This window comes from Cuculus canorus, chromosome 34 (assembly GCF_017976375.1).
Source record: "Cuculus canorus isolate bCucCan1 chromosome 34, bCucCan1.pri, whole genome shotgun sequence".
NCBI lineage: Eukaryota > Metazoa > Chordata > Aves > Cuculiformes > Cuculidae > Cuculus > Cuculus canorus.
In genome coordinates, this window is record NC_071434.1 from 56,952 (window position 1) to 121,543 (window position 64,592).

At 60.1% G+C, this 64,592-nt stretch overlaps 8 protein-coding genes across 16 annotated transcripts in view; 7 read left to right on the forward strand and 1 right to left on the reverse strand.

Moving 5' to 3' along the window:
* The first annotated feature begins 1,378 nt into the window (after positions 1–1,378).
* LOC104057261 (reticulon-3) lies at positions 1,379–10,109 on the forward strand. The gene is made up of 9 exons (XM_054052563.1): positions 1,379–1,575; positions 3,026–3,082; positions 4,969–5,760; positions 7,030–7,237; positions 8,535–8,673; positions 8,785–8,854; positions 8,968–9,014; positions 9,158–9,216; positions 9,673–10,109. Coding segments are annotated over exons 1-9 (1,557 nt in total). The 5' UTR covers positions 1,379–1,391; the 3' UTR covers positions 9,674–10,109.
* Positions 10,110–12,380: 2,271 nt separating this feature from the next.
* MARK2 (microtubule affinity regulating kinase 2) lies at positions 12,381–33,721 on the forward strand. Of its 4 annotated transcripts, XM_054052480.1 has the most exons (19): positions 12,381–12,678; positions 17,931–18,104; positions 19,293–19,346; positions 19,452–19,500; positions 19,680–19,745; positions 20,592–20,662; positions 20,781–20,837; positions 21,822–22,058; positions 22,143–22,262; positions 23,233–23,332; positions 23,422–23,534; positions 25,343–25,469; positions 26,619–26,803; positions 27,305–27,402; positions 27,492–27,620; positions 28,831–29,097; positions 30,806–30,832; positions 31,175–31,219; positions 31,686–33,721. In XM_054052480.1, the coding sequence occupies exons 1-19, from the start codon at positions 12,622–12,624 to the stop codon at positions 32,038–32,040; spliced, it is 2,331 nt and encodes a 776-aa protein (XP_053908455.1). In that variant the 5' UTR covers positions 12,381–12,621; the 3' UTR covers positions 32,041–33,721. The 4 variants fall into 4 exon arrangements, with proteins under 4 accessions (XP_053908455.1, XP_053908458.1, XP_053908456.1 ...); XM_054052483.1 differs by lacking the exon at positions 30,806–30,832 and having other exon boundaries at positions 31,686–33,720; XM_054052481.1 differs by lacking the exon at positions 27,492–27,620 and having other exon boundaries at positions 12,383–12,678; positions 31,686–33,710.
* An 815-nt stretch (positions 33,722–34,536) lies between these two features.
* Positions 34,537–41,937, forward strand: NAA40 (N-alpha-acetyltransferase 40, NatD catalytic subunit). 5 transcript variants are annotated; one of them, XM_054052484.1, is made up of 9 exons: positions 34,537–34,732; positions 36,563–36,658; positions 36,758–36,833; positions 36,938–37,033; positions 38,322–38,480; positions 38,559–38,642; positions 39,566–39,643; positions 39,769–39,809; positions 41,389–41,937. In XM_054052484.1, exons 1-9 carry the CDS (start codon positions 34,666–34,668, stop codon positions 41,619–41,621), a joined length of 930 nt encoding a protein of 309 aa, XP_053908459.1. In that variant the 5' UTR covers positions 34,537–34,665; the 3' UTR covers positions 41,622–41,937. The 5 variants fall into 5 exon arrangements, with proteins under 5 accessions (XP_053908459.1, XP_053908462.1, XP_053908461.1 ...); XM_054052486.1 differs by having other exon boundaries at positions 34,645–34,732; positions 36,781–36,833; positions 41,389–41,935; XM_054052485.1 differs by lacking the exon at positions 34,537–34,732 and adding an exon at positions 35,349–35,687 and having other exon boundaries at positions 36,781–36,833; positions 41,389–41,936.
* Positions 41,938–42,679: 742 nt separating this feature from the next.
* Positions 42,680–45,060, forward strand: PPP1R14B (protein phosphatase 1 regulatory inhibitor subunit 14B). Its single transcript, XM_054052532.1, has 4 exons — positions 42,680–42,910; positions 44,051–44,134; positions 44,396–44,428; positions 44,724–45,060. The coding sequence occupies exons 1-4, from the start codon at positions 42,695–42,697 to the stop codon at positions 44,790–44,792; spliced, it is 402 nt and encodes a 133-aa protein (XP_053908507.1). The 5' UTR covers positions 42,680–42,694; the 3' UTR covers positions 44,793–45,060.
* A 453-nt stretch (positions 45,061–45,513) lies between these two features.
* Positions 45,514–48,882, reverse strand: FKBP2 (FKBP prolyl isomerase 2). 2 transcript variants are annotated; one of them, XM_054052497.1, is made up of 6 exons: positions 48,755–48,882; positions 48,182–48,313; positions 46,890–47,002; positions 46,241–46,287; positions 46,064–46,099; positions 45,514–45,755 (listed from the first exon to the last, which is right to left on the reverse strand). In XM_054052497.1, the coding sequence occupies exons 1-6, from the start codon at positions 48,764–48,766 to the stop codon at positions 45,694–45,696; spliced, it is 402 nt and encodes a 133-aa protein (XP_053908472.1). In that variant the 5' UTR covers positions 48,767–48,882; the 3' UTR covers positions 45,514–45,693. The 2 variants fall into 2 exon arrangements, with proteins under 2 accessions (XP_053908472.1, XP_053908473.1); XM_054052498.1 differs by lacking the exons at positions 48,182–48,313; positions 48,755–48,882 and adding an exon at positions 47,921–47,964.
* DNAJC4 (DnaJ heat shock protein family (Hsp40) member C4) lies at positions 48,817–52,419 on the forward strand. The gene is made up of 7 exons (XM_054052446.1): positions 48,817–48,880; positions 49,434–49,483; positions 49,992–50,085; positions 50,770–50,948; positions 51,323–51,457; positions 51,946–52,026; positions 52,341–52,419. Exons 1-7 carry the CDS (start codon positions 48,851–48,853, stop codon positions 52,417–52,419), a joined length of 648 nt encoding a protein of 215 aa, XP_053908421.1. The 5' UTR covers positions 48,817–48,850.
* A 98-nt stretch (positions 52,420–52,517) lies between these two features.
* MRPL11 (mitochondrial ribosomal protein L11) lies at positions 52,518–57,364 on the forward strand. Its single transcript, XM_054052496.1, has 5 exons — positions 52,518–53,459; positions 54,005–54,100; positions 54,850–54,943; positions 56,246–56,405; positions 57,224–57,364. The coding sequence occupies exons 1-5, from the start codon at positions 53,166–53,168 to the stop codon at positions 57,324–57,326; spliced, it is 747 nt and encodes a 248-aa protein (XP_053908471.1). The 5' UTR covers positions 52,518–53,165; the 3' UTR covers positions 57,327–57,364.
* A 3,691-nt stretch (positions 57,365–61,055) lies between these two features.
* The window catches only part of LOC128849884 (fibroin heavy chain-like), an 8,681-nt gene continuing 5,144 nt past the window's right edge, over positions 61,056–64,592 (forward strand). The window contains exons 1-5 of the mRNA XM_054052572.1: positions 61,056–61,231; positions 63,105–63,256; positions 63,529–63,631; positions 63,780–64,026; positions 64,327–64,436. Of these exons, the coding sequence (XP_053908547.1) occupies positions 61,057–61,231; positions 63,105–63,256; positions 63,529–63,631; positions 63,780–64,026; positions 64,327–64,436 (787 nt within the window). The 5' untranslated portion in view covers position 61,056. The remainder of the gene's footprint in view (positions 61,232–63,104; positions 63,257–63,528; positions 63,632–63,779; positions 64,027–64,326; positions 64,437–64,592) is intronic.

Here is a 64,592-nt window from a genome sequence, read left to right on the forward strand (position 1 = left end):
ATAGGGGTTGGTCTATACGGGGTCCCAGGTTTATAGGGGTTGGTCTATAGGGGGTCACAGGCCGTATAGTGGACTGATGGGGGGGCTTCGACCCCTAAAGGGGGATCCATTCTATAGGAAGTTGGTCTATAGGCCGTTCCAGGCCCTATAGGGTGTGATAGCGGGGGAGCTTTGCCCCCCTGGGGGGGGGGGGGGTTGGCCACTATAGGGGGGGCCAAGTCTATAGGGGGCTGGTCTATAGGGGGTCCCAGGCCCTATACGGGGCTCATGGGGGGAGGGGGGGGGGCTTCGGTCCCTATAGAGGGTTCAATTCTATAGAGGATTGGTCCGTAGGGGGTCGAGCCCTTGTAGAGGTCCCAGAGTTATGGGGGGAGGCGATCATATGACACCCCAGCCCCTATAGCGGGTCTCTCTATCTACGGGGGGAGATCACGTGACTCAGCCCATGGGGGGAGGCAGGTCACGTGCTCCCGGTGTCACCTGGTTCCCCGGTTCCCCCCCCTTTCCCCACTCACCGCTCTGCGATCGCGGCCACCGCTTCCCCCCCTCCCCCCCCGCCCCGCGCCCCGTTGGCCACGCCCCCGTTGGACACGCCCCCGTTGGCCTCCTATTGGTCAGTCCAGGCCACGCCCCCTCCGCCTCCTGATTGGCTCCGTCCGCCAACTCCCCCGCCTTCCCATTGGCTGAAGCGGAGGCCACGCCCACCATTAAACCACGCCCCCACACCCCAGCCTAGCCGTTGTCCGCGCTGATTAGTTGAGGGGGCGTGGTTTCGATGGGGACGTAGCCACACTGGGAGCTGCAAACCACCCAGGGAGGCGTGGCCACGTGACCCCAATGGGGCCATAACGGGCTCTTTTCTGCCTTAGGCGTCGCCTATTAAACATATTAATAAAGCCACCGCCCTGCCCCTCCTAAGAGGAGCCCTATAGGCCACACAGCCCTATAGGAGGCTCCTCATAGCTCCCCGCCCCCTATCTGTGCCTCCCCGCGACCTATAGACACCGGTATAGCTTTGGGACTACAACTCCCATCAGGCAACGCGAGCGGAGACAATGGCGCAAGGCGCCGCTCCACCCTCCCCTACCGGCCCACGCGCTGCGCATGCGGAGCCGCGCGGGGGCTGCGGCGGAGGGGTGGGGCTGAGCACCTGCGCGGTTTGCGCATGCGCAAATCCAAACCCCGCCCCTCCACACCTCCACGCGTGCTGAGACTCCGCCCCTCTGCCGCTCTTTGAGCGATCTGCGCATGCAAAGCCACGCCCCCTCCCCTAAAGCCACGCTCTTCGGCTCAAACCCGTGCGCTGTGCGCATCCGCGTAGCTCAAAACACGCCCACTTCTTCTGGAGGTCCCGCCCCTTGCGCGCTAACCCGCCCCTCCCGGTTACGCGCATGCGCAGTCGCTCGGGGCCGCCGCTCCGACGGTTCGCGCTTCCCCGTGGCTTCGCGCTCGCAGTCATGGCCGAGCCCGCCCTGCAGGCCCCCTGCGTCTCCTCCTCTTCTTCTTCCTCCCCCTCTTCTGGGCAGTCCCAGGTCGGGGGCTGCGAGGGAGGCGCGGGCTCCGCCTCCTGCGCCGGTAAATGGGGGTGGGGTGGGGCAGAGGGCGGTGGGGCGAGATCTGAGGGGCAGAGGGGTTTGGGGGGGAGATAGAGTGGTACGGGGCAAGATCTGTGGGGCAGAGGCGTTTGGGGGGAGATCTGGGGGGCAGAGACCGAGATCTGGGGAGCAGGAGCCTTTGCGGGGGAGATTGAGGGGGAACGGTCAAGATCTGTGGGGCAGAAGCCTTTGGAGGAAGATCTTGGGGGCACAGGACGAGATCTGAGGGGCAGAGGGTGAGATCTGGGGGGCAGGAGCCTTTGGAGGGAAGATGGAGGAATAAGGGGCAAGATCTGGGGGGCAGAGGCCTTTGGGAGGAGATCTAGGAGGCAGAGACCGAGATCTGGGGGCAGAAGTTGAGATTTGGGGGGCAGGAGCCTTTGAGGGGAGATCTAGGGGGGGCAGAAGGTGAGATTTGGGGGGCAGGAGCATTTGGGGGGAGATATAGGGGTAAGGGTCAAGACCTGTGGGGCAGAGGCCTTTGGGGGGAGATCTAGAGGGCAGAGTGCAAGATCTGTGGGCAGAGACCAAGATATAGGGGGCACAGGCCTTTGGGGGGCAGATACAGTGAGCAGAGGGCTTTGGGGGTGGTATGGGGGTAAGGGTCAAGATCTGTGGGGCAGAGACCTTTGGAGGGAGATCTGTGGGGTAGAAGCCTTTGGGGGGGACAGATCTGTGGGGTAGAAGCCTTTGGAGGGGCAGATTTGGGGGGCAGAAACCTTGGGGGGGCAGATCTGTGGGGCTGTTCCGTCTGATTTTGGGGTCCAACCCCATCCCGTCCCCCCTAATTTTGCCCAAAACCTGCGATTTCACCCCAAAACCTTTTATTTCCCCCCTGGATCCTCCCCGGCCCCAAATCCCTGTGTTTTCACCCCAAATATTGGGGAGGGGAGGTTAGATTTTGGGGTGACCCGGTGCCATCTGTGCTGCTCCCACCCCCAGCGTGAGGAAAATGGAGTAAAATCCCCTGGATTTGGTAAAAAATGGGGTAAACCCCCTCAAATTTGGTCAAAAATTGGATTTCTTTGCTTGGTGTGGGGGGGAAAGCACGATTTTGCCCTAAAAATGAGAAATGAGGAAATTTCCACTAAAAAAATGACCCCCAAGGCCCCCTTTTTGGGGGGAGGGGGGTGATAATACCCCAAACCCCACATTTCAGCATCTCTTTTGGGTCAAATTCCTGCAGAAACGAGTCTGTTAGAATTTGGGGGTGCCCCCCCTGCTTTGAGCCTGTTTGGAGGGTGAAGAATCAACCATCGGCGCCGAGTTGGGGGTGATCACCCCCAAAATCTCACTGGATTCAGCAAAATGAAGCCCCCCCCATCAAAGCAACCCCCCCCCGATTTTGGGGGGCCCCAGAATTTGGGGGGGGGCCTCAAGGAGGGATTTGAGGGCACCCCTGGGTCTCACCCCTCTGTCTTCTCTTCCAGATCCCCCCGTTTCTTCCTCTTCTTCCCAACCTGTTTCTCTCTTTCCGGCTTCATCAGGCAAGTTCCCCCCCTCCCAAATGAATTTTTGTCCCCCTAGGAAGAAAAATGTCGAGGGGGAGACCCCATAATTCACCTCTTGGATTTGGAGGGTCCCCAACATCGATTTGGTGGGCTCTGATGGCGATTTCAGGGTCCCAGATGCCAATTAGGAGTCCTTGATTCTGGTTCTGATGGGGGGGGACCCCAAAACCAGTCCCCACATTTTTGGGAGGGGGGGCGTTCCCCCACCTCATTTTGGGGGGCATAAAGAGGTCCAGGCCCCCTTCCCACCCCCCCAAACCTCCGAATTCCATCCCTTTTAGTGCTTGAGATGCTCCAAAATTAGACATTTTTCTTTCACTGTTTTTTCTTTTTCTTAAACCAATTTCAATCCCTCTTTTTCCACCTTCGTGGCTGCCCCACGGCTTCGCCCCATGGCTTCCTGGCTGTGCCCCACACCTTTGCCCCACGGCTGCTGCTTCTGCTTTGCACGACACCCCCCTCCCCGATTCCCCCCCCCCCATTTGCTTGATTGATGAAGAATTGACCATTTCTCATGTTTTTCACCCCAAACCAACCCCTCCCTTTGACCCACCCGCGTCTCACCCGCCGCCGCCTGGTTGTGACCTTTTCCACCTGGATCCGAGCCCGGAATTCGGGGCGACTTGGGAGGGGGAGGTGAGGAACCCCCAAATCCGTCTTCTCCCACCCCTTTGGAGACCCCAAATCATCTTGTTTTGACCCAAAACTGCGGGTGGGGGGAGGCTGTGACCACACTGAAATCCCAAACCTTTGGGGGGGTGGGGGTGAATCCTGCTCTGCTTTCCTGTTCCGGGTGGTTTTAGGCCCAAAGTGAGGTTCTTCAACTGATTTTGGGTGTCCACCATCCATTTTTGAGGTTCTTCCACACATTTTTGGAGTCCAAGACCCATTTTTGCTGTCCAATGTTCAGTTTTGAGGTTCCTCCACCCATTTTTGAGGTTCCTTCACTCATTTTTGAGGTTCCTCCACCAATTTTTAGGGTCCACTACCAATTTTGGAGGTTCTTCCACCCATTTTGGGTGTCCACTGCCCAGTTTTGAGGTTCCTCCACCCATTTTTGAGGTTCTTCCATCCATTTTTGGTGGTGAACACCCATTTTTGAGGTTCCTCCACCAATTTTTGGGGTCCACCACCCAACTTGAGGGTTCCTCTGCCCTGTTTTGAGGTTCCTCCCCCCATTTTTGAGGTTCCTCCCCTTATTTTTGGGGTTCACCACCCAAATTGAGTGTCCCTCCCCCCAGTTTTGGGACCCTCCCCTCAGTTTTGATGTTCCAACACCCATTTTTGAGGTTTTTCCATCCATTTTGGGTGTCTAACTCCCATTTCTGAGGTTCCTCACCTACTTTTGGGGTTCTTCCACCCCTTTTTAAGGTTCCTCCCCCCATTTTTCAGGTTCTTCCATCCATTTTGGGTGTCTAACTCCCATTTTTGAGGTTCCTCACCTACTTTTGGGGTTCTTCCACCCATTTTTGAGGTTCCTCCACCCATTTTTCAGAGTCTTCCATCCATTTTAGATGTCTTGCCTCCCATTTTTGAGGTTCCTCACCCCTTTTTGAGGTTCCTCCATCCATTTTTGAGGTTCTTCCATCCATTTTTGGTGTCTAACTTCCATTTTTGAGGTTCCTCACCTATTTTTGGGGTTCTTCCACCCACTTTTGGGGTTATTTCACCCATGTTTGGAGTCCTCTACCCATTTTTGGGCCTCCCCCTTCCCTTGCCTGATGAATTTGTGGAAACCCCCCCCCTTGCATGGCTGTGCCGAAGCGTTGGGCGCCAGGAGTGCCGTGCTCCATCTTCGCATGCCGCCCCCCCCGAAATCCGCATCCCCTTCTCCTGATTCTCTCCCCTCTCTCTGGCCCCAGCGGGTGCCACGGCGGCTCCAGTTGGGTTTGGAAACCGGGGAGTCCTTCCTAATCCCACCGGGATCTCCTCATCTTCGGGGGGGGTTGCACCGAAAGAACCCGATTCACCGGAATCGCCTTTTGAGGTCGTGCCAGATCGCGCAGTCTTCGACCGAGAATACGGCACTGCTTTGCTCGGCGAACGCGAAGTTCTCAGCCAAATCCCTGAAGATCGAGTCTGCGACTTCCCGGCCAAACCCCGCGCCGGTAGCCTTGGGAGCATCACCGGCAAGATCTCCGGTGGCTTGTGCCGGCAAACCTCTGGCACCGCCGCGGCGTTGGAAGAGGTGTCCAAGTGCGTGAGGGAGATGCACAGCTTCACCAGCGAGCTCTTGAGTTGGGATTTGGTGGAGCGGAATGGTGGCAATGGCATCACCGGGAATGGAATCACCACTGGGAACGGCATGGTTGGAATCGTCACCGGGAACGTGAGCGCCAGTGAGAATGGGATCACCGGCGACGGCAATGCCGAAGCAGACAGCTCGGGTGACTCCGACGACACCGTCATTGAGGAGGCTCCTCTTGCTGATCCCCCGGTTACTCCCCGTGCCGGCGTTGCCGGTGTCACCGTGGTGCCGCCGTCGCCCCCCTTTCACCATTCCCCCCCCCGTGCCGCCGCCATTTGCAACCGGGATTGGGAGGAGGAGCGGGTGACACTGCGGGCGCTGCGGGAGGTGGGGGAGCCAAACCGGGGCCCCGTGAGCGCTGGCGGGGATGCGAACGAGCCCCCCCTGCGCCTGCCCCGCCTGGCAGGTAAAAAAAGCACCTTTGCTGCCATAAAAAGGGGTTTTTTCTGTCCCAAAAACATCCTTTTCTGCCCCAAAAAGGGCCTTTTCTGCCCCAGAAAAGCCTTTTCTTCCCCCAAAATGGCTTTTTCTGTCCCTAAAAGGGCCTTGTCTGCCCACAAAGAGGCATTTTCTGCCCCAAAAATTTCCTTTTCTGCCCCAAAAGAGCCTTTTCTTCCCCAAAACATTGTTTTCTGCTCCAAAGAGGTCTTTTGCTGCCCCAAAAGGGCCTATTCTTTCCCCAAACCATCCTTTTCTGCTCCAAAACGGTCTTTTTCTGCCCCAAAAGATCTCTTTCTGCTCCAAAAGGGGCCTTTTCTGGCCCCAAAATGCTCCATTTCCCCAAAAATCTCATTTTCCACCCCAAAAAGCTCGGTTTCTCTCCCACAAGCTTCATTTCCACCCCAAAAATCTCCTTTTCCAGCTCAAAAAAGAAAGCTGCTTTTCTGCCCCCAAAGTTGCTTTTTCCACCCCTTAAAAAGCTCCTTTTCAGCCCCAAAAGGGGGGATTTGCGGGGATTTCTGCCCCAAAACTCCTATTGATCCCCAAAAAAGCTCTTTCACTCTAAGAGCTCCTTTTCACCTCAAAACTGGGGTGCAGAAACCCAAGAAGGGACCCCAAAAGGGGGGATTCAGCCCCAAAATGCTGCTGGGGTTGGGGGACCCTCTTGTTTTGGTGAGAAAAAGGGGAATTTGCTGCAATTTGGGGGGATTTGCACCAATTTTGGGGGGATATGGAGCATTTTGAGGGAATTTACATCAATTGGGGGCAATTTTAGGGGGATTTGCATCCATTTGGGGGGGTTTGGTCAATTTTAGGGGGATTTTGCATTAATTTACGGCAGTTTTGGGGGATTTTTGGCAGTTCTGGGGGTTTGGGGCAAGTTGGGGAGAATTGGGAGCAATTTGGGTGATTTGGACCAATTTTGGGTGGATTTCAGCAATTTTGGGGGATTTGGGGCAATTTGGTGGCTTTCCACCCTGGGTGGGAGCTGTTAATGAATGGTGATGAGCTTTAATTAATCGGGGGGGGGGGGGGCATTAATTGGTGCGTGCACCTACCGAGGCGGTGGACGGGGGAGGAAGCGATGGGTGGGTTTTAGCCTCATTTTTGGGGTGAATCGAGGCCATGTTGGGCCATTTGAGGCCCAAGGAAGCCATGGGAGGTTCTGACGTTCTGACGTGACCTGAGGCCCTGGTGTCCCCCCTGATGTCCCCTCCGTGTCCCCTCCCCGCAGCCCGGGACCTCCTGTTGTGGCGGGACGCCCGTCGCAGCGCGGTGGCCTTCGGTGCCAGCCTCCTCCTCCTGGTCTCCTTCGCTGCCCTCAGCGCCGTCAGTGTGGTCGCCCACCTCGCCCTCGCCCTCCTCTCCGTCACCATCAGCCTCCGCGTCTACAAGGCCGTCATCCAGGCCCTCCAGAAGACCGAAGAGGGACATCCCTTCCAGTAAGAGGGGACTTGATGGTCTGACACCCACTTCTGAGGTTCCTCCACCCAGTTTTCAGGTTCTTCCACTTGTTTTTGAGGTTTTTCCACTCATTTTGGATGTCCAACACACAATTTTGAGGTACCTTCACTTGTTTTGGAGATCAAACACACATTTTTTAAGTTCTTCCACCCATTTTTGAGGTTCCTCCACCCATTTTTGAGGTTCTTCCACCCACCTTTGAGGTTCCTCCACTCATTTTTCAGGTTCTTCCACCCATTTTTTTTGATGTTCTTCCACTCGTTTTGGGCGTCCAACACCGAACTTTGAGGTTCCTCCACCCATTTTTGAGGTTCTTCCACCCACCTTTGAGGTTTCTCCACTCATTTTTGAGGTTCTTCCACCCATTTTTTTTGATGTTCTTCCACTCGTTTTGGGCGTCCAACACCGAACTTTGAGGTTCCTCCACCCATTTTTGAGGCTCTTCCACCTCTTTTGGGCATCCAACTCCCATTTTTGACGTTTCTCCACTCAGTTTTTGAGTCCTCCACTCACTTTTGAGGTTCCTCCACCCATTTTAGGAGTTCAACACCCAATTTTGAGGTTCTTCCACACATTTTTAAGGTTCGTCCACCTGTTTTGGGCATTCAACACCCACTTTTGAGGTTCTTCTACCTGTTTTGGGCATTCAACACCCACTTTTGAGGTTCCTCTACCTGTTTTGGGCATCCAACACCTAATTTTGATGTTCCTCCACCTGTTTTGGGAGTCCTCCACCCATTTTTTATGTTCTTCCACCCATTTTGGACGTCCCTCCCCATTTTTCCCTCCCACCCATTAGGGTGCACAGGGGAACTTTGAGGTTTGGGGGGAGCAGGTAGATTTTTGGGGTGTGGAAGGCCAAATCTGAGGGCCCCCCCCCAATTCGTTGTGTCCCCCCAGATCTGACCTAGACCTGGATGTAACCCCCTGAGATGTTCCAGGCTTTGGGCTTCAAGGCAATCCTGGGCAATTTTGGGATGCAGAATACACTTTTTGGGGTGCCAAATATGCTTTTTAGGATGCAGGATGATTTTCTTTGGGGGGGGTGGTGTCTGACTCTCCCCCCCAACCCATCCGCCCCCTCCCAGGTCCTACTTGGACATGGACATGACCTTGACCCGTGAGATCTAGGCTTTGGGTTTCAAGTGGTGGATCCAGGGCAATTTTGGGGTGCAGAATATACTTTTTGGAGTGCCAAATATGTTTTTTGGGGTGCAGGATGATTTTGGGGGGGGAGATCTAGACCTCCTCACAACTCATCCCCCCCCCTCCCAGGACCTACTTGGACATGGACATGACCTTGACCCCTGAGACCTTCCATGCTCTCACCTCTGCTTTCTCCCTTCACCTCAACCGAGCCCTTCGCTTCCTCCTCCGCCTCTTCCTCGTTGAGGACCTGGTGGATTCCCTTAAGGTAGGGAGCCTTCCTACCCCCTTCCCCCCCCGATCCTCTTCCCCCCCTTTTCACCCCCTGGGGACCCCCCAAAACCCCCCTCTTTTAACATGCCCCCGCAAAAAATTCAAGCTGGCTTTGACCTTGTGGCTGTTGACCTACGTGGGCGCCGTCTTCAACGGCATCACCCTCCTCATCCTCGGTAAGTGCACACCCCCCCATACCCTCCCCCCCTTTCATTTAAGGGGGAGCACCCCCAAAAATGACATTTGGGGGAGCAGGACCCTCCCAAAACTGACACCCCCTTTCTTCTAGCTGAGCTCTTAGCCTTCACCCTCCCACCCCTCTACGAGAAATACAAGGTGAGGCTTAAAAAGGGGGGGAGGCGCCCTAAAACTAAAGGGGAGAGCACTTAAAAATGAGGGGGGGGGACCTTAAAGATTGCCCTCCCCCCCAAAAAAAAGGGGGGAGCTTTAAACACCCCCCTCCAATTTGCTTCTACCAGATGCAGATCAATCACTACGTGGGCATTGTCCGGCGCCGGGTCGCCGAGCTGCGGGCTTAGTAAGAACCAGGGCTCTCACCCTCCCCCCCCAAATCGAGAGGACCCCCAAATCTATGGACACCCCCTCAAATCCCTGTGCCCCCCTCAGATCCCTGTGACCCCTCCCAAATTACTGTGACCGCCCCCCTGAATCACTGTGGTCCCCTGGCTCTCCCAGCTCCTCAAATCACCCTGAGCCCCCCGCAAACCCATGTGCCCTCCCCCTAAATCGAGCCCCCCCCTCCCCAAATCCCACAGCCCCCCCGAAATCCTTAGCGCCCACACAAATGTGTGTGGCCCGCTTGAATCCTCCAGCTCCCTAAATCACCCTGTGCCCCCCCCAAGTCCCTGTGCCCCCCCCAAATCCATAACCCCCCTAAATCCTCCAGCCCCCCAAGTCTCCTGCCCCGCCCCAACTCCCTGTGTCCCCCTCCCAAATCCCTGTGCCCCACACAACCTCTCTCCTCTTCCCATAGGATCCAAGCTGAAGCCCAGAAGCCACTGGAATGACCCCCCCACCGGGGGAGGGGCGGGGAATCAAGGGGGGAAGGGAAATATTGGGGTGGCCCCCCGATATCAGACCTCCCTCAACCTCCCAACGCCTCCCCCTACCTTGTAAGCCCCCCTAAAACTACCCGCTCCTAAAAAATCTCCCCCCCCGCCATCTCACAGTGGCGTCTGTCTGTCCGTCCCCCCACCAACCTTGAACTGTGTCCCGGGGGGGGGGGGGGGGGCTTCACCCCAAATCCCCCACTTGCCCCCTGCTCCAATTTTGTGCCCCACCCCAAAGCTCGTTTCCCCTTCCCCATTGTTAATTTTTTAATGTTAATTAAGGTGAAATGTCTGTAACTGCTGTAAAAGGGGGGGGATGGGGGGGGTTGTAAGACTCCCTTGGGGGGGGCTCAGCCCCCCCTCGAACCGCACTGTACCCCCCACCCCCAAAAAGTGAGGGGGAGGGAAATGGGGACCCTCACCCCCCCAAGCCTGGGGGGGGCATCAATAAAAGCACCGCCATGGAGGTGTCGTCCCCCTCTTTGCATAGGGACCCCCTGCGATGACCCCCAAAGTGACCCCCCCATTGTCCTAGGACCCCCCCAAAGTGACCTCCAATGGCCCTGGGACCCCTCAAGTGACACCTCATTGTCCTAAGACCCACCCTTAGGGGACCTATGCCTACTTCAAGGGGGCGTGGCCATATGTTAAGGGCGTGGGGTTCATAAAAGGGGCGTGGTTCACTTAAATGGGAGTGGATTCACTTAAAAGAGGGCGTGGTCAACAGGTAAAAGGACCATCCCCCGCCCCTTAAAGGGGCAATGGTCCTTTTAAACGGGCAATTCCCCTGTTAAATGCGTCCCACCCTGAGGGTCTACCTGAGCCCTCGAAGGGGGTTTGAATGGGTAAAGGGCCTTGGGGTCTGGCAGGATTGGGGGGTGGCATGGGATTTGGGTGTGGAATGGATAGAAGGTTCTTGGGGATGCAGGAATGGGGGGTTGCAGTGATGGGGGTGGAAAAAGGGGAGTGGAAACGGGGTTGGGGGGCTTTTGGGGTCCCCAGTAGTAGCAGGGCCTGAGGAGTCTCAGATATTGGGGTCCCCAGGGATGAGGGGGCTTGGGCGGGGGTTGGGGGGAGTAGGGTCGGAGGGAACGCAATGGAGGGGACTGGGAGGACCGGGGGGGGGGGGGGGGGGGGGGGGGGAAGGAGCTTAAAGGGACAGGAGCATCGTAAAGGGACAGGGGTTCCTTAAAGGGACAAGGAAACACCAAATGGGATTTGGGGGGGTCTTAAAGGTACAAGAGCACCTCAAATGGGATTGGGGAGGTGTCTTAAAGGGACCAGGGACCGCTTAACGGGGACAGGGGGTGTTAAAGTGACAGGGACATCCCAAATGGAAGGGGGGGGCGGGCTTAAAGGAACAGGGGGCGCCTTAAAGGGGGCAGGGACATCCAAATGGGATAGAGGACCCACACCTTAAAGGGACGGGGGGGCTATTAAAGGGACAGGGACACTTTAAAAGGACAGGGACATCCAAACGGGATGCGGACATCTTAAAGGGACAGGGACATCTCAAATGGGGATGGGGCTCTTAAGGGGACAGGGGCCTCTTAAAGGGATGGGAGGGGGCCTTCAAGGGACAGGGGACACCTTGAAGGGACAGGGACATCCCAGTGGAGTGGGGACCAGGAGCATCCTGGCTGATGACACGGGATGGCAAAAGGGTGCCCCCCCCTCCAGGGCTGGGAGACCCCTTAAAGGGCCAGCATCACCCCATTGTGCTCTAACGGGGACCCCAGCAAGGTGGGGAGACGTGTCTTTTAAGGTCCCTCCCGCCCCCCACTGCTTATGGATTCACCTGGGTTCTGGCAAAGGGGGATTGGGTTGGGGGACTCGGGGGCTCCATGATGGGGTGTGGTGTGGCAGAGGCAGTGGTAGGCAGGGGGTGGGGACGCTGCTATGGGGCTCCTGGCTAAATGTAAACGGACCGTAAATCGACGAACCCCCAGGATGAGGGAAAAGGGGGGTCCTTGGGTGCTCCGTGACCTCATGCAGCCCCCCCAGCATCCTTGGGGCACCCAGAATCACCCCCCCTCCATCCCCACCCCTTTGGGCTACAATGGGGCGTGGTTTGGGGAGTGGAAGCCCCGCCCATTGTTTGGGGAGGGGGCGTGTGTTCCCCAGTTCCCCCGCCCCCCGTCTCTTTGGCTTGGGGGATCGCTCCAAGTGCTCCCAGTGCCCCCGCCCAGGGAACCCAGGAGCCTCCTTCTTTCTCCTCCAGGGCTTTGGGGGGACCCAGGCTTTCGGGGATCCCCCAAAAAGTGGTGAGGGGACCCAGACATCCCGCCCCCTCCCAATTTCCCTCTGGAGTCTCCAGCAGTGATGGGGAGGGGGATTCGGCTCCGCTCGGGTCTTTCCGGAAAGGCTCGGAGGCGTTCGGGTGTTTCCGGATGAACTCGGAGAGCAGGCGGAGTTCGGCTGTCGGCGGCAGCTGCCGAAGGTGGGTTCGGGTATTTACGTAGAGGTGCCGGAAAGAGCCGAAGTCCGGAGGCGTTGCCGAGCCGAGTACTTCCGGAAAGACCCGAAGGTGGGAGGTGACTCCGAGCCGAACCTCTTCCGGAAAGAGCCGAACCGCAACGGGCGGTGCGTCGGGTGTTTCCGGCGCGGCGGCGGAAATGGCCGAGGGCCGGCGGCGGTCGCCATGTTGGGAGCTGCTGGGCGCTGAGGCGGTGCGGGTGTGAGGCGGCGGCCGGGCCCTGCGATATCCCTCTTTTGCTCCTTCTCCTTCCTTCCCTTTCTCCTCTCCCGTCCCTTCCCCTCCCCGGCCACCCCAATGGCGCTGGCCTGGCCCCCTCCTCCCGCTCCCTGAGCGCGGCCCGGGGCTCCCCTGCCCCTTCCGAGCCCCTGTCGCGATAGTGGGGGCGGGGGGCGACATGTCGGGCAGCGGGCGCAACCCCCTGCCCCCCCTCAGCGAGAGAGACCCTGAGCAGGTACGGTCTGGGGAGGGGAGGGACGGGGAAAGAGGGGGGCCCTGCTTGAGGGGCTGGGGGGAAGGGGGAGAAAGGGGGTCTGGTGTCGGTTTACGGGGGAGAAAGAGGTGGAAAAGAGGGAGAAAAGGGGGTCTGGAGTCGGTTTGGTGAGGGAAAGGGGAGAAGAAGGGGGAGAACGAGGTAGAAGAGGCGATCTGGGGTCGGTTTGGGGCGGAAAAGGGGAGGAAGGGGTAGAAAAGGGGGGCTTGAGTCGGTTTGGGCAAGAGAAAGGGGTAGAGAAGGGGAGCTCGAGTCGGTTTGGAGGGGAAAGGGGAGAAAGGGGGTCTGGGGTCGGTTTGGGGGGAGAAGGGAGTAGAAAAGGTCTGGGGTTGGTTTGGGGGGAGAAAGGTGGGGGGAAGAGGGTCTGTGGTCAGTTAGGGGGGGGAAAGGGTAGAAAAGGAGGTCTGGGGTCAGTTTTAGGGGGGGAAGGGGTAGCAAAAGGGGTCTGGGGTTTGAGGGGAGAAAAGCGGGGGAGAAGGGGTGCCTGGGGTCCAGTTTATGAGGTAGAAGGGTGGTCTGTGGTAGTTTGGGGGGCAAAGGGGAGGAAGAGGGGGAGAAAAAGGAGGCTGGGGTCGGTTGGGGGGGGGAAGGGGGTCTAGGATCAATTTTTGGGGGGAAGGAGTAGAAAAGGGGGCTGAGGTTAGTTGGGGGGAAGGGAGGAAGAATGGGAGGGAAGGGAGTCTTGGGTTGGTTTTGGGGGGGAAAGGGGTAGAAAAGGGGGTCTGAGGTCAGTTGGGCAGAAGGTGGTCTGGGGTCAGTTTGAGGGGAGAAAGGGAGGTAAAAAGGGCAGAAAAGGGTTTGTGGCGTCAGTTTGTGGGAGGGAAGGTGGGAAAAGGGGGTTTGGAAGGGGAAGAGGGTTCTGGGGCTGGTTTTGGGAGGAAAGGGAGAGAAAAGGGAGTCTAGGGTCAGTTTGGGTGGGAGAAGAAGAAAAAGTCTGGGCTAGGTTTGTAAGGGGAAAAGGGGTTCTGGGGCTGGTTATGGGAAAAGGGGGGAAGAAAGAGGGTCTGGCGTCTGGTTTGTGAGGAGAAGGAGGGGATCTGGGGTCTGTTTCATGGGGGGAGAGGAAGAAAAGAGCAAGAAAAGGGGGTGTGGGTTTGTTTTATGAGGGAAGAGGGGAAAGGGGGATATTGGGTCACTTTGCGGGGGAAAAAGTGGGGTCTAGGGTTAGTTTAGGGGCAAAAGAGGGGTTGGGTTTTGAGGGGAAAAGGGGGTCTTGGGCTGGTGTGTGAAGGGAAAGTGGAGTCTGAGAGTGTTGTGAGTCTTTCTCTGAAGAGAAAAGTGGATCTGCGCTCAGTTTGGGGGGCGGGGGGAAGGGGTCTGAGGGCTTCCTGGGACACTGCGTGGGGAAGAGGCAATCATGAAGTGGGGAGAAGGGGATCTGAGGGATCTTGTGTTGCTTTATGAGTGAAAAAAAGAGGGGAAGGGTCTCTGGGGTCCATTTGTGAGGGGGGGTGAAGTGAGTCTGGGTTCAATTTGTTGAGAGAAAGGGAGGGATCTGGAGGGGTTGGGGGTCCTTTTTGTGGCAGGTAAGAGGGGTCTGAGAGTGTTGAAAGTCTTTTTGTGAGGCGAAGACAGATTTGGGATCAGTTTATAGGGTGAAAAAAGGGTCTAAGGGGGTCCTGAGACATTTTGTGAGGAGGAAGAGGGGGTCTGAGAGGGTCCTGGGACCATCCATGAGAGGAAAAGGGAGTCTCGGGGGGGTTTGGGTTGTTTTGTTGTGGGAAAAGGCAGGAAAAGAGGGGTCTGGGTTGGATTTGTGAGGGGAAGGAGGGGTCTGGGTTGGGTTTGTGAAGGAAAAGAGGAACTTGAGGGGGATTGGGGGATGCTTTGTGAGGGAAGGGGGAGTTTGGCATGGTCCTGAGCCCCTCCACGAGAGGAAAAGGGGATCTGAGAGGGAATTAGGTTGTTTTGTGGTGGGAAAGGAGGGTAAAAAGGGACTGGGGTCGGTGTGTAAAGGTGGAAAGGGGGAATCTGACAGCGTCCTGGGTTCCTCTGTGAGGGGAAAAGGAGGACTCGGGGAGTCTGGAGTCAGTTTAGGGGGGAAAAGGAGGGGTCTGAGAGGGTCCTGGGTCCCTCCGTGAAGGGAAAAGCAAGGTCTAGGGGGCCCTATGCCCCCCCCCCACCTCCGCAGCCCCTTTGCCAGTGGGAGGAGTTTGGGGGGGAGGCAGCGTGAAAACACCCTGTGGCCTCCTATGGCCAGAACCCCCTCTTTGGGGCTGGATCCAGCTCCTCCATGAGACTTGGAGTAGGGAGTTGGGGGTCTGGGATGTTCCTGGGTTGCCCCCCACCCCGAGTCGTTGTTTTAGGGGATCCCTAAGGGACACCAGCCCCTGCTTTCCCCAAAAGCAGGGATCAAGGGGGCCAGGACTTGCACCCCAAAGGAATTGGGGTGATGAGGAGGTGCCAGTTCCCCATATTCCCCCATCTGGGGGCCTGGAATCTGCCGGGAAGGGGGTGTCATCGTTGTCACCCCCTTCTCTTTGACTCGGTGGCTGCGCAGAGCGGCTGTGGGGGCGTGAGCCCACCCCCTTCCCTGCTGCGTCCCCCACACATGATGGGGGCGGCATCACTGCTGCGGGCTGGGCACCCTTCTTGAGGGCTTGGGGGTGGGGGGGTTGATATGGGTGCCCCCTCTAATTATGTGGGGGCCACTTCTTATTATATGGGTGCCCACCAAACTATATGAGCGCCCCTCTTGCGATGGGCACTAGCTTCCCCCTGAAATGGGGAGGGCAGCGTTCGCTCCCTGCATCTGCTTTTTGGGGGGTGTCACCCCCAGACCCCTTTGGGGGGCAGCTGGAAGGGGAGGGTCCCTATTTTGGGGTGTGGGTCTGGGGGTGTTCCCAGCTTTGGGTACTGGCGGGGGGGAACGCACTTGTAGCTCATTTTTTTTAGGAACGGTCAGGGGGCTCCTTGGCGTTATGGATGATTTTTTTGGGCGGGGTCCCCACCTTCTGCAATGGGGAGGGACCCCCAAGTGATGGGGAGAGACCCAAGCAGGGTTGGGGGAGGACAATTCACACGTGGCTTCGTCTCTGTGTTCCCAATCCTGTGGACAAGGCGATTGCGGTTGCGTTCTGGCTGTCACCGTGGCGTTGGCCGCCCCCTCCTCATTTTGGGTTCGTTTCTGCTTATTTTTATGCTGTTATGTAACGATAGAGAATTATTCCAGATGGGAAGGATTTGGGGAAGGGGCAGCAGAGAGGAAAGGGGGGCTGCCCCAATCCATCAGCCAGACTCAGGGTGCCTCCCCCCATGTTTTCCAGCTCTTCCATCGCGTGTAGCCCGATCCGGCAGGATTTTATATAAACTAAAATGTTGAGGAATACCTAAATTTGGCTGACATTTCCGCACCGCCGCACCAAAGCTGCTTCCCCACTCCCAGTGTCTTCTGGCACCGCTGACACCAGTTATCCTGGAGTCTGTTGCAGGTGGCATCGGCACCGCTGGCGCCTCAGTCTCTCCGTGCCAGGATCTCTAGACCCAACTTATGACATCACCTCCGGCCCCGGTGACATCACCGTTGCCGCCATTCCAGTGGCAATTCCCAATGGGTTGCCAACCAGCGAGCCCCTCCTGCCCCGCTGCGTCCCATCAGTGTTGATTTTCCCCTTTTTTGCCCCGACTTCTCCTCCCTGGTGCTCCAGGTGTTCCCCAAAACGCCACGACCCCCCCATCTCTTGCTGCCCGCCCGAGCCGGCCTCAGCCCCAACCGGTTGAGCCGGTCTGGCGTTTCGGCGCTCCTTGGGGAGTTGAACCCTGGGCGAGCTTCCGCCGGCACCACCCTGCACCCAGCCGGCCGCCGGCGTCACTGGCACCACCGCAAGCTGATCCCGTTTGGGGTCTCCGAGCGTGAGTCTGCGCCGTGGGGCTGGGATCGCGGTGGGGAAACTGAGGCAGCAAGCAAAGGGGAGGTTTAGAGCTGTGCTCTGGACTTGGTTAAATAATGAGTTTGGCTAATGAGCGCCAAGCCTGGCACTGATTTCTGTAGCCATGGGGAAACGCCAAAGGCTGAGTCGTGTGGCCAAAACTGGGAGCGCCAAAGCAGCCGCCCATGTCCCGGTGAGGGGCACGGTGACCACATCCCGGTGTTCTGGCAAAGGCCGGTGCTGACAGCGCTTCCGGCAAAGCCTCACTAAGCCCCAGTGCAGCCACCACCATTCTCCTGGCACGACCTTTGCTGGGGGATGTTTGCCAGCCTCGCTGGAGAAAAGGTGACAGAGAAATGACAGGCACACTGGCCTCTTGTTGGTGTCACCGCGGACCCCCATGTTCTTTGTAGAGGGGGAAAAATCCGGCATCGGCACTACTGCGCGCCTCGAAACCGAATCCTTTCCCCAGCAGCGCAGCCAGATGGTGAAGCGCTCTCCCCGCCCCGTTGCCACGGCAGTTTTTTGGCACAAAACTCCCGGTTTTCTTCACTTTTCCCCATCATCCTCGTGGGGAGGTGCTGGATTCAGGGGGAGGGGAAGAGCCACCTGCCCCTGCACCCCAAAACGCCATGTTCTCCCCCTAAACCTGGGGTTTTGGCCCCTCGCACCCGGTTGCGCCATCGCTGACTGAGCATCGGCGAAATCTCCCCTCCCTCGCTTCCGCCGGCGGTTTCCTTCCCACGGTGGGGGGGGGGGGGGGGGGGGGCGCACCCCAAGGTTGTGACCCCCCCCAAACCACCCCTGCGAGGTTTCAAGGAGGGCTGCGGCGCCCCCAGATCCTGGAGGGGGGTGGGTTTGGCTCCGCTCCTTTGCCTGCTCACGCGCGGCCGTTATCTCCGGTGTTACTGGAGTGATGACAGCATGGGGGTGGGGGGTGACACTGCCCAGTGCCGGGGTGACTTTGCGGGGGGCTTTTGGGGTGTGCATTGAAGGGGTTTGGTGGCAGTGTCCTTTTTAGGGCTTTGGGGTGAATCCAGGAACCAGCTTGCCTGTTTTGGGGTGAAATGGTGGCATTTTGGCACCTTGTTCCTGGGAGGGGGTGACACTGCACTGGCCCCATCCGTTTTCCCCCAACCCCACCCCATCCCGAAACCACGGCGCTTGCGTCAGGTATCAGGGGCGGCTCCCGGCCTGCCCAGGGCGCGGCATGAGCACCGTACAGCAATGCCGCTCCTGGACTTTGCTCCCAGCTTGTTGAGAACCTCCAGAACGCCCCCCTGGGGATTCCTGGAGAGGTGAGGACAGACATCAAGGTGATTGTCCCCTTCGTGTCTCCCACAGCCCGGTGCCACCGAGGGGAAGGGAGGCGGGAAGGCCAACATGCTACGAGGCCGGAATTCGGCCACCTCCGCCGATGAGCAGCCCCACATCGGCAACTACCGGCTCCTGAAAACCATTGGCAAGGGCAACTTCGCCAAGGTCAAGCTGGCCCGGCACGTCCTCACTGGCAAGGAGGTGGGTGCCACTGTGGCCACCGTGGGAGTGGGTGCCCTTCGCCTGTGGGTGCCACCACAGCCACTATGGGGATGGGCACGTGGCCCTTGGCCTGTGGGTGCCACGCCAGGATTGGGGGCATGGTCCCTATCCTGTGGGTGCCACCACAAGGTCCTGGCTCTGTGGGTGCCACTGTAGGGATGGGTGCGTGGTCCTTGGCTTGTGGGTGTCACCGTGGCCACCATGGGGATAGGTACATGGCCCTCCGCCTGTGGGTGCCACGCCAGGAATAGGCACACAGTCCCTATCCTGTGGGTGCCACCGCAAGGTCCTGGCTCTGTGGGTGTCACCGTAGGGCTGGGTGCGTGGTCCTTGGCCTGTGGGTGCCACTGTGGCCACAAACTTGTGGCCCTGGTCCCGTGAGTGTCATCATGGGGACGGGTGCGTAGTCCTGGCCCTGTGGGTGCCACCGTGGGGACAGGCATGTGGTCCTGGCCCTGTAGGTGCTACCACAGGGATGGGTGCATTATCCTTGTCCCATGGGTGCCAGTGTGGCCACTGCAGGACATCCCTGTCCTCCTGCCCTCTGCCGTGGGGACATCCCTGCCCCTTGTCCTGTGGGTGCCACTGCATTGGGGACAGCCCTGTGCCTCTGTCCTTCGCCCTGGGGATGCCACTACTCTTGGGGAACAGCCCTGTACCCCTGTGAGTGCCGCCACGAGATCCTGGCTCGGTGGGTGCCACTGTGGGGGTGGGTGCGTGGCCCTTGGCTCGTGGGTGCCAGTATGACCAGCATGGGAATGGGCACACAGCCCTCGGCCTGTGACTGCCACCGCATTGGGGAAGCCCCTGTCCCCTCGCCCCATGGGTGGCACCGTGCCATGGGGACAGCCCTGTCCCCCTGCCCCTTGCCCTATGGGTGCCGCCACACCATGGGGACAGCCCTGTCCCTCACCCTGGAGGTGCCACCACACTTTGGGGACAGTCCTGTCCCCCTGCCCTTTACTCTATGGGTGCCATCACACCATGGGCACAGCTGTGTCACCCTGTGGGTGCCACCATGCCATGGGGACAGCTGTGTCCCCTCGCCCTGTGGGTGCCACAGCCTTGGGGACATCTCAGTCGCCCTGCCCCTTGCCCCATGGGTGCCTCTGCGCTGTGGGGACGTTCCCGGTGACATTCCCAGTCCCTTTTCCCTCCCATTCCTAGGTGGCCGTGAAAATCATCGACAAGACGCAGCTCAACTCCTCCAGCCTCCAGAAGGTGAGGGGGGGGCGGGGGCAGAGGTGAGGGGCAGTTGCTTTTGGGGCTCCCGCGGGGGGGGGTGCAACATCCCCCTCATACACACAACTTCCCTCTTCCTCGCAGCTCTTTCGGGAAGTGCGGATAATGAAGGTCCTGAACCACCCCAACATCGGTGAGGCCCCCCCAGTTCCATGCTGGGATGCCTGTGTCCTTCCTCCCCTTCCCTCTTCCCTTCTTTCCCCCCCCCCCCCCCCCCATTCTTTGGGCTCTCCCCAACCCTTTGGGGATCCCTGGGGGGTCCAAGGGGCCTCTTCCCCCCTGCCTCCAGCCCCACTTTGCCCCCCCTCGCAGTGAAGCTCTTTGAGGTGATCGAGACGGAGAAGACGCTTTACCTCGTCATGGAGTACGCCAGCGGGGGTGAGCGGCACGGGAAGGGTGGCTAGCGAGTTGAAAAAGGGGTTAGTGAGTTGGGGAAGGGGGAGTTTGGAGGTGGGAGAGGGTCTAGCAAGGTGAGGAGGGGTCTAGTGATGCGGTGGTCTAACTAATGAAATGGGAAAGGGGGTGGCTAGTGGGTGGGAAAGAGGCTAGCAAGGTGAGAAGGGGGTTAATGACACAGGGCTAGCTAATGAGGTGGGAAAGCAAGTGGCTAGTGAGATGAGGAGGAGGGCTAGCAAGCTGGAGGTGTGGCTGGGGAGCGATTAGCAAGTTGTGGAGGTGGGCTAGCAGGCAGGGAGGGGTGCCAGCAGGGCAGGGAAAGGGCTAGTGGGGAGAGAAGGAGCTGTCAAGGTGGGAATGGGGCCAGTGAGGTGGGCAAGGCATCTAGGGAGGCAGGGTGAAGGGAGCTAGCGGGTGGGGGCTAGTGAGTTGGCTATTGAGGCAGGAGGCGGCGCTATCAGACAAGGGAGAGAGGCTAGTGAGGCGGGGGACACACCTAGGGAGATGGGGTGGGGGCCTAGTGAGTTGGGGAGGGGGCTATTGAGGTTGGAGGTGGGGCTAGCAGGATGGAGAAGGGGCTAGGAAAACAGGGAGTTGGCTGTTGAGGCAGGAAGGCGGCCGGCAAGAGGGTGAGGGGGGCTATCAGGCTGGGGCAGGAGGCTAGCGAGGCAAGGAGGGGGCTAGCAGGCAGGGTTTGGGGGCAAGCGAAGTGGGGAGAGGGGCTAGGAAGGCTGCGGATGAGGCTAGCAAAGTGGGCTATTAAGGCTGAGGGCTGGGCTAGCAAGCTGGGGATCTAGTTTGCCTCTCACCCCCCTCTCTGCCCCCCAGGCGAGGTGTTCGATTACCTGGTGGCCCACGGGCGCATGAAGGAGAAGGAGGCCCGGGCGAAGTTCCGACAGGTCGGGGGTCGCCCTTGGGGCCCCCTCTGGGTGTTTGGGGGTCCCCCTGGTGGGGCTGGAGACCCCCTGAGCCCCCCTCCTGGCGTGGGGCCCCCCCTGATGCTCCCCTCTCCTGCAGATAGTGTCGGCCGTGCAGTACTGCCACCAGAAGTTCATCGTACACAGGGATCTGAAGGTGGAGACCATCAGGAACCCCTTGAATCCCTCCTGGGACCCCCGTGAACTCCCCCTGATGCCGCCGGGACACCCATGAATCCCCCCTGACATCCCTGGGATCCCCTTGAACCCCTCTGGGACCCTGCGACGCCCCTGGGACTCCCTTGAGTCACCCTACGGAACCCCCGATGCCCCTGGGATCCCCTTCAATCCCTCCCGGGCGCCCTCAATGCCCCTGGGACTCCCTTGAGTCCTCAGTGGGACCCCTTGACATCCCTGGGACTCCCTGACACCCCCGGAACCTCCTTGAACACCCCCCCTGCCCCAGGACCCGCTAACACCCAGGGCAGCGCCTGGACACCCCTGGGATCCTCCAGGCAGGAATTGTTGCGACCCCCAAGGTGGCACCCAGACACACCCCACCCCTGCCAGGACCCCCTGAGAGGGGACAGGACCCCCAGAGCAGCACCCAGACATCCTTGGGGACCCTGAGGAGGGGACAGAACCCCCTCAGGATCCCTAGAGCAGCACCTAGGGCCCTCCCAGGACCCCCGGAGCAACACCAAGGTGTCCTTGGGGACCCCCTGGGTGGGAACAGGACCTCCCTGGGGACCTCCAGGGCAGCACCCAGGCACCCCAGGTCCCCCAGAACAGCCCCCAGGATCCCCACAGCAGCACCCAGATGTCCTTGGGGATCCCCGGGAGGGGACAGGACCCCCCCAGGACCCCCAGAGTAGCACCCACATCCCCCTGGCACCCCTCAAACAGCACACAGACCCACTTCAGGGACTTCTGGGAGGGGACAGGACCCCCAGAGCAGCACCCAGATGTCCTTGGGGACCCCTAGGAGGGGACAGAACCTCTCGGGGACCCCCGGGACGTGACAGGACTCCCCCAGGACCCTCAGAGCAGCACCCAGATGTTCTTGGGGACCCCTGGAAAGGGACAGGATCCCCCCAGGCCCTCCTAACCCCCCATGGATGCTCTCCTTCCCCCTTCCCAGGCAGAGAACCTGCTGCTGGATGCTGACATGAACATCAAAATAGCGGATTTTGGCTTCAGCAATGAATTCACTTTCGGGAACAAACTGGACACATTTTGTGGGTCCCCCCCTTACGCTGCCCCCGAACTCTTCCAAGGGAAGAAATATGATGGCCCCGAAGTTGACGTTTGGAGCTTGGGCGTCATCCTTTACACCCTGGTCAGCGGCTCCTTGCCCTTTGATGGGCAGAACCTGAAGGTGATGTTGGGTTTTGGGGTGTCCTGGGGTTCCCCAAGTGGTCCCAGTGATGCCCATGGGCTTTGGGTTTTTTTTCCACTTTAGGAATTACGGGAGCGAGTGTTGCGAGGGAAATACCGGATCCCCTTCTACATGTCCACCGACTGCGAGAACCTGCTCAAGAAGTTCCTCATCCTTAACCCAACCAAGAGGGGAACTTTGGAGGTGAGGAAGGGGCCAGAGACTCGCCCCCCTGGGAGCCTCCCAGCACTCCAACGTGGTCCTTGACACCCCAAGAGCCCCACCAGGAGCCCCCCCCAGCACCTGAACATGGTCCTGGGCACCCCAGGAGCCCCCTCAAGAGCTCTCCCAACACCTCAACATGGTCATGAACCTCCAATAACCTCCAGCAGACCTCCAGCACCCCAACGTGTTCTTGGGCACCCCAAGAGCCCCACAGGCACCTCAACATGGTCCTGGGCACTCCAGGAGCTCCCCAAGTCACCTCAGGCCCCACCAGTGTGGTTCTGAGCACCCCTGGTTTGGTCCTGGGACCCCCCAGGAGCCCTCATGAGCACCTCTGGTCACACCCAATGTGTTTCTGGGCCCCCTAACATGGTTCTGGGACCTCCTGAACATCCCCAGTGTTGTCCTGTCCCCCAGACTCCCTCAGAAGCACCCCAGGACCTTCTGGTCACCCCCCAACAAGGTTCTGGGAACCCCCAGAACCACCCTAGAATTCTCTGGGACCTTATGGTCACCATCAGAGTGGTCCTTGGGCACCCCTGGGACCCTCCGAGCACCCCAGTTTGGTTCTGGGGCTCCCCCAAGAGCTCCCATGAGTACCCCAGGATCCTCTGGTCACCTCAAATGTGGTTCCAGGCTCCCCAACACGGTCCTGGGACTTTTTGGTCACCCCCAGGGTGGTCCTGGGACCCTTAGACCCACCCCCAGGAGCACCTCAGGACCTTCTGGTCACCCATAATTTGATCCTGGCACCCCCCTAGAACCATGTAGGAGCACCCCAGGACCTTCTGGTCACCCCTAACATGGTCCTGAGCACCCCTGGGACCTCCCAGCCACCCCTAAACCAGCACCAAGGACATCTGGAGCCCCTGAAAATGCCCCAGATCCTCTGAGGGGACCCCCAGATGCCCCCCAACTCCCCTTTTTTATGCACACACCCCCCCCCCAGCAAATCATGAAGGACCGCTGGATGAACGTGGGCCACGAGGATGACGAACTCAAGCCCTACATGGAGCCTGTGCCAGACTACAAAGACCCACGAAGGACAGGTAGGACCCCCCCAAAACATCTGGGGCCTCTTTTTGGGGGTGTGGGGGGGTCCGCAGGGCCCACCCCCGCTGAGGCCTGGCCCCCCCAGAGCTGATGGTGTCCATGGGATACACGCGGGAGGAGATCCAGGAGTCCCTGGTGGGGCAGAAGTACAACGAGGTGATGGCCACCTACCTGCTGCTGGACCACAAGAGCTCCGAGGTGCGGGGACATGGCAGGGACCTTGGGGACATCAGGGGTGGGAAACGTGGATATGGGGTGCAGATGTGGGACATGGGGACACTGAGGTGATGGGAACGTGGACATGAGGTTGGAACATGGAGATGTGGGGAGACAGGGACACTGAGGTGATGGGGACATGGATGTGGGGTTGGATTGTGGAGATGTGGGGACACGGGGACATGGAGAGGGACACAGAGACACTGAGGTGATGGAGACGTGGATATGGAGTGGAGTGTGGAAATGTGGGATGTGGGGACAGTGAGGGGACGTGGAGAGGGACATGGGGAGGCAGACATGGTGGAGGATGGAGATGGGAGGGGACGTGGGGACAATGAGGAGGACACAGGGATGTTGGGGACGTTGGGAGGTGCAGGGGATGTAGGACAAGGGGGAGAGGTGACACCGGGGGACAGGACACTTGGAGGGGATGTGGGGACACTGAGGTGGCGGGATTTGAGAGAAGGGGACAGAGGTGATGGATGTGAGGGGGCATGGGGACAGCAAGAGGACACAGAGGGACGTCGAGATGGACACAGGGACACTGAGGTGACATGAGGACACAGGGAGCATGGAGGACACAAGTGTGACAGGGGACACGGAGGGGATGTGGGGACAGCGAGGGGACACGAGAGGGACAATGAGGTGACATGAGACATGGGATGGAGCTTGGAGATGCGAGGACGTGGGGACAATGAGGAGACACATCTCTGTCCCCGTGCCGTGATGTCACCCTGTCCCCAGCTGTGCCATGGTGTCACCCTGTCCCCGGCCGTGTCCTCGTGCCAGCACATCCCTGTCCCCAACCCTGCCCTGGCCGGTGGCTTCCCTGTCTCTGTGGCTGTGTGACATGTCCCCGTGTCCCACTATGTCCCCATATGTGTCATCCCATACCGTGTCCCCCTCTGTGTCCTGCTGTGTCCCCACACGTCTCCCTGCATCCTGTCATGTTCCACGTGTCCCCTCTTGTCTCTGGTGTCCCCCATGTGTCCCTGGAAGTGTCCCCATGTCCCCATCCGTGTCCCCCACATGTCCTTGTGTTCCCCATCCGTGTCACCCACGTGTCCCCATGACTCATGTGTCCCCAGCTGTGCCCTATGCATGTCCTCATGTGTGTCCGCATGTCTTACACATGTCCCTGTGTCCTTTGATATGTCCCCATGTCCCCTGTGTGTCCCATGTCCCTGGCTGTGTCCCACACGTGTCTTGTGTCTCCTGTGTGTCCCACACGTGTCCCATGGCCCTGGCCACGGCTCTGTGTCCCACATGTGTAACCATGTGCCCTACGTGTCCCCAGCCATGTCCCATGTGTGTCCCTACATCGCTGGCCATGTCCCCATGTCCCTATGCCTGTTCCTGTGTCTCTGGCTATGTCACCCCACGTTTCTGTGTGTCCCTCTTTCTCTGGCCATGGCCCTGTGTCCCACGCCTGTCTCTAGCTGTATCCAGTGTCCCACACACGTGTCCCTCTTTCTGTGGCCATGTCCCCATGTCCCAGGCTGTGTCCCCGTGCCCCACATCTGTCCTGGCAGTGTCTCCAGTCTTATCCAGTGTCCCTGGCCATGTCCCCGTGTCCAGTGTCTCTGTCTGTGTCCTCATATCCGACTTGTGTCCCATGTCCTTGGCCATGTCCCTGTGTCCCACATGTGTTCCAGTGTCCCCGGCCATGTCCCCATGTCCCACACGTGTCCAGTGTCCCCAGCCGTGTCCCCGTGTCCCACATACGTCTAGTGTCCCTGGACATGTCCCCAGCTGTGTCCCCATGTCCCACACGTGTTCCCCTGTCCCAGCTGGAGGAGGTGCCGGCGCTGAAGCCGCGGGCGGCCCCGGACCTGGCCAACAGCTCGGCCCCTTCGCCGGCGCACAAGGTGCAGCGCAGCGTCAGCGCCAACCCCAAGCGCCGCGTCAGCGACCAGGGTGAGCCCCCTGGGGGACAGGAGGGGACAAGGGACATGGGGAGGGGACAAAGGGGGGGGGCAGGACCTCAGGGCATAACAAAATGGAGGGGCCAGACCCCTAGGTTCATGGAGGAAGAGGGACAAGAGGATCTTTGTGAACTGGGAGGAGACAGATGGGGGCTGGGGGTGGACTTCTTGGTCCCCAGATGCTGGGCAGTGACAACGGGGGAGCTCTGGGAGAGGATCGGGAGGGTCCTTGGTCTGCAAGTTCATAGAGGCAGGAGTACAAGGAAATCCTTCTGTCCGGGGAGGAGGGAACGAGGGGGTTTCTGCAGTCCTGAGTCCATGGAGGAGGGGGGGCAGGGGATCCCCAGATGCTGGGGGAGGGGAAACACAACAAGAGGGGGCTCAGAGAGGATAAGGGAGGGTCTTGGGTCTGTGGGCCCATAGAGGCAGGGGGACAAGGGGATTTCTGCAGCCTTTAGGCTATGGAGGGGGGACAAGAGGGTAGCCAGATACTTGTGGGGGACAAAGAGGAGCTTGGGGTGGGAATAAGGGGGCATCGTGTGTCTAAGGGAACACAGAAGCAGGGGGACAAGGGACCCCTGTGTCCTGAAAGGGGGGCACAAAGGTGTCCCTACAACCCTCATCCCATGGTGGGGGACAAAGAGGAGCCCTGGGTCCATGGAAGCAGGGGATAGGGAGGGGACACCTGTGTCCTAGGGGGAGAAACAAGGGGGTCCCTGCAGCCCTTGGTCCATGGCGGGGGGGGGAAGGGGAGCCCTGGGTCCATGGGGGGAACACAAGAGTCCTTCAGTCCATGGTGGGGCACAAGGGGTCCCTGAGTCCATGGGAGGGGGGCCAAGCAGAGGACCCCAACTGCTTGGGTGTACGGGTTGGGGGACAAGGGGGGGCCCTGAAGACGTGGGGACAAAGAGAGGGCCAAGTCCCCTGGGTCCTGTGGGAGAAGAGGGAGGGGTCTGGGGTATCATGGGTTGGGATTGCCCCCACCCCAGGTCTCCAAGGATGGAGGGGATGAAGCAAGAAGGTCCCTGTGGGGCAGTGGGGGGAATCAGGGCCTCACCCTGGACCCCCAAGTCCGTCAGGGGGTGAGGAGAGGGTCCCTGGATGCCCAGGCCACCCTCTGACCACCTCTGTCCCCCCCCAGCCGGTCTCTCCATCCCCACCTCGGCCTCGTATTGTAAGAAGACACAGGCGGCCAACGCGGAGAACAAGCGAGGAGGAGGAGGGGAGGAAGAGGTGGGGCGGCGGGCAGGCAGCACCGCCAAGGTGCCCCCCAGCCCCCTGCCCGGCCTGGAGCGAGGAGCCAAGGGCACCCCCTCGCCCTCCACGGTCAGAACCGGGGGCACCTATGGGTGTCCTGGGGTTGGGGAGGGATCGAGGGCGCACCCATGAGTGTCCTGAGGTTGGAGGGCACCAAGGGGGCACCCAGGGATGTCCTGGGATTGTGGGAGTAAACGGAAGCAGGGGTGACCCCCATGGGTGTCCTGGGGTTCAGGGAGGATCAAGGCGGCACCCGGGGATGTCTGGAGTTCAGGGGAGTAAAGGGGAGCAGGAGGGGTACCCATGGGTGTTGTGAGGTTGAGGAAAGGTCAAGGGGGCAACCAATGGATGTCCTGAGGTTGGGGGGCACCAAGGGGGCACCCAGAGGTGTCCTGGGGTTGGGGGGTCCCCTGCTTCAGGATGGGGAGGAGTGGGAGCACCCAACACCTGGCTCCTTTTTGGGAACCCCTCAGGGGTGCCTGAGTGCCCTGGTTCCTACGGGGAGGCTGACACGGGGGTCCCCAGTGTCCCCCCCAGCCCCTCTTTTTTGTGTCCCCCCACCTCTCACAGAACAGCGTCCTCTCCACGGGCACCACGCGGAGCCGTAATTCCCCGCTGCTTGACCGGGCCAGCCTGGGCCAGAGCTCCCTACAGAATGGCAAGGACAGGTAGGGGGGTGCCCCAAGTTCCCCCGTGCACCCCTAACCACTCCCTCCACCCCCTTAATCCCCCTCCACACCCCGCTTTTCTCTCCTAGCCTACCCACGCCTGGCTGCCGGCCCTCACCCGCCGCCCCCCTGGCCCCTGGTGCCCCCCCACGCTCCCGGCAGCACCCGAAACCCAGCGCCCCCCCAGCTGACGCCAACTGTGAGGTCCCCCGGCCCAGGCAAGGCCCCCCCCCCAAATCCCGGAGTGGGGCCCGGCTCGGGAGGGGACCACGGGGAGGGCTTGGGGGGGAGCTTGCTTCTTCCTGGCTCCACTGCAGCACCCCAGGGATGTGGGGTGGCCTGAGGTGGCCCCAGGGATGTGAGTGACTCGGGGTATCCCCAGGGATTTGGGGTGACTTGGGGTGCCAGTGTCACCCTGCCTGGCACCTCAGGGTGTCCTCAGAGATTTGGGGTGACCCAGGGTGCCAGTGTCCTCCTGCCTGGCACCTCAGGGTGTCTGCAGGGATTTAGGTTGTCCCTAGGGATGTGGGGTGACTAGGGATGCCGATGTCCACCTGCCTGGCACTTCAGGGTGTCCCCAAGGATTTGGGGTGACTCTGGGTATCCTGAGGGATGTGGGGTATCCTCAGGGACTTGGGGTGCTGGTGTCCCCCTGCCTGGCACCTCAGGGTTTCCTCAGGGATTTAGGGTGTCCTCAGGGACTTGGGGTGAGGTGCTCATGTCCCCTCGAGGTGCTGGTGTCCCCTTGCCTGGCACTCTAGGGCGTCCCCAGGGAACAAGGGAGATTTGGGGTGCCATGGGGTGCTGGTGGGTCCTTGGGGTCCCTCGGGTGCTGGTGGGCTCTGTGAGTGCCCTGACCCCCACCCTGACCCCTCACTCTGCAGTGGGACGCCCAGCCAGGTGCTGGGGGACACTGGCAGATTCATGGGGTGCTGTGGGGACTCTGGGAGGACCCTGACCCCTACTGTGACCCCCATCCCGCAGCGGAGCACCCATCAGGGTGCTGGGGCGTTCCATAGGGCGCTGGTGAGGTGCTGAGAGTCTCTATGTGGGTCCAGCCCCCTTCTGTGACCCCAGTTCCACATTGGGGCTCCCAGTGCTGGGGTGCTCCCGGTGGGGCCCTGGGATGCTGTGGGGCCCTGGTAGGGTGCTGAGAGTCTCTGTGTGGGTCCAGCCCCCCACCGTGACCCCCAGTTCCTCAGTGGGGTGCTCCACTTGGATCCCTGGGGTGCTGGGGGGGGTCTGTAGGGTGCTGGGGGGGTCCGTGGGGTGCCATGGGGCGCTGGCGGTCTCTGTGTGACCCCTAATTCCATAGTGAGGTGCCCAGTTGGTTCCCTGGGGGGCCCAGTTGGGTCCCTGGGGCGCTGGTGGGTCTCTGTGGGTCTGAGTGTGTGTCCAGCCCCTCACCGTTCCCCCTCAATTCCGCAGTGGAGCCCCCAGCCGTGTGCCAGCCGCCTCGCCATCAGCGCACAACGTGAGCCAAGGCCCCGGGGAGGTTCGTCCCAGCTTCCCACGTGGCGTCTCGAGCCGCAGCACCTTCCACGCAGGGCAGCTGCGGGGGGCGCGGGACCAGACCCCCCTGCCCTACGCGCTGCCTCCCGCGCTGCCCCCAGCCTCCCCGTCCGGCGCCAGCCAGGGCCGCCGCGGCCCCTCTGCCAGCCTCTTCAGCAAGTTCACCTCCAAGTTCGTCCGCAGGTGAGCGCCCAACAGCCCATCGTCCTCTGGGATTCCTCTGTTTGTCCCCTCTGTGTCCTCTGGGGCTCCTCTGTGTCCCCTCGGTGTCCCCTCGTCTTCTGGGATTCCTCTATTTGTGTTCTCCGTGTCCCCTGGGGCTCCTCCATGTCCCCTGGGACCCCTCTGTGTCTCCTCGGTGTCCCCTTGTCTTCTGGGATTCCTCTGTGTGTCCCCTCTGTGTCCCCTGGGGCTACTCCGTGTCCCCTCTGTGTCCCCTAGAGCTCCTCTGTGTTCTCTCATCGTCCAGGATTCCTCTTTGTGTCCCCTCGGTGTCCCCTCATCCTTGGGATTCCTCTCTGTGTCCCCTCTGTCTCCCCTTATCCTCCAGGTTTCCTCTGTTTGTCTCCTCTGTCTCCCCTGGGGCTCCTCTGTGTCCCTCAGTGTCCCCTCATTGTCCAGGATTCCACTTTGTGTCCTCTCTGTGTCCCCTGTGGCTCCGCCGTGTCCCCTCCATGTCCCCTGGGGCTCCTCTGTCTTCCCTCAGTGTCCTCTCATTGTCCAGGATTCCTCTGTGTCCTCTCCACATCCCCTTTGTGTCCCCTCATCCTCTGGGATTCCCCTGTGTCCCCTCCATGTCTGTTCATCCTCTGGGTTTCCTCTGTGTCCATTCATCCTCTGGGATTCCTCTGTGTCCCTTCATCTCTGGGATTCCTCTGTGTGTCTCCTCTGTGTCCCCTCGTCCTCCAGGTTTTCTCTGTGTCCCCTGTGTCCCCTTAGGGCTCCTCTACATCCCCTGATCCTCGGTGATTCCTCTGTGTACTGTTGTCCCCCGAAGGCTTCTCCATGTCCCCTTTGTGTCCCCTCAGAGACCACCCCCATCCCTCCCTGGCTCTCTGTGTCCGCCGACACCCCCTCCTGTCCCCCCCAACTAAACTCCCTCCCAGTCCCCCGGGATGCCCCCTCCCCATCATGTTCCCTCTGTGTCCCCCGACGTCCCCTATGTGTCCCCCAATGTTCCTTCTGATCCCCTCAACTCCCTCCCAGCCCCCAGTGACTCCCCCCTCCCCTCTGAGTGTCTCCCAACTCCCTCACAGCCTCCTGGGGACCTCCCCGTCCCCTCTGCATCCCTTCATGTCCCCTCAACTCCCTCTCAGCCCTCTGTGTGCCCCCCTGTCCCCTCTGTGCCCCGCCATGTTCCCTCCTGTCCCATTTCCCCCCATATCCCCTCCTGTCCCCCCAGTTCCCTCAAGGACCCCTCCACGTCCCTGCTGTGTTCCCTCACACCCCCTCTGTGTAGCCCCACGTCCCCTCTATGTCCCTTCTGGTCCCCCCAACTCACTCCCAGCCCTCTGGGTCCCCCCACATCCCCTCTGTGTCCCCATAACTCCCTCCCAGCCCTCTGTGTCCCCCGCACATCCCCTCTGTGTCCCCCACATCCCCTCCTGTCGTCCCCCCCCCATTTCCCCTCCTGTCCCTCCCAAGGACCCCCACCCCGTCCCCTCTGTGCCCCCACCCCCCATTCCCCTCCTGTTCCCAACTCCCTCCCAGCCCCCCGGACACCCCCTCCCCTCCTGTCCCCGTGTCCCCACACGGTGCTACGGCACCAGGAAGGGGGTGACAAGGCTTTTTTTTTGGTGTGGGGAGGGTGTCCCGGGGCGGGGGGCTTGGTGGCCCCATCCTGGCCCCCTCCCCGCCCCAACGCCCCCTTCTCTTCTGTTTGTCTTTGTAGAAATCTGTCTTTCAGGTTTGCCAGAAGGTAGGGGCTGCGCCGGGCGCCTGGGTGTCCCCCCTGTGTCGCCCCCCTGCACGCTGTCCCCTCCCTTCCCACCCCCGGGAGAGCAGGTCCTGACCCCCATCCCCCCCAAACCCCCTAAACCCACCCAAAACCACCACCACCACCACCCAGTGTCGGCGCTGCACAGCCCTGCATGGCCCCCACCCCGCTCGGCTCTGTGTCCGTCTGTGTGCGTGTGTGTGTGTGTCCTCCCTATGTCCGTCTGTCTGTCCCTCCCCAACCCTGATCCCACCTCGGGGAAGGGGTGTCACGGGGTGGGTGTGTGTGTCCCTCACTGAGCTCAGCTCCTTCTTGTCTCCCGAGGAACCCGCACGAGCCTGAGGGCAAAGACCGGGTGGAGACACTGAGGTGAGTGCGGGGATGGAGGCTGCAGCACCCAGGGGATCCCCCCCAAGCCCCCCAGGAATTTCACAATGCCCATGAGATCCCTCCGAGGCCCCCAGGATCCTCCTGAGACCCATGGGATTCCCCCTAAGATCCATGGGATCCCACATGAGGCTCCCAGGATCCCCTTTAGATCCATGGGTTTCTTCTGAGACCCATGGGATCCCCACGAGACCCCCAGGATCCTCACGACACCTAGGGGATCCCCCCCAAGATCCATGGGGTCACCCCAAGGATCACCCTAAACCCATGGGATTCCCCCTCTAGACCCACAAGAACCCCCTGAGGCCCCTGGGATCTTCCATGCTGGTCCTGGTGCATCCATGGGTTCCGGGATCCATCCTGGTGACACCCAGGATCTCCATGCTGGTCCTGGTGCTCCCATGGGTTCCTGGACCCACCTTAGTGACCTTCTCCCTCCCATTCCCAGGCCGGCGGTGGCTCCGGATAAAGAACCACGGGAAGCGGGCGGTCGAGACGCCAAACCTCGTTCCTTGCGTTTCACCTGGAGCATGAAGACCACAAGTTCTCTGGAACCTGGGGAGATGTTACGGGAGATCCGGAAGGTGCTGGACGCCAACAGCTGCCGGTGTGAACCTCAAGAGCGATTTGTCCTCCTCTGCGCCCACGGAGCTCCCGGCCACGACTCCTTTGTCCAATGGGAGATGGAAGTCTGCAAACTTCCTCGTTTGTCCCTCAATGGCGTCCGCTTCAAGCGCATCGCCGGCACCTCCATGGCCTTCAAGAACATCGCCTCCAAGGTGGCCAACGAGCTCAAGCTCTGAGCCTGTCTGCAGCCTGGCACCTCTGCACCGTGCCGGTGGGAGGCCTGGTGGGACAAGGAGCCTCCAGGATGGACGTAGGAGCTCTGTGGATCTTTTACATGGTCCAGGAACCTGTGAGGAACATCCTGGAGGCTCAGGATACACCTGGGAGCTCTGGGGGAGTCCTCAATGGATCTAGGAGCTCTGGAGACCTTCATTGTGGTCCAGGAACCCGTGGGGATGTCCTGGATGGACCTGGGATCATCTTGGTGGCCCTGGGATATCCAGGATGGACTTGGGAGCTCTGGAGACCTTCGTTGTGGTCTAGGAACCCATGGAGACCTCCTGGATGGGCCTAGGACATGTAGGGGTGTCCTGGCGGCCCAGGGACGTCCAGGATGGACATAGGAGCTATGGGGACATCCTGGATGGATCTGTGGATATCCTGGTGGCCAGAAATGTCTGAGATGGACATAAGAGCTCTGGAGGCCTTCTGCGTGGTCCAGGCACCCGGGGAGCTTCCTCCATGGATGTGGGACATGTGGGGGTGTCCTAGTGGCCCAGGGATGTCCGGGATGGACCTGGGAGCTCTGGGGACCTTCTCTGTGGTCCAGGATCTCATGAGGACATGGGGTCATCCTGGATGGACCTGGGGGGATTTGTGGAGACATCCTCGATGGACCTGGGATGTCCTGGTGGCCCAGGGACATCCGGGATGGACTTGGGACTTCTGAGAATGTTCTGCATGGTCCAGGGTCTTCTGAGGATATGAGATCATCTGGGATGGACTGGGGATGTTCTCAATAGACCAGGAACCTCTGGGGATGTCCTGGTGGCCTGGGCCCATCTGGGATGGACGTGGGACCTCTGGGGCCGTTCTGTGTGGTCCAGCATCTTGTGAGGACACGGGGTCATCCTAGTGGCCAAAGGACATCCAGGATGGACCTGGGAGCTCTGGGATCGTCCCTGATGGTCCAGGAACCTGGGGGGACATCCTGGGTGATCCTGGACCTCCTGGGTGGCCTTGGGGACATCCTGGAAGGACCAGGGTCCGTGGGGACATCCCAGGTGATCCTGGAGCCCTTAGGTGGATTTGGGGACATCCTGGATCCATGGGTTTGTCCTAGGTGATCCCAGACCTTCAGGGATGTCCTGGGTGGACCCGGAGCTATGGGGACGTCCTGGGTGACCTTGGGGACACCCCAAGTGATCCTGGTGGCCTTGGGGACATCTTGGATGGACCTGGGGATCTGTGAGGACATCCTGGGTGGTCTCACACCCCTTGGTAGCCTTGGGGACACATGGTGACATCCTGGGTGATTCTGGATCCATGGGGACATCCTGGGTGGCCTTGGGGGCGTGGGGGCATCCCAGATGATCCTGGTGGCCTCGGGGACATCCTGGGTGGACCCGGGTGCCCATGGGGACCTCCTGGGTGTCTTGGGGACATCTTGGATGGACCTGGGGACCTCCTGGATGGCCCCGGATACCCTTGGTGGCCCTGGGAACCCACAGGGACCTCCTGGGTGATCCTGGAGCCCCTGCGTGGCCTTGGGGATGGACCTGGGGACCCAAGGGGGCTGTTCTGGGTGATCCCAGACCCCTTTGGTGGCCTTGGGGACTTCCTGGATGGCCCTGGGGACTCACAGAGACCCTCTGGGTGGCCTTGGGGACATCTTGGATGGACCTGGGGACCTCCTGGGTGATCCTGGAGCCCCTTTGGTGGCCTTGGGCACCTCCTGGGGCCCCAGGGGGAGGTCCTGGGTGGCCTTGGGGGCCCGCCCCCCCCCCACTCAGGAAGGGGCGGGGGGGCGGGCTCTGGTTCCGCCCCTTCCTGATGTAGCCCCGCCCCTCTCCCGGAGGCCCCGCCCCCGGGGCAGGTTCAATTAAATACTTTACAGAAAGAGTGGGGGCTCTGAGTGGTGCGGACCAGTATGGGACACTATGGACCACTATAGAGCAGTACAGACCAGTATAAACCAGTGTGGACCAATAGAGACTAGTATAAAGGATAGTATAGAGCAGTGTAGACCAGTATAAAGCAGCATACAGAACAGTACAGGCCGGTATAAACCAGTATGGACCAATAGAGACCAGTATAAGGGAGTATACAGAACAGTATAGAGCTGTGCAGATCAGTATAAACCAGTATGGACCAATGGAGACCAGGATAAACCAGCGTGGGCCAGATTGGTACAAACCAGGGCTCCCAGTATAAACCAGTATGGTCCACTATAAACCAGTATGGCTTGGTACATACCGGGGCTCCCAGTATAAACCAACATGGACCAGTACGCACCAGGGCTTCCAGTGTGAACTAGGATGGACCAGTACAGACCAGTCTTCCCAGTATAAACACAGAGTTATGCTCCTTCCTGGTCCTTCAGCCCACCCCAAGCCCGACAGGGGGTGGGGCCAGGAGGGGGTGTGGCCATATGATTGACAGCTGCGTGGAGGGGCGTGGCCAAACGTGGGGGCGTTTCCCACTCTCAGCTAATCAGCGTCTAGCTGCCCCTCGCCTCTCTGCCTTCAATGCGCGTGCGCGTCCTTCCCCGACGACCTCGCTTTTCCCGCGCACGCGTAGTGACATCTCACTCCTAGTCCCGCCCCTTTTCCGCACAGCCCCCCCGCCCTCTCCCTTCACGCATGCGCAGTGGCCCCGCGCGCGCCCCTTGCTTCCCCCACCCCCCCGCGTGCAGGAGCCGCCATGGGGGTGAGAGGGGTTGGGGGGGGGGGGGAACGACACTGGGAGGCTCTGTGAGGGTTTTGGCGCAAGATGAGGGAATTTGGGGTTCTTTTGAGGGGTATTGGGGGAAGGCTAGGGGATTTGAGGCAAGATGTGGGAGTTTAGGGGAATATGATGGGATTTGGGGCAAGATGTGGGGATTTGGGAGAAGGTGAGGGACTTGGGGCAATATATAAGGATTTGGGGGAAGATGTGGAGATTTAGGGCTCTTTTGAGGGCATTTGGGACAAGGTGTGGGTATTTGTGGCTCTTTTGAGGGGATTTGGGGCAAGATGAGGGGATTGGGGGTAATATATGTGGATTTTGGGCAAGATAAGGGGATTTTGGGGTAGTATGAGGAAATTTGGGGCAATTTGAGGGGATTTGGGGCAAGATGAGAGGATTTGGAGCAAGATGAGAGGATTTGGAGCTCCTTTGAGGGGGATTTTGGGCAGTATGTGGGAATTCGGAGCAATATTAGAAGATTTGGGGGAATATGTGGGGATTTTTGGCAAGATGAGGGGATTTAGGGGGAATATGTGGGAATGTGGGACAGTATGAGGGAATTAGGGGTAGTTTGAGGAGTTTTGGGGCAACATAAAGGGATTTGGGTCCATCTGAGGCACCGAGAGTCTCTTATGAGAGGGGTTTGGGGGCTATTTGAGGACATTTTGGGCTCTCATGAGGATATGTGGGGCTCTTGTGAGGGGATAGAGTCTTAGGAGCGATTTTGGGACCTCTTTGGGGCCACGTGAGGGGATTTTGTCTCCTATGGGGAGATTTGTGGCCTCTGTGAGGGGATTTGGTGTCATCTGAGGACGTTTGGGGCCATCTGAGGGGTTGAGGGGGTTCCTGTTGGGGGATTTAGGGTCATATGTGGATATTTTGGACAAATTTAGGGCTCCCTGTGTGATTTGGGGCTTTGTGGATGGGGTTTGAGGAGGTAAGAGGGTCTGTGAGGGACTTTGAGGGGGGATTTAAGGCTCTTTAGAGGGAAATTTGGGCTTGGAAGCGTTTGTAGGGACACTGGGAGACCCCCAAGACCTCCCCCCACCTCTCCCGTAACCACACACACCAGTTGCCCTCAAGTCTGCAGGATTTCACCCCAAAACGAGCTAAAGCTGGAGATTTTGGGGTCTGTGTCCCAGCCAGCAGCAGGTGGTGTGGAAAAAAACATCACCCCCTAAAACTACCTTAATTCCCCCAAAAAAGAAACCCGTCAGGTGGCACGCCCCCCCAATTCCACTTCCCATCGTGCCCATAGCAGAGATTTTTCTGTAAAATATGGGGGGGTTGGGTGTTTTTAACTTCATTTTGGTTCAGGTGAAGCTCATTAAGCACTAGCTCTGCTTCTACACTCCATGGGTCTTTGAGGTTCACCAGGGACGTGGAGGGATCTGAGCAGGATTGCGGGGCTCCCCTACTTGATTTTGGGGTAAAATCCCCCTGGTTTGGGTTATTTCTGGTAGCAGACTCCTCAAATTCAAGAGGCAGAGGCCGCTGAGCGTGAGGGCAGAACCCCCTGATCTAATTAACAACCTCAGGGACTGGTACACATGAAGCTTCCCCCCTCCCTCTGCAACCAAAACTCCAATGCGCCCCAAAATGCTGGATTTTTGCCCCCAAATCCTTTTTCTGCGAAGACTTTTGGGCAAACCCCACTCCTCACCTGCCGCTCATTCATTTTCCCCTCCATGGGTGTTAGTTATTGTTAATTTCCAGGCAAGGCGTTTTTACTCTTGGTGGGCAGAGCATTATTATTTGTTAAAATCCCCTGGATTTGGTGAAAATGCCTTTTTTTTGCGCTTCTGTCGGCAGAGGAAATCAAGCAAAGCCAAGGAGAAGAAGCAGAAGCGTTTGGAAGAGCGAGCGGCCATGGACGCCGTCTGTGCCAAGGTGGAAGCTGCCAACAAAGTGAGTTCCCCATCACCAGCAGGGCCAAAACGGGGTGAAATCCCCCCAGAATTGGTTAAAACTGAGGGCAGGAGTGCAACTTCCCTGCTTGTTTTTCAGGATACTCTTTGGTTTTCTTCCAGCTGGAAGATCCCCTTGAAGCATTTCCAGTCTTTAAGAGATACGAGCGGAATGGGTAAGTGCTGCCCTGCCAGGCAATACTCAGTATTCCTGGATGTCTCCTGGCATTCCTGGCCAATTTCTGGTGCCGACGGTGTTTCCCTTCTGGAATTCCCACAGGTTGAACGTTGCTATCGAGTGCAAACGCGGCTCTGGGCTTGAGCCGGCCACACTGGAGTGGGCGTTCGAGCTCACCAAGGCCAACATGCAGAGCCTGTGAGTCAAAGCAGACGGAATGCTGGGCTAGGGAATGTTCCGGAGGCTCCGGAATGCTGGGCTGGGTGGGATCCGGAATACCAACCTGTCACAGGCTCTGGAACATCAAGCTGGGCCCCCTAGATCCCATTGTTTTTCCCCCAAAGCCTGTCTTCCCCCTTGCCAATCCCATTTCTTTCCCTCCACAAATCCTACTCTTTCCCCTCCTCATGAATCCCATTTTCCTCCTCCTGAATCCCGTTTTTCCCCCCAATCCCATTTCCTTCTCAAATCCCATTTTCCCCCATGAATCCCATTTTCCCTTGCAAATACCAGTTTATCTCTCCATATTGCATTTTTTCCCCAAAATATCATTTTTCCTTCCAAATCCTGTTCCCCCAATCCCATTTCTTCCCTCAAAAATCCCAGTTTATCTTCCCCAAACCTCGTTTTCCCCCCCCAAATCCCATTTCCCCATCCCCATTTTTCCCTCCAAATCCCATTCTCCTAATCATATTTTTCCCCTCCAAACCCTATTTTTTCCCCCAATCCCATTTCTCCTCCCCAAAGTTGCAGTTTATCTTTCCCATTTTCCCCAAATCCTATTTTTTCCCCCAATCCCATTTTCCCCCTTAAATCCCATTTTCCCTCCAAACCCCATTCCCTAATCCCATTTCTCCCCTCAAACATCCCATTTCCCCCATGAATCCCATTTTCCCTTGCAAATACCAGTTTATCTCTCCATATTGCATTTTTTCCCCAAAATATCATTTTTCCTTCCAAATCCTGTTCCCCCAATCCCATTTCTTCCCTCAAAAATCCCAGTTTATCTTCCCCAAACCTCGTTTTCCCCCCCCAAATCCCATTTCCCCATCCCCATTTTTCCCTCCAAATCCCATTCTCCTAATCATATTTTTCCCCTCCAAACCCTATTTTTTCCCCCAATCCCATTTCTCCTCCCCAAAGTTGCAGTTTATCTTTCCCATTTTCCCCAAATCCTATTTTTTCCCCCAATCCCATTTTCCCCCTTAAATCCCATTTTCCCTCCAAACCCCATTCCCTAATCCCATTTCTCCCCTCAAACATCCCATTTCCCCCCAAACCCCATTTTTTTTCACCTCTAAAACCCATGTTCCCCACTAAATCCCATTTTTCCCTTGAAATCCCATTCCCTCAATGCCATTTACCCACCCAAAACCCCCGTTTTCCTTCCCAAGCCACATTTTCCCCCCTAATTCCCATTTTTTCCCTCAAATCCATTTTTTCACTCTAAATCCCCTTTTTTTCTCCCCAAATCCTATTCCCGCAGGTACGAGCAGAGTGAGTGGGGCTGGAAGGAGCGGGAGAAACGGGAAGAGCTGCGGGACGAGCGGGCCTGGTATCTGATCGCCCGTGACTCAGCCACCGGCCCCGTCGCCTTCTCCCACTTCCGCTTCGATGTTGAGTGCGGCGATGAGGTTCTGTACTGGTGCGTCCCCAAAATGGGCTGAAACACCCAAAAAACGGGGCTGCCCCGGTTCCTAACCCCGGGATCTCATCCCGGCAGCTACGAGGTGCAGTTGGAGAGCCGCGTCCGGCGGCGAGGGCTGGGCAAGTTCCTCCTCCAGATCCTCCAGCTTGTGGCCAACAGGTGCCGGTTTGGGGTGAAACCACGGGATTTTGGGCAAAATCAGGGTTTTGGGGGCAAAACTGGGTGGTTTTGGGGCACAACTAGAGGACTTGGGGGCAGAATGGGGAGGGGTTGGGGGCAGATCCAGGTGGTTTTGTGGCAGAACCAGGCAGTTTTGGGACAGAACCAGGGGAGTTTGGGCAAAACCGGGGGGGGGGGGTCGAGGCAGAAACAGGAAGGTTTGAGGCAGAACCGGAGTGTTCTGAGGACAAACCAGCCGTTAGGGGGGCTGAGCTGAGCAGTTTTGGGGTGAACCTGCAGATTTTTGAATGCGATGAGGCAGTTTTGGGGTGGAACCAAGGGGTTTGGGGGCAAAACTAGGGAAATTGGGTTGGAACCAGGCAGTTTTGGGGCAAAACCAGGGGGGTTGGGGTGGATCCAGTGTTCTGAGAACAAACCAGCTGGTTTTGGGGATGAACTGAGCAGTTTTGGGGTGAACTTGGGGATTTTGGGGTAGAATGAGGAGGTTTGGGGTGGAATGAGGCAGTTTTGGGGTGGAACCGAGGGGCTTGGGGGAGAAACCGGATGGTTTGGGGGCAGAACTAGGGGATTTGGATTGTAACAGGGCAGTTTTGGGGTGGAATCAGGGGAGTTTGGAGCGAAGGAGGGCAGTTTTGGGGAGAAATCAAGGAGTGGAGTGGTTTTAGGATGGAACCAACGGGTTTGGGGGAGAAACCGGGGAGGGGTTGTATGGAAGGGTGAAACTGTGTGATTTTGCGGTGGTTTTGGAGTGAAACCAGGGAGGTCTAGGATGGAAGGGTGAAACTGAGCGGTTTTAGGGTGGGACCAGGGAGGTTTTGGGGCAGAACTGGATGGTTTTGGGTGAAACCAGGTGGTTTTGAGGCCGAAACCCCTGGCTGAGTCCCCATCTCGGTGTTCCCCAGCACACAGATGAAGAAGGTGATGCTGACAGTCTTCAAACACAACCACGGCGCCTACCAGTTCTTCCGAGAAGCGCTCCAGTAAGCGGGAAGCCCCCACCAGTGCCTTCGTTCCGCTCTGTTTTCCAGGCGGGAGGTGGGAAAAGGGGGGCGGATTTGTCCATCCGTCTGTCCGTAATGCGCTGTTCCCACGCCTGTCTTTCCAGCGCGCTGGACACGGGCCGGGCGCCGCGGGCAGCCGAGAGAGGTGGGTGCTCGGGACCCCCCCGCGGCGCCAGGGCCCGGGGCTGAGTTCCCTGTTTTCCAGGGGTTTCAGCCCATTTTGTCAGGGTCGTTGTCCCTTTTCTGGAAGTTTTTAACCCATTTTCAAAGGCGTTTTGCCCCTTTTCCAGGGTTTTGGCCCATTTACCAGTGTTTTCAACCCATTTTCTAGTGTTTTTGACCCAGTTTTGAAGGTGTCTTGCCCCTTTTCCAGGTTTTTAACTCACTTTTCCAGGGGTTTTAACCCACTTTTGCAGAAATTTTGCTCCTCTTCCAGGGTTTTGGCCCATTTTCCAGTGCTTTTAAACCACTTTTGCAGGAATTGCGCCCCTTTCTCAGGCTTCTGGCCCCTCTTCCAGTGTTTTTAACCCACTTTTGCAGGATTTGTGCCCCTTTTCCAGAGTTTTGGCCTATTTTAAGGGGTTTTAACCCACTTTTCCAGGATTTTTGCCCATTCTCCAATGCTTTTAAACCACTTTTGCAGGAATTTTGCCCTTTTTCCAGGGTTCTGGCCCATTTCCCAGTGTTTTTAAACCACTTTTCCAGGAATTGTGCCCCTTTTCCAGTTTGTTTGGGGTTTTTTGCCTATTTCCCAGGGATTTTAACCCAGTTTTGTGTGGTTTTGGGGCAGGACTGGGCTTTTCAGGGTGGAATGGGGCGTTTCAGGGGTGAAACTGACCGATTTTGGGGTGGAATGGGCAGTTTTTTGGGGGGATGAGGCATTTTTGGGGAGAAACTGGATGATTCTGGGGCGGAACCGGATAGTTTGTGGTGGAACCGGGTGGTTTTGGGGTGGAATTGAGTGGGTTTGGGGTAAAACTGGGCAGTTTTGGGATGGTATGAGGCATCATACCATGAGGCATTTGGGGTGGAACCAGGGATTTTAGGGGTGGAACCAAGGAGTTTATGGGTAGAACTAGGGGATTTGATGTGGACCTGGGCAGATTTGGGGTGAAACCAGGGGTGTTTTGAGGTGAAACTGGGCAGTTTGGGAATGGGGTGAAGGGTTTGGGGGGAGAAACTAGGCGTTCTGGGGCAGAACTGGGGGGGTTGGGTTGGAAAGAGGCAGTTTTGGGGTGGAACCAAGGAGTTTGGGGGAGAAACTGGATGCTTTGGGGGCAAAACTAGGGGGCTTGGGGTGGAACTTGGCAGGTTTGGGATGGAACCAGGGAGTTTTAGGGTAGAACTAGTTTTTTTTGGGGTGAAACTGGGCAGTTTGGTGATGGGATGAGGTATTTTGGGTGAGAAAATAGGCATTTGGGGGCAGAACTGGGGGGGGTTGGGGTAAAACGAGGCGGTTTTGGGTTGGAACCAGGGTGTTATGGGGGAGAAACCGGATGGCTTGGGGGCAAACTGGGGGACTTGGGGTGGAACCGGGAGGTTTTGAGGTGGAATTGGGTGATTTTGGGGTGGAATTGGGTAGTTTTGGGGTGGAGTCAGGTGATTTTGGGGTGGAAGCAGGGAGTTTTGGGGTAGAACCGGGCAGTTTTGGGGTGGAACCGATCCACTGGGGGGAACCTGGGGTCTCAAGACAGGGTAGGTGATGCTGTGCCCCCCCCGCCCAGGTTCGAGGTGGACGCCACCTCCCCCGGCCTCGCGGGGTGCTGCGGGGACCCCCCCTCCTACGAGATCCTCAGCCGACGCACACGCTTTGGGGAGAGCCTGCATGCCGGAGGGGGACACTGCGGGGGCTGCTGCCGCTGAGACCCCCACTCTGCCCCAAAATCATGCTGTTTCAACCCAAAAACTCACCTCAACGACAAGGGACTCCCAACTTCTCTGGCCACCAAACGGGTGATGGGACCCCTTCTTCTCTCCCATTCTGCATCCCACGGGGGAGGGACACTGAGCCCCCCCAACCCCAAAATCACAACGTTTCACCCCAAAAACAGCGCCTCGCTGTGGGGATGTGGGAATCCCGCCTGCTTCTCTCGCTGGAAGGGTGATGGGAACCCTCCCTTCCTTCCCAATCCCACATTTGGGGGGGGCCTTATGGGGGAGTTGGTTTTTAGTGGGGTTGGGGGAGGCACATTTTGGGGCTGGAAGGGGTTTTTTGCCCATTCTGGTTGTTTCTGTTGCCTCGCAGGAGTCGAGGCCCCTCCGCCAGCTTTCTTTCCAGCGATTTTTCTTTGTATGTAACAAATAAATAATAATTAATCTTTAATTAGTTGGTTCAGGGAACTGAACCCTGCCCAGCTACCCCAGTATTGTACTGGGAGAACAGCAGCCTCGCAGTGGGCTGCAGAACTGCCCCCACCTGCAGAATTGGGGGGTTTGGGGCAGAACTGGGTGGTTTTGGGGTGATACCAAGAGGTTGGGGGGGGGGGGAATAGGTGGTTTTGGGTGAAGCCAGGTGGTTTAGAGGTGCAACTGGGTGATTTTTGGGGTGAAACTAGGGGAGGTTGGGGGAGAACCAGGGCGGTTTTGAGGCGATTCCAAAGTCACTGAAGGGGCGTGGCATGAGTGGGGGCGTGGTCACGCGGCGTGCGCAGGTGCCTCTGATTGGCTCACTAGGCGTGGCCTCGTATGGGGGCGTGGTTTATAATGGGGCGTGTCCACAGCGCGCCTGAGCGGCTCTCTGTGAATGGGCAAACGAGCGTGGCCACGGGGCACTGCTGTCCATGAATTGACACTGGGCGTGGCCTGGTGGAGGGGGCGTGGTCACGTGGTGCAGCTGAGCGGGTGTCTATGAATGAGGCGGTGGGCGTGGCCTGTCTGGAGGGGGCGTGGCCTGGCGGCGGCACAAAGCCGCGCGGTCCCGGCGCGCGCGCCCTGGAACCGGAAGCGGCGGCAGCGGCCCCGGGCGCGGGGGGGGGCGGAGGCGGCGGCGGAGGAGGAGGAGGGGGGGCGTCGTTCCTGGTTCCCCCCTCAATGGCGGCGCCGTGCGGCGGCCCGGGGCCCCCCACCGGGGCCGCAGCAAGCGCCGGGCCCCGCGTTTGTTTCGCGGCGGCGGAGGGAGGGGGGGAGGAGGCGGCGGGGCGGCGCGGGGGGAAGGTGACGGTGCGCTACGATCGGCGGGAGCTGCGCAAGCGGCTGCACCTCGAAGAGTGGATCCTGGCCCAGCTCACCGCGCTCTACGACTGCCCGGTAATGGCACCAGCGGCCCCGGGAACCCTAGAAGCCTCCCCGCTACTGGGAACGGTACCCCTCGACCCCTCCCGGTACCGGTACTGGCGGCCCCGGGACCCCCAGGTCTCCTCCGGTACCGGGGAACGGGACCACTCGACCCCTCCCGGTACCGGTACTGGCGGCCCCGGGACCCCCAGGTCTCCTCCGGTACCGGGGAACGGGACCACTCGACCCCTCCCGGTACCGGCAACGGCGGCCCCGGGACTCCCAGAACCCCTCGGTACCCGGACCCCTCGACCTCTCTTGGTACCGATACCGGCGGCCCTGGGACCCCCTAGACCCGCCCCCCGGCTCCGGTAACGGGACCCCTGACCCCTTCCGGTACCGGGAACGGCGGCCTCTGGAACCTCTAATCCCCCCCGGTACCGGCAACGGCGGCCCTGGGACCCCCGAGACCCCCTCTAGGTAACGGTAACGGGACCCCCCGACACCCCCCCGACCCGACACCCCAAGCCCCCTCGATACCGATAAAAGCGGCCCCTTGACCCACCGATCTCCTCGCCCCGGTACCGGTGACCCCCCCAGACCTCAACACCGGGACCGCCCAAAATCGGTACCGGAGGGTCGCCCCGACCTCCGGACCGTTCCATAAATAGTTCAGAATCGGTACCAGGACCCCCCCGGACCACCCACTCCCGCCCGGTACCGGGTCCCCCCAAATCGCCTCGGGTTTTCGGGGGGTTGGGGCTCATTTTGGGGCGATTCTGGCTCATTTGGGGGGTTCAGGGCTCTTTTTGAAGAGGTGGGGGCTCATTTTCGGGCGATTATAGTCCATTTGGGGAGGCTCGAGGCCAATTTTGGGGCGATTATGGCTCATTGGGGGTGATTGTGGCTCGTTTGGGGGCGGGGGGGCTTGGGTTCATTTTGGGGGGGTTATGGCATATTTTAGGGGGGGGTCAGGGCTAAACTGGGGGGGGGTCTGGGCTCATTTTGGAGGATCCGAGCTCGTTTTGGGGCAATTATGGCTGAATTTGGGGCAAATATGGTTCATTTTGGGTGGGTCAGGGTCTATTTCGGGGGTTTATGGCCCATTTTGGGGGGGGGTGGGTGGGAGGGTGTCAGGGCTCATTTTTGGGATGTCGCCCCCCCCCCCCCCAGGAGGAGGAGATCCCGGAGCTCGAGATCGACGTGGATGAGCTCCTCGAGATGGAGAGCGACGGCGCCCGCAGCGCCCGCGTCCAGGTACCCCAAATCCCGAGGGAGGGGCTTGTCCTGAAACCTGGGAGACCCCCAAGTCCTCCCCCCCAAACCACCGGGGGGGGGGGGGGGGGGGAATGGGGGGGTGTCAGTCGAAAGGGGGGGTTCCCCACATTTATGGGGGGGAATTGGGGGCTCTTGGATTTTGGGGTGTTCTTGGAGGGGGGAGGAGGGGGGAAGACTTGGCCCCCCCGTGAGGTTTGGGGGGGCTCCTCTGACCCCCCATTTTCTTCCTCCCTCCCCCAGGAGATCCTGGTTGACTGTTACAAACCCACCGAGGTAAGGGGGGGGGGGGGGGCACCTGGGTCCAGTTTTAGGGCATTTGGGCCCATTTGAGGGGGGCCCAGGTCCCTTTGGGGGGGGCGGGGGCACCTGGCTCCCTTGTGGGGTGGGAGGGGGAGCCTGGGTCCCTTTTGGGGGTGGGAGGGGGAGCCTGGGTCCCTTTTGGGGGGGGGGGGGGGGCGGGGCGAAATGCGCCTGGGTCCCCTTTTAGGCCATTTGGGGGGGAGACTGGGTCCCTTGGCATTTTTGGGGTCCCCTGACCACCCCCTCCTTTTTGTGTCCCCTCCCCCAGGCCTTCGTCGGGGATTTGCTGGAGAAGATCCGGGGGATGCAGAAACTCAGCACCCCCCAAAAGAAATGACCTCCCCTTCAATTTGGGGTCCCTCCCATCAATTTGGGGGCCCCCCTACTCCCAGGATCCCTCCCCAATTCGGAGGCGATGGGGTGACCCCCCCTTTTTAGTGGGACCCCCCATTTTGGGGTCCTCCCTGCAGTGATAATCACCCCCCCCCACCGGTTTTGGGGGGTTTCAGGGACCCCCTTGGGCTTTTTGGGGGGGGCCTGGGGGGTTTGGGCGCTGAGGGAGGCAGGGTGGTTTTGGGTTCCCCCCCGGTGGGGGGAGGGGGGATTTTGGGGTGTTTTTTAGGTTTTTTTAAATTTTGGGGTGGGGGGTTGTTTTTATACGATTTAATAAATGGAAATTTGCCAGTTTTGGGGGTTCCTTGTGCCCCCCCGAATTCCCCCCCCAATGGACCCCAAAATAGGAATCTCCCCAAGTGAACCTCAACATTGGGGACCCCCCCATCACCAAGAACTCCCATTGCCCCCAAAAGGAGACCCCAATATATCCCCCCCCCAAATGAACCCAAATATCGGGGACCCCAACATCAAGGGCCCCCACAATGAACCCAAATATTCCCCCCCCTCCCTCCCCCCCAAGTGAACCCCTATATCAGGGACCCTCCTCCCATCAGGACAAAAAGGGGACCCCAACACCCAGGATGCCCCCAAAAAAGACCCCCAATATTGGGGACCCCCCTCAAATGAACCCCAATATCGCCCCCCCAGCACCACAGGCAACTCTGATCTCACCGTTTATTGTCTTCCCACCCAATTTTGGGGGGACCCCCCAAAAAACCCAGTGGGGGGTGGGGGAAGACCCCCAGATTTGGGGAGGGGGGCCACTGGGATGTTTGGGGATGCCCCTGAAGCAAGAAGGAAAGGGGGGGGATTGAGGACCCCCCCAAGTTTTGGGGGCCCCCCTACAGCTCCGGCCGCCGCTCGATCTTCAGCAGCTCCACCTCAAAGATCAACACGGCCCCCCCTGCACAGGGGGGTCAGCACCCCAAAACCCCTCTTTTCACCACAAATCCCCCCCAAATTCCTCCTTTTCACCCGCAAACCCCACCTGAACCCCCAAATTCCCTCTTTTCACCCCAAACTCCCTCTTTTCACCCCAAATACCCCCAACCCTGAACCCCCAAATTCTCCTTTTTCACACCCAAACCCCCTTTTTTCACCCCAAATCCCCCCAGTCCACTCCCTGAACCTCCAAATTCCTCCTTTTCCCACCCGAACCCCACCCTGAACTCCCAAATTCCCCCCAAAGCCAGGAGGAATGTCAGGACTCACCTGGGATTTTTGGGGGGGCTCCACGGTCTCCGTAGCCTGAGGGGGGGGGCAATGTCATGGCCGGGGGCTACACCCCAAAATTGGAGCACCACCCCCCCCAGGGTCCCCAAATCCTCAAATATAGGGATTTCACCCCAAATTTCACACCCACATCAGTTTTGGGGTCCCCCATCTCACCCAACTCCGGGGGAATCACCAGTTTCCGCTTCTCCCCTTCACACATCCTGGGAGGGTGGGGGTGTGGTCAAGGAGGGGGCCCCTTAAATTTGGGGTCCCCCCCTTTCCTCCTCCAGTTTTGAGGTCCCCCTTCCCCCCACCTTTTCTCCCCCAGTCTCAGAGTCCCCCCTTTCCCCCCACAGTTTTGCCCCCCCCAGTTTCAGGGTCCCCCCTTCCCCACCCTCCCAGTTTTGCCCCCCCCCCCCCCCCAGTCTCAGGGTCCCCCCCTTTCTCCCCCCCAGTTTTGCCCCCCCCCCCCCCCCCCAGTCTCAGGGGCCCCCCCTTTCTCCCCCCCAGTTTTGCCCCCCCCCCCCCCCCCAGTCTCAGGGGCCCCCCTTTCCCACCTCACAGTTTTGGAGCAACCGCAGTCTCAGAGTCTCCCCTTTTCCCCCCCAGTTTTGGGGCCCCCCAGTCTCAGGGTCCTTTCCCTTTGCCCCCCCTTTTCTCCCCCAGTTTTGGGCCCCCTCCTTGCCCCCCAGAGTCTCAGAGTCCCCCCCTTCCCTCCCTCTGCCCAGTTTGCCCCCCCCCCAGTCTCAGGGTCCACCCTTTTCTCCCCCAGTTTTGGGGTCCCCCCTTTGTCCCCCCCCCAGTTTTTGGGGTGCCCCCATACCCCAGTAGCCCTTGGTCCCAGCCCTTGATGACCTGCCCGGTGCCCAGCGAGAACACAAAGGGCTGATCCCGGCCCCGGCTGCTGTCGAACTGGGACCCATCCTCCAGGTGGCCCTGACACCAGTATAAACCAGTATGGACCAGTACACACCAGTACTGACCCATCCGCACCAGTACAGACCAACGCGAGCCATCCCAAACCAGTAAAGAGCAGCAAAACTCCATGTTAACCAGTAGAAACAAGCTCTTCCACAAGAACTCCTATCTAGTTTAGAAACCAGTATGAACCAGTATCGACCAGTACACACCAGCATGCACCAGTACAAACCAACACAACTCATCCCAAACCAGTAAACAGCAGCAAACCCCCCAAGTTAACCAATAAAAAAGAGCTCTTCCACAACAACCCCTTTTTCTACCTGATTTTGAAACCAGTATGGACCAGTATCGACTAGCACACACCAGCGTGAACCACTACACACCAGTACAGACCAACACAACCCATTCCAAACCAGTAAAAGGCAGCAAAACCCCACCTTAACCAGTATAAACCAGTAAACGGCAACAAACCCCCAAGTTAACCAGTAAAAAACAACTCTTCCACAACAACCCCTTTTTCTATCTGGCTTTGAAACCAGTATGGACCAGTATGCACCAGTACAGATTAACACAACCCACCCCCAACCAGTAAAATGCAAGAAACTCCCCCCCTATTGACCAGTATAACCAGTTCCTCCACAACAATCCTTTTACCTACCTCATTTTAAAACTAGTATGGACCAGTATGGGCCAGTGTGCCCCAGTACAAACCCATACACCCCACCCCAAACCAGTAAACACCAGTAAACCTCACCCCGCCCCGTGCACAGCCAGCAGCCCTCCCCAGCACCTCCCAGTACAAACCAGTAACCCTCAAAACCCCTTGTGCACAGCCAACACCTCTCCCAATGCCCCCCAGCTCCCTGCTGGCCGCTCTCAGTGCCTCCCAGTCTCTGCCAGTGCCCTCCCAGTACAAACCAGTGTGCCCAGTACCGTGTAGTGCATGTGCAGGAGGTCCCTGTGCTGGGAACACACCCAATCCCAGTACAAATCAGTAACCCCAAACCACCCTATGCACAGCCAGCAGCCCTCCGCAGTGCTTCTGAGTGTCCCCCAGTCCCTCCCAGTACAAACTAGTAACCCCCAAAACCCCTTGTGCACAGCTAACACCTCTCCCAGTGCCCTCCCAGTGCCCCCCAGCTCCCTGCTGCCCCCTTTCAGTGCCTCCCACTCCCTCCCAGTCCAAACCAGTACCGTGTAGTGCATGTGCAGGAGGTCCCCGCGCCGGGACCGCACCCCGCAGGCCTCTGGCCGCCGCCGCACCCCGATCTGCACCTTACGCCCCGGTTCAGCCGCCACGGCCAGCGCCAGCGCCAGCACCAGTACCTGCACCAGTATAGACCAGTATAAACCAGTATAGACCCGTAATCCCCAGCACCCACACCTCAGTACAGGCCAGCGCACATAGTAAGCCTCGATACCAGTACAGCCCAGTACAAACCAGTAACCGCCAGCACCCACACCTGTGACCCAGTACACACCAGTATAGACCTATCCCGCCCTCCCCCCGCAATTAGCGGCCTCTCTCCTCTCCCCGCCGTAATTAATGTCCCCTCTCCTCCCCCCCCTACTAATTAGCGGCCCCTCTCCTGCCCCCCCTAATTAGTGGCCCCTTTCCTCCCCCCTAATTAGCGGCCCCTCTCCTTCCCCCTCCCTAATTAGAGGCCTCTCTCCTGCCCCCTCCCCTCTAATTAGTGCTCCCCCAATCAGAGGCCCCCCCAATCAGCGGCCCCCCCTAATTAACGGCCCCTCCGGTGCCCCCCCAACCTCTGCCGCCATCGCTGCCCGGAATCACGTGACTCCCCTTCCTGACCCCTCCTCTCACTTCCGGCCATGTGACCGGAAAGCGGAACTCGGCGGGGGATGGTGGTGGCGCGGCGCGCGGTTCCCATGGTAACGGACGAGGCCTGGGGGGGGATCTCCTAATTAACGCGGTGTTAATTACCTTTAATTAAGCCCTCCGCCCTTCTCTTGGCCCTAATTAGTATCTCATTGGCATGAGGTGCCCCCGTCGTTGGCTGCGAGGGTTTAATATGCACTAATTATTGCTAATTGGAGTCCGGGGGGGACTTTGATGTTAATCAGGGATTAATTAGCGCTAACTAGGGGAGGTGGGACGGGAGGGCGGGGCCAGGAGCCTCTACTGTCTTTTAATTAGTCATAATAATCAGTTAATTCTTTACGAATTAAATTGTGTGAAAGCATGAAAGTTTTAGAATTGTGGCGATTAAAAGGTTAATCAGCAGTAATTAAGATATTAATTAGCGGTAATTAAGGGATTAATTAGCGATCTTTAAGGGCAGTCACTCGGTTTCAGTCCATTACAGGCTCAGTCTTGGCAATTTTAGTGCTTACAGGTTAATTAAAGGTCAATTAGAGGTCAGTTAAGAGTTAATTAACGGCTAATTAAATGCTAATTAAGTTCATTGGGGCTGGGGTCCCACAGGGGTCCTGGGCCGTCGCCCCTCCCTCCTCGCTGCGCTGCCTCGGCTCTCGGTGAGAAACACTCCCAAACTGGGAACCCCCCTAAACTGGGAACCCCCCTAAACTGGGAACCCCAAACTGGGAACCCCCAAACTGCCCCCCCCAAACTGTGACACCCCTCAAACTGGGACCCCCTCTAAACTGGGATTTTCCTTAATGGAATACCCCCCAAACTGGGATGCTCCCTAAACTGGTAATCCCTAAACTCGGATCCCCCCTCCTAAACTGGGAACACCTTCCCTAAACTGGGAACCCCCAAACTGTGACAGCCCCCCCAAATTGGGACACCCCTCAAACTGGGACCCTTCCAAACTGGGATTTTCCTTAATGGGACCCCTCCCCAAATTGGACCCTCCCTAAACTGGTAATCTCCAAACTGGGGACCCCCCACACTAAACTGGGACACACAAACTGGGACCCCCCCCAAACTGGGACCTCCCCTAAACCAGCAACCCTCGTAGCCCCTGGGACCGCCCCAAACTGGGTACCCCCCCAAATTACCCCCCCCCCTTTTCCCCAGGGCGGGTCCCCCCGACCCTTATGAGGTGCTGGGGGTGCGGCCAGGGGCGACAGCGGCCGAGATCAGAGCCGCCTTCCTGCAGCGCTGCAAGGAGGTACTGGGAGCACTGGGAGGTACTGGGAGCACTGGGAGGGAGTGGGGAGAGAAGGATGGCCTTCTTGGAGTGGTGCATGGAGATACTGGGAGGGACTTGGGGGCACTGGGAGGAAGTGGGGGGCACTGTGAGGGACTGGGGGGCTGTGGGGATACTGGAAATGTACTGGGAAGTTGTTTGGACCACTGGGAGGGACTGGAGGGCTGTGGGGATACTGGAAGTGTACTGGAAGGTTATTTGGGGCACTGAGCGAGACTGGGAGGCACTGGGGATACTGGGGATATACGAGGAAGTTATTTGGGGCACTGAGCGGCAGTGGAAGGGACTGGGAGGAACTGGAAGGTACTGGGGGCCTGTGGGGACACTAGGGATGTACTGGGAAGTTATTTGGACCACTGGAAGCACTGTGAGGGACTGGGGTGGTGTGGGGATACTGGAGATGTACTGGGATGTTATTTGGGGCACTGGGAGAGACTGGGAGGCACTGGGGATGCTGGGAGGTTGTTTGGGGCACTGGGAGGGACTGGGGAGGCTGTGGGGATACTAGAGATGTACTGAGAGGTTATTTGGGGCACTGAGGGAGCACTGGGGAGCACTGGGAGGGACTGGGGGGCGGTGGGTACTAGGGGTGTACTGGGAGGTTATTTGGGGCACTGGGAGGGACTGGAAGCACTGGTCCCGCAGGTCCACCCCGACGGGGACCCCCAGGACCCCTCCCGCCACACTCGGTTTCTGCTCCTGGCCGAGGCCTACGGGACCCTCAGCTCCCCCCGCACCCCCCCCCGAGACCCCCCCCGGGACACCCCCCCACCGAGGAGTCCCCCGCGCCGAGGAGAGACCCCCCGCCCTGGCAGCCCCCCGCGGTAACGAGGCACGGGGGGGGATTAGGAGGGTCGCATGGGGGCGGGGGGCGTCCCAAGGGGGATGGGGGGGTCCCATGGGGGCTGGGAGGGGCTTGAAGGAGAGTGCCATGGGGGCTGGGGGGGCTTTGGGGGGGGGTGTTGGGGGGGCATGGAGGATCCTATGAGTGCTGGGGAGGCTTGGGGGGTCCTGGCGGGTCTGGGGGGGTTCCTGCAATCCCATGGGTGCTGGGTGGGGCTATCTCTGGGGGTCCCTATGAGTCCCGTGGAGTCTGTGGGGGTGTTCCCTGGCTGCTGGGGGGTTCCCTATGGGTTCCATGGAGTCTGGGGGGTCCTTGGGGGATCTCATAATCATTGTTTCCCCCCCACACACACAGATCTGACCACAACCAGCGGTACTGGGAGCAGTTCCGCCCCCCTGGGGGCCCCCCTGGTGCCCCCCCCCGCCGCCTGCTGGGGCTCTGCCTGCTGCTCGCAGCCCTGGGGGGGGTGGTGCACGCCCTCGCCTACAGGTGGGGGGGGCACCCATGGGTGGGGATGTGGAACACAGAGTTTGAGGGGGGGACGACGACATCTAAGGGGGAGTGCAGCCAGGTTTTGGGGTGGACACACCCAGAGGTGGGGGCTGACACCTAAAAGGGGGAGACCTAACAGGGGGGGGCACTCAGAGATGGGGGGGACACACCTAAGGTGGGGCGCCCAGGTATTCTCGGGGCGGGGGGGGGGTGGGGGTGGGGTGGAACCAGAGAGTTGGGGGGCACCCGGGGGGGGCGCAACCGAGGAGTGGGGGGGGGGGGGGGGGCAACACCTAAGTGGGGGGGGACCTAATAGAGGGGGAGACCTAATAGGGGACCTAAGGGGGGGGGGACCCAGAGGTGGAGAGAAAGAGTTGAGGGGGCAGCAAGAGAGGTTTGGGGGTGCAGAGGGGGAGGGGATCTGAGGATTGGGGGTGGGGGGGTGTCTCCTCACACAGTACCCCCCCCCCCCGCCTTCCCCCCAGGTACGTGGCTGGGGCCCATGCTGCCTTCCTGGATGAGAGGGACCGGGTGCTGCGGGCAGCCTACGAGCGGGCGCGGAGCCGGTGGGTGCTGGGGGGGGGGAAGGGGGGATCGGGGATGGAGGGGAGGTCAAAGCAAGGCCTGGGGGCGGTCAAAGAGGTGGGCTGGGGGTGCTGGGGGAGGTCAAAGCAGGGGCTGGATGGGTCAAGTGGGGGGACTGTGGGGGTTACAGGGGGGGACTATGGGGGCTGGGGGGGCTATGGGGCTGTATGGGGGTTGAGGGGGCCATGGGTGCCGGGTGGCAGGGAGTGGGGATCTCGGGGGGTCCTTTGGGTGCTGGGAGGGTGAGGGCAGTGTCCCCCCGTGACGTCTAACCCTGTGACCTCTGTCCCCGCAGTGCCGGGTCGCGGGAGGAGGTGCTGGGGCGGCTCCGGGCCTCGCTCCAGCGGGGCCGGAGGGGCGGGGGGGGGCGATAAACCCTCCCCTTCCTTCCTTCAAACCCCCCCTCCCACCGGTGGATGTCAGGGATCCCCGAGGGTGAGTTCCCATGGCCATATATGGGCAGTGACGTTGCGTAGGGGCGTGACCCGGGCGCCTCCTCACCGTAGCCCGCCTCTATGACCATATATGGACAGTGACGTCATGGCGGGGCATACCCGCCTCCTGCCCCATGCCCATATATGGCAAGCGAGGGTGTCCCTGCTGCTAAACCCGCCCCATGCCCATATATGGCAAGTGATGTCATGGCAGGTGGACACGCCCCCAGTCCCTCCTCTGTTCCCCGTCCCCTATGACTATATATGGGTACTGGGGGTGCACTGCTTTCATCCCTGTCCCATGACTATATATGGGCAATGACATCACAACAGGTGAGCACACCCCACCCCTCCTCCAGACGCCGTTCTATTACCATATATGGGCAGTGACGTCAAGGCGGGAGCAGGATTCCCCCTTCGTCTCCCGCCCCACTTGACCACGCCCCGCCTCGCCATCCCCTGCCCCATGACCACATATGGTCGATGACGTCACGACGGGACTTCAGCCACGCCCCATCCCTTCACTCCTCACCACGTGACCCCGCCTTCTCACCATTAACCACCTCATGACCATATATTGGCAGTGATGTCACGTGGGGCCGGCCCGCCCCTTCCCCGCCTTTTCCCCGCCCACCACTCCCCAGGTAACCCCGCCCCACCTCGCCAGCCCGGCCCCTTACGCCCATATGTGCGCAGCGATGTCACATGGAGTCGATCCGCCCCTTTTCCCGCCCGCCAGACTCCACGTGACCTCGCCGTTCCCACCTCCATGCCCACGTATGGTTCGTGACGTCACGCAGCACCTCCTTCCCCTCCCATCACGTGATTCCCCCGCCATGTCCCGTGCGGCGCGCGCTGCGCGCTCGGTGCGATCGAGCCCCGGGGCCGCCCCCGCGCCCCCCCCCGAGCGGCCGCTGCGGCTCCTGATCCCCGCGGGGGGGGCGGCCCCGGGGCCGCCGCTGGGGCCCGTGCTGGGGCAGGTGCGGGACGGGAGGGGACACACACCCAGTCTGGAAGGATCCGGGGGGGTCCCGGGACGGGGGACGGGTCCGGGATGGGAGGGGGTCCTGGGGAGGGGACGTGGGGGTCCCGAGGCTGGGGGGCGCGGGGTTTGGGGGGTCATGGGCGTCTCTGGGCTGGGGGGGCGGGGTTTGGGGGGTCATGGGCGTCTCTGGGCTGGGGGGGCGGGGTTTGGGGGGTCATGGGGGTCCTAAGGAGGGGGTGCTAAGGGGGACATAGGGATTTGGAGGGGGTGGAGATAGAGGGGGAGGGTACTCGGAGTCGGGGGCGGGGGTGCCCTGGGATTGGGGGGGCCAAGGAGGGGTCCAGAAAGAGCCGGCGGGGGGGGGGGGGGCGGACCCACCCCCCATGGAGGAGGGACTCCGGGGGAGAAAGTGGAGATGGGGGGATTCTGGAAGTGGGGGCAGTGGGGTCCCAGGATGGGGGGGGAGAGGGAAAATCTCGGGGGGATTCAGGGCCTGAGGGGGGTTCAAAGGGGTCCAGATGTGTGTGTTCCCCCCCCCAGCGCGGGATCCCCATCGGCGCCTTCTGCCAAGACTTCAACACCCGCTCGAAGGATGTGAAACCCGGTGTCCCCCTGCGTGTGCAGCTGCTCGTGCGTGTGAGTGGGGGGGGCACAGCGACCCCCCTCCAAAGTAGAGGCTCCCCCTGCAAATCACAGACCTCTCCTGGTCATTCTCAGGAACCCCCAAAACAGAGATACTCCTTTTTCCTTCCCCAGAACCCCCCCAAACCAGAGACCCCCCTTTTCCATGCCCAGGCCCCCCCAAACTAGAGATTCCCCCCTCCATCCCCAGGCCCCCCCAAAACCAGAGGACCCCCGCCTCCATCCCCAGGACCCCCAAACCAGAGGACCCCCCCCCCTCCATCCCCAGAAACCCCCCAGACCAAAGATCCCTGCCCTCCATCCCCAGGCCCCCCCAAACCAGAGACCCCCCCCTCCATCCACAGGAGCCCCAAAACCAGTGACGCCCCTTCTTCATCCTGACAACCCCCCAAATCAGAGACCCCCCCACTGGTTTCTGGGTGCCCCCTTTTCCTCCGCCCCCCCCCACCCCCATACCTTTTCCCCCCACCACGTGCCCCGCTAGACTCCTTTCTGAGTGCCCCCTCCCCCCCATTTGGGTGCCCCCCCATGTCCCCTGCCCCCTTTATGCCCCCCCCCCCCCCCAGCTTTTGGGTGCCCCCCTTTTTTTATGTGTGCCCCTCACCTTTTGGGTGCATCTTCCCCCCTATTGGTTGCCCCCTGACCCCTCCCCATGGGTGCTCTCTCTTAACTGCTCCCCTCTCCGTTGAGTTCCCCCCACTTGGGTGCCCCCCTGACCCCCCCTCTTTGCTCCCTCCCCCCAGCCCGACCGCAGTTACGAGCTGACCATTGGGACCCCCCCCACCTCCTATTTCCTCAAAGCCATCGCGGGTGTCACTAAGGGGGCGTCGAGGCCCGGTAAGGGGGGGGGGTGTCTTTTTTTGGATACACACACGACTGGGGGTCCTTGGGGTGCTGAGTCCCCGTTTATTGAGGGGGGGTCCTCTGAGTCTTGATTTAGGAAGAGTGTTGGAGGGTGAGAGGTCTTCTGGGTCCCTGTTTTGGGGGGGGGGGTCTTGTCTGGGTATTCATTTTAGGGGGGGAGGGGGCTTCGAGGCGAGGAGCGCCCCTGGGTCTCTTTTTTTTGGGGGGGGATCCCCTGAGTCCTGCGTTCCCATTTTGGCCGAGGAGGGGGGCTCCTCTGGATCCTGGTTTTAGGGGGGGGTCTCAGTGGGGGGGTTCTCGTGGGTCCTGGTTTTTTTTTTGAGGGGGGCTCCCCTGAGTTGTGGGTCCCCATTTGGGGGTGGGGGGGGCTTTGAAGGTGGTGGTGGTGGCTCTCTTGGGTTCTGTTTTTGGGGGGGGGGGGGGGCTCCTCTGGATCCTGATTTTGGGGGGGGGGGTCTTGCAGACAGAGGTGTCCTGGGAGCTCTTGGAGGTCCCAGAAGGGGGGAACTGGGGGGTCCTGTGGGGATGGGGTTTTGCGGGGAGAGGGTGTTTGAAGGTGCGGTGGTGAATTGGGGGGTCCTGGGAGCTCTTGGGGGGGCCCTGGTTGCTGGGGGGAGGCTCCCTGATGAGGGGGAGGTCCTTACCACTTTGTCCTCCCCCTAGGGCACGAGGCAGTGGGGGTCCCAACACTGGGGGGGGGTTCCTGTCACTATAGGGAGGGGTCTGTGTCATTCTGAGGGGGGTTCCTAATCCATTTGTGCCCCCCCCCCCAGGACACGGGGTGGTGTGGGGGTCCTTACCTCTTTTTTTGCCCCTCCTCCCTTTGTCCCCCCTAGGGCACGAGGCAGTGGGGGTTCCCTATCACTATGAGGGGGTCCCTGTGGCCTTGGGGGGTCCATGTGATTCTGGGGGTCCATAATCCATTTGTGCCCCCCCCCCAGGACACGAGGAGGGGGGGCTGGGGGAGTCCCTACCCTCTTTCTCCCCTAGGGCACGAGGCGGTGGGGATTCCCCATCGCTAGGGGGGGGGCTTATTGCTATGGGGGGGTCCCCGTGGCCTTGAGGGGGTCCATGTTATTCTGGGGGGGTCCCTAATCCCTTTGTGCTCCCCCCAAGATACCAGGAGTGGGGGCTGGGGGAGTCCCTAACGCCTTCGTCCTCTCCAGCGCATAAGGCAGTGGGGGTTCTGCATCGACATGAGGTGGGGGGTCCCTGTGGCCTTGAGGGGTTCCGTGTCATTCTAGGGGGGTCCTTAACCCTTTTGTGCCCCCCCAGGTCACGAGGAGGTGGGGGTGGTGTCCCTGAAGCACCTGTACGAGGTGGCAGTGGCCAAAGCCCGGGACCCCGCGGTGGCAGCGCGAGCCACCCCCCTGCCCACCCTGCTGGGGGCGCTGCTGGGCTCTGCCCGCAGCCTCGGTCTGCGTGTTCTGCCCCGGTGAGACACCCCCCCAAAAAGGGGGACCCCCAAAACCCAGAGCCCCCCCTAAAACGTGGGGCCAACCCCCCCACCCACCAAAAACTTGGGTTCTCCCGAAAAATCTGTATCCTTTCTCCCAAAATCTGTGTTCTTTCACCTCTCAAAAAAACCCCATGTGTTTTCCTTGTTCCTCCTGCAAAAAAAAGGGGGACCCCAAAACCCAGAGACTCCCCCCCCAAAACATGGAACCCACCCCCAAAAACCTGGGTCCCCCCTAAAAATCTGGGTTCTTCCTCCCAAAATCTGGGTTGTTCCCCCCAAAAAAAACCAGGACCCCAAAAAGCCAGAATCGCCCCCCCCAAAACTTGGGGCCAAGCTCCCACCCCACAAAAACCTGTGTCTCCCAAAAAAATCTAGGTCCTCCCCCCAAAACCTGGATCACCCCATGCTCCAAAGGGCCCCCCCAAACCAGACGTGCCACCCTCCAATTTCTCTCCCCCCGCCCCAAGGCCCCCAGTGCCCTCCGCCCCCCCATTTCACCCCCTACTTCAAGACCACCAAGTGCCCCCCCCAAATTTCCAGTCTCCCAAGACCTCTACTTCTCCCCCCCACTCCATTTCTGCCCCCCGAAGACCCCCAGGTACTTCCCCCCCCATTCCCCCACCCGCATTTCCCCCCCTCCCTCGGTGCCCCCTCACCCCATTTCCCCCCCACCGACCCCCTGGTGCCCCCCCTTCCCCGGCACTGAGTGTGGGGGGTCTTGGGTGCCTGGGTCTCCTCGGGGGGGGTATCCTGGACCCCTGGTGCCCCCCCTCACCTATTTTTGCTCCCCCCAGGGTGACTCCCGAGGATGTGGCCGAGCTGCAGCGCCAGCGCCGCGAGCTGGAGGCGGCGGCTGAGGAGGAGGGGGGGGCCGGAGGGGGGGCGAAAAAAAAGTGACCTTGGACCTCGCCCCCCGAATTCAACCCCCCCCCCCCCCCCGAAGTTTGGGAGCGGGGGGCAAAATAAACGCCTCTTGCCCACAGCTGTGGGGGTTTGATTGGGGGGGGGATTGGGGGAGCTCCTATGGGTCCCCATTTCAGGGGGGGGTTGGGGGCTTCTCTGGGTCCAATTTGGGGGGGGGGGGGCTCCCGTGGGTCCCCATTTTTGGGGGTGGGGGCTCTCCAGAGTCCTGGGTCCCCATTTTGAGGGGGTGGGGGCTCCCCTGGGTCTCCATTTGGGGGGAGTCGGGGGGGAGGGACTCCCCTGGATCCTCATTTTTTTGGAGGGGTCCCCTTTTGGGGAGGTGGGGGCTCCCCTGGATCCTGGGTCTCCCTTTTTTGGGACGGGGGTGCAATAGGGAGGCTATTGCCATGGTGACAACAAACCCATCTTCCTCCCCATCTTCATCTTCTTCCTCCCCATCTTCCTCCCCATCTTCATCTTCTTCCTCCCCCTCATCTTCCTCCCCCTCATCTTCCTCCCCTTCATCGCACTCCATTCTCCCTCCTCATCCTCCTCTCTTGCTCATCTTCACCCGCTTCTCTGCGCTCCTTCATTCGCATCTTCATCCTTTGTTCCTCCTCATTCTCCTTCATCCCCATCTTCATCTTCCTCATCCTCACCCCTGCTTTCTTCCCATCTTCATCCCCCTCCTTCATCCTCCTCATCCTCAGCCCCATCCTTTCTCCTTTTTCCTCCCTCATCTTCCTCCTTCCATGCTCCTTCATCCCCATCTTCCTCCCTCCTCCTCCTTCATCCCTCCTCATCCTCCTCCATCCTCCTCATCCTTCATCCTCATCCTCTTCCCTTCTCATCTCCTCCCTCTTCATCTTCACCCCCCATCCTCCTCCTTCATCCCCATCTTCATTCCTCCTCATCCTCTCTCCCCAATTCTTCCCCATCCTTCATCCTTTCTCCTCCTTCTTTTCCCTCCTCCTCATCTTCACCCTCCTCCTCCTTCATCTTCCTCCCTCCCCCTCTCCCCTCCCTCCTCCTCCTCCCCCCCAGCCCCATCTTCACCCTCTTCATCCTCATCCTCCCCTTCCCCCCCCCCCAAACCACGTTGCGGCTCCGCTGTTACCATGGAAACGCTGTTGCGAAGGGGGGGGCAGGAATTCGGGGGGACCCAGGCTTTTTTTGGGGGGGGGAAGGAATTTGGGGAGGGGGGGGGCAGGGTGTTGGGGGCGGTCCCTGGAATTGGGGGGACCCAGGGGTTCGGGGGGGGGGAAGGAAGGGGGTGGGGCTTTTGTGGGATCCCAGATGGTTGGGGTGGGAGGAGGGAATTGGGGGGGGGGGGGTAGGGGTTTGAGGGGGAGCCTAGAATTGGGGGGGGGGACACGGGTTTGAAGGGGAACCCCTGGAATTGAGGGGGACCCTGGAATTTGAGAGGAACCAGGGATTTGGGGGGGACACCCTGGAATTGGAGGAGGGGGACTCTGGAATTAGGGGGGACCCAGGGGTTTTGGGGAGAGGAAGAAATTTGGGGGGGGGGTAGGGGTTTGTGGGGGGTCCCTGGAATTGGGAGGGACCGCGGGGTCGGGGGGGACAGGAATTTGGGGGGCCCCCAAACGTCCTTGTGTGTGTGTGTGTGTCCCAACCCCCCCAAAAGGCTCACAGGTGTGCGAACCCCCCCTTTCCGCCCCCCCCGGAGCCCCAGGCTCCGCTCCAGCCCCGCCCCCCCGCTATTTTTAGCCCCCCCCGCGCTATTTTTAGCGCAGCGGCTTCAGCGCCCAAATTTGGCAGCGGCGAAGCCGAGGGGGGCGGGGCCAAAAGAGGGGGGAGGGGAATTAAATGGGGGGGAAGGGGGGGTCCCAAAGGCCTGGGAGGGGGGAGAAAGGGGGTCCCCAATCCCCCCCCCCCCCCGGAATGTCTAAGTTCCCCCCCCATGTCCATTTAACTGTCCCTCCCCCCCACTGACACCCCCCCGTCTGTCTGTCTGTGTCCCCAGTGACCCCCCAAATCTTTCTCCCCCCCAAACCTTTCTCCCCACTATTGACCCCCCAAACCTTTCTCCCCACCACTGTCCCCCCCAACCAACCTTCTCCCCCCACTGACGCCCTCCATAATGTCTTCTTCCCCATCCCTCTTCCAATCCTTCCCTCTCTTGACCCACCGTTGGCTCCTCCAAGCGGCCATTGACCTGTCCGTCTGTCCCTTGAGCCCTTCCATCTCCTCGTTGACCTCCTCCGTCCCTCTGCCCTTCCCTTGAGCTCCTCCAGCTCCCCGGTGGTGCCTCCATCCCTCCCTTGACCTCCATTGACCCCTCCATTCCTCCATTGGTGCTTCTACCTCACCAGTGATGCCCTCCATATTGACCCCTTCTGTCCATCCCTTGAGCCCCTCCACCCCCCTGTTGAGCCTCCATCCATCCTTCCGTTGACCTACTCCATCCTCCTGTTGACCCTTCCAGCCCTTTTGACCCCTTCCATCCTTCTCTTCAATCTCTCCATCCTCAATCCTTCTCTTGGCCCTCCACCCATCCCTCACTTGACCCACCGTTGATGTCTCTGCCCTTCTGTTGACCGACCATTCCTCCCTCCACCCCTCTGTTGACTCCTCCATCCTTCCCTTCAGCCCTCCCCGTCCCTCCCTTGACCCACCATTGTCTTCTCCACTCCTCTGCTGACCCCTCCATCAACCCCTCGAGCCCTTCCTCCATCCCTCAGTTGACTCCTTTGTCCATTCCTCCATCCTTCTGTCCATCTCTTGAACCCTCCCCTTCCTTTGGCTCCTGTCTCCGCTCACTCATTGACCCCTTCATCCCTCTGTCCCTTCAACCATCTCTTGAGTCCTGTACTCCTCTGTTGACCCCCTCCACTCCCTTGTTGATCCATCCATCCATCCATCCATCCATCCATCCATCCCTCCGCTCATCCCTCTGTTGACCCCTCCACCTTCCGTTGACCCCCTCCATCCATTCCCCCCTCCATCCTTCCATCCATCCCCCTGTTGATCCCCTCACCTCTTTTTTGACCCCCCCATCCATCCACTCCTCTCTCCATCCCTCTGTTGACCCTTCCATTGACACCCCATCCCTTCATTGACCCCCTCATCGATCCATTCCACTGTTAACCCTTCCACTGCCCCATCCATCCACCCCTACCTTTGTTGACACCCCACCTCCTTGTTGACCCCCATCCATCCACTCCTCTCTCCATCCCCCTATTAAACCTTCCATTGCCCCATCCATCCACCCCATCCCCCTATTAACCCTTCCATTGCCCCCATCCACTCCTCTCTCCATCCCCCTATTAACCCTTCCATTGACTCCCCACACTCTTCCATTGACCCTCCATCCATCTCCCTTGTTCACTCTTCCATCGCCACCCCATCCATTCCATTCCCCCTCCCTCCATCCCTCTGTTGACCCCCCCACCTCCTTGTTACCCCCCCCCCAACCTCCACCCCCCCCGAGGGGGGTGGGTCCCCTTGCCTGCCCCTCCCTCGCCCCTCCCCCCCCCCGCTACCATCTCCTATTTCGGTTCGAACCTGCTTTAACGCCTCTCCCCCCTTTTCTTCCCCCCCCGCCCCCTTTGCGTCCCGCGCGCGTTCGCGTCAACGCTGACGCTACCACTCCCTCCCCCCTCCTCAATTCGAATGGGTGGGGCGGGGGGGGCAGTGACGTAGCTGTGACGTAGGCCTTTCTCGGTCCATATAAGGGGCGGGCAGGCGGCGGCGCGGCGCGAGGATGCTCCGCTCTACCAAGGGCGCCTCCAAGGCGCGGAGGGATCAGATCAACGCCGAGATCCGAGCCCTTCGGGACCTCCTGCCGCTGCCCGAAGGAGACCGACCTCGTCTCTCCTACCTTCACGTCATGGCCCTCGCCTGCATCTACACCCGCAAGGGCGCCTGCCTTCGTCCCGGTGCGTTTCACCATTGGCTTTGCCTCTGGGATGGGTGATGGAATGGGGATGGAGAGGTTGGGTTCAGGTGGAAGAGGGACGGAAGGAAGGATGGGGAATGGGAGAGGGCACTGGGAGCAGGATGGAACTAGGTATCAGCACTGGGATGGGACCGGGCAGTGACAGCGGGATGAGATTGGGCATCAAGATGGGAGCAGGCACTGGGAGCAGGATGGGACCAGGAATCAGCACTGGGATGGAACTGGGTAATGGCATCAGGATGGGATCAGGATGGACCCAGGCACCAGCACTGGGATGGGACTGGGTAACGGCATCAGGATGGGATCAGGGATCAGGATTGTCCCAGGTACCAGCATTGGGATGGGACCGGAGATCAGGATGGACCCAGGCACCAGCACTGGGATGGGACCGGGGAATGCCACTGGGATGAGACCAGCCACCGGCAGTAGGAAGGGGACGGGAGCCGCTGCCGGGAGCGCGGGACCGGGCTCAGCATTGACAGAGAGATGGGAAAGGGTTGGAGGCTGGATGGCAGGAGCCGGCAGCGGGATGGAGACAGGCAGCGGACTGGGAGTGGGAAGTCGACACCAGGAGGGAGAAAGGAATCGGCAGAAGGACAGGAGTGGCACCGGGAGAGGGACCGGAGCTGGCAGGGGTGGGACCAGGGGCGCCGCGACCGGCACCGCGGCCGGGGACAGGGAGAGCGGGTTCAGCACCGCGGACAGCGGCGGGGGGTGGTGGGAGGGTGGGGGTGGTATAGCCGGTTCAGCACCGCGGACAGCGGTCAGGATCGGGGCAGAGACCGGGATTGGGGAACCCGGACAGGGACCGAGACCGGGACAGGGATCAGGGCTGGGACAGGGATCAGGGCTGGGACAGGGGGATCGGGATGGGGTACCGGGACAGGGATCAGGGCTGGGACAGGGGGATCGGGATGGGGTACCGGGACAGGGATCAGGGCTGGGACAGGGGGATTGGGATTGGGGAACCGGGACAGGGATCAGGTCTGGGACAGGGGGATCGGGATCGGGGAACTGGGACAGGGATCAGGTCTGGGACAGGGGGATCGGGATCGGGGAACCGGGACAAGGATCAGGGCTGGAACAGCGGGATTGGGATGGGGAACCGGGACAGGGACCAGAGATTAGGGCTGGGACAGGGAGATCGGGTCTGGGGAACTGGGACAAGGACTGGGACCAAGTATCAGGGCTGGAACAGGGGGATCAGGCCAAGGAACAAGACCGAGAGGCAGCATCACGACCCAGGATCAGGACAGGGAGCGAGAGTGGAGACTGCAGACCAGGGTTGGGACGAGGACCAGGAATCAGCGCTGGGACAGGGGGATCAGGGCAGGGAGCGAGAGGAACCATGAATCAGGGCTAGGATGAAGGAACCAGGACAGGGACCAAGACCAGGGATTCTGGATCAGGATGGGAACCCAGGAATGGGACAAGAATTGGGGCCAGAGACCGGGTGTCTGGTCTGAGATGCAGGATATGGGAGGTGGAATGAGGGTTCGTGATTAGGATTGGAGATGGGGACAGGAACCAGGGAACATGGCTGAGACGAGGTGGGCCAGGACAGTGATTGAGGCTCTAGGACTTGGACCAGGGCTGGAATTTGTTCAGGAACTGGGACAAGGACCAGGACCAGAGACTGGGATGGGGCTGGGGATGAGGGACTGGAACCGGGGACTCCTGCGGATCCACATGGGTGGTGGTGTTGGTCCTGCCAGGGCCACCATGGGAGGCACCAATGACTCCACGGGTGGTGCTTTGGGTGCTGGGGCTGCGAGGGCGCCTCAGGGCTGCGGTGGGACCATGAAGGCGAAGTGACGGGGGTTGGATGGGGGCTGATGTGTGTCCCCACACAGGCCCAACGCGGGGAGCACCCATGGAGCTGCTGGGGGGGCCGGAGCTGGCTGACCTGATGGCCTCACTGCCCGGGTTCCTGCTGGCCGTCACCCGCGAGGGGAAGCTGGTTGGCGTCACCGACAACGTCGCACAGCACCTCGGGCACTCCATGGTGGGCACCCATGTGTGGGGTCAGGGGGCTGATGTGGGGCAAAGGTGGTCCTGGTGCCGCAGGATGATGGGTGTTGGGGGGATTAGGTGGAGGTCCTTCCCCCATGTGGAGGTCCTGGTGCCGCAGGATGATGGGTGTTGGCTGCTGGGGCGGTTGAGTGGGGGTCCTTCCCCCATGGTGGTGGTCCTAGTGCCACAGGATGACGGGAGTTGGGGGTTCCGGGTGCCATAGGTGAATGTTGGGTGCTTATCTTCCCACCTTCTCCCACGCAGGTGGACCTGGTGGCACAGGGTGACAGCATCTACGACCTCCTGGATCCGGCCGACCATCCCCTGGTTCGCCATCAGCTCAACCTGCCCGGGTCACCCCAGGCAGGTGGGTCGGGGATTTGGGGACATGGAGGGATGCGTGGGTAGATGGAAGGATGGGTGGGGAGACATGGATGGAGGGATGGGTGGATGGAGAAACAGAGGGTGGAATGGATGGAGGCCAGATAGACCAACAGAGACTCCTCCTTCCCCAGAACGCCTCTTCCGCTGCCGCTTCACCACCTCGCGGGCCTCGCGCCGTCCCAGCGCGGGGCGGAAGCTGGTGCTGCTGCGGGGCCGGTTCCAGGCACCCCCTGGTCCTCCTGGGGCCATGCCAGGGCTTTTTGTCGCCTTCTGCGCCCCCTTGGACCCTCCACCTTGGCCCTGCCCCGACTGCCTCCTCCTGCCCGCCTTCCAGAGCCGCCACGCCCGAGACCTCGCCCTGCTCGACATCTCTGACAGGTGAGGATCTGGGCATCAGGGAGGGGATCTGTGCATCTGGGAGGGGATCCGTGCATCTGGGAGGAGATTCAGGTCACCAGGAGGAGATCTGGGCATCTGGGAGGGGTTTCAGGTGACCAGGAGGAGATCTGGGCATCTGGGAGAGGATTCAGGTGACCAGGAGGAGATCCGGGCATCTGGGAGGGGATTCAGGTGTCCAGGAGGAGATCCTGGGGTGACAAAGCATGTGGGATGGGACCCAGGCATCTGGAGAGGATCCAGGGGTGGGCGAGTGAAGGACCCAGACGTGTTGTCCCTCAGTGTCCTGATCCACCTGGGCTACGGGCGTGGGGAGCTTCTGGGTCGCTCCTGGTATCGGCTCCTACACCCTGAGGACCTCGGCCATGTCGCCCGCCAGCACCTCCGCCTCGGTGAGTGTTCCCTCATCTGATCCTGGGTCATCTGGACTCTCCATGTCTCCTCCAACTGTCCCCAAGGTCCCCTGGGGGGTCTCCATCTCCCCCCCTCCAACTGTCTCTTGAGTCCCCCGGTGTCTCCTTGCATCCCCACGTCTCCATTTCCCCAGC

Excerpts from the sequence above, each read along its gene's own strand:
- LOC104057261 (XM_054052563.1), top strand. The coding sequence starts at position 1,392 with ATGCGCAGTCGCTCGGGGCCGCCGCTCCGACGGTTCGCGCTTCCCCGT. Across the intron at positions 5,761-7,029 it reads GCGCCTGCCCCGCCTGGCAG|CCCGGGACCTCCTGTTGTGG; the intron begins GTAAAAAAAGCA and ends CCCTCCCCGCAG. Across the intron at positions 8,855-8,967 it reads CATCACCCTCCTCATCCTCG|CTGAGCTCTTAGCCTTCACC; the intron begins GTAAGTGCACAC and ends CCTTTCTTCTAG.
- MARK2 (XM_054052480.1), top strand. The coding sequence starts at position 12,622 with ATGTCGGGCAGCGGGCGCAACCCCCTGCCCCCCCTCAGCGAGAGAGAC. Across the intron at positions 19,501-19,679 it reads CCTGAACCACCCCAACATCG|TGAAGCTCTTTGAGGTGATC; the intron begins GTGAGGCCCCCC and ends CCCCCCTCGCAG. Across the intron at positions 30,833-31,174 it reads TCTTTCAGGTTTGCCAGAAG|GAACCCGCACGAGCCTGAGG; the intron begins GTAGGGGCTGCG and ends TTGTCTCCCGAG.
- NAA40 (XM_054052484.1), top strand. The coding sequence starts at position 34,666 with ATGCGCAGTGGCCCCGCGCGCGCCCCTTGCTTCCCCCACCCCCCCGCG. Across the intron at positions 34,733-36,562 it reads GTGCAGGAGCCGCCATGGGG|AGGAAATCAAGCAAAGCCAA; the intron begins GTGAGAGGGGTT and ends TTCTGTCGGCAG. Across the intron at positions 39,644-39,768 it reads TTCTTCCGAGAAGCGCTCCA|CGCGCTGGACACGGGCCGGG; the intron begins GTAAGCGGGAAG and ends CTGTCTTTCCAG.
- PPP1R14B (XM_054052532.1), top strand. The coding sequence starts at position 42,695 with ATGGCGGCGCCGTGCGGCGGCCCGGGGCCCCCCACCGGGGCCGCAGCA. Across the intron at positions 44,135-44,395 it reads CCCGCAGCGCCCGCGTCCAG|GAGATCCTGGTTGACTGTTA; the intron begins GTACCCCAAATC and ends TCCCTCCCCCAG. Across the intron at positions 44,429-44,723 it reads ACTGTTACAAACCCACCGAG|GCCTTCGTCGGGGATTTGCT; the intron begins GTAAGGGGGGGG and ends CCCCTCCCCCAG.
- FKBP2 (XM_054052497.1), bottom strand. Across the intron at positions 46,288-46,889 it reads TGGGACCAAGGGCTACTGGG|GATGTGTGAAGGGGAGAAGC; the intron begins GTATGGGGGCAC and ends CCACCCTCCCAG. Across the intron at positions 46,100-46,240 it reads GGTGATTCCCCCGGAGTTGG|GCTACGGAGACCGTGGAGCC; the intron begins GTGAGATGGGGG and ends CCCCCCCCTCAG.
- DNAJC4 (XM_054052446.1), top strand. The coding sequence starts at position 48,851 with ATGGTGGTGGCGCGGCGCGCGGTTCCCATG. Across the intron at positions 49,484-49,991 it reads CTGCGCTGCCTCGGCTCTCG|GGCGGGTCCCCCCGACCCTT; the intron begins GTGAGAAACACT and ends CCTTTTCCCCAG. Across the intron at positions 52,027-52,340 it reads TACGAGCGGGCGCGGAGCCG|TGCCGGGTCGCGGGAGGAGG; the intron begins GTGGGTGCTGGG and ends CTGTCCCCGCAG.
- MRPL11 (XM_054052496.1), top strand. The coding sequence starts at position 53,166 with ATGTGCGCAGCGATGTCACATGGAGTCGATCCGCCCCTTTTCCCGCCC. Across the intron at positions 53,460-54,004 it reads TGGGGCCCGTGCTGGGGCAG|CGCGGGATCCCCATCGGCGC; the intron begins GTGCGGGACGGG and ends TCCCCCCCCCAG. Across the intron at positions 54,944-56,245 it reads TAAGGGGGCGTCGAGGCCCG|GTCACGAGGAGGTGGGGGTG; the intron begins GTAAGGGGGGGG and ends GTGCCCCCCCAG.